General features: G+C 39.2%; 1 protein-coding gene and 1 pseudogene across 3 annotated transcripts; one reads left to right on the top strand and one right to left on the bottom strand.

Annotated features, from left to right (window-relative positions):
- Window positions 1-22,062: 22,062 nt before the first annotated feature.
- On the bottom strand, window positions 22,063-40,895 carry LOC134387207 (zinc finger protein 546). Of its 3 annotated transcripts, XM_063109607.1 has the most exons (6): window positions 39,953-40,091; window positions 38,802-38,859; window positions 32,666-32,753; window positions 31,057-31,183; window positions 29,867-29,962; window positions 22,063-25,128 (listed from the first exon to the last, which is right to left on the bottom strand). In XM_063109607.1, exons 3-6 carry the CDS (start codon window positions 32,672-32,674, stop codon window positions 23,012-23,014), a joined length of 2,349 nt encoding a protein of 782 aa, XP_062965677.1. In that variant the 5' UTR covers window positions 32,675-32,753; window positions 38,802-38,859; window positions 39,953-40,091; the 3' UTR covers window positions 22,063-23,011. The 3 variants fall into 3 exon arrangements, with proteins under 3 accessions (XP_062965677.1, XP_062965675.1, XP_062965676.1); XM_063109605.1 differs by lacking the exons at window positions 38,802-38,859; window positions 39,953-40,091 and adding an exon at window positions 40,835-40,895; XM_063109606.1 differs by lacking the exon at window positions 38,802-38,859.
- Window position 40,896: 1 nt separating this feature from the next.
- On the top strand, window positions 40,897-43,991 carry LOC134387411 (palmitoyltransferase ZDHHC7-like; annotated as a pseudogene).
- Window positions 43,992-72,089: the final 28,098 nt, after the last annotated feature.

The raw sequence follows: 72,089 nt of genomic DNA, 5'->3' as shown, positions 1-72,089 counted from the left end.
AATTTTTTAAATTTTTTTATAATAAAATTTTTTTTATTATCCCAATAATATAAAACATCACCTTAGCTTGAAATACAGACAGTCCAAACTTAGGACAGTTCAACTTACAATTTTTCAACTTTACAATGGTGGAAAAGCAATATACATTCAGTAGAAAATATACTTCAAGTACCCATACAACCAATCCTTTCTCACTTTCACTACAGTATTCAATAAGTTATATGAAATAGTCAACACTTTAGTATAAAATAGACTTTGTGTTAGATGATTTTACCCAACTGTAGGCTAATGTAAGTTTCTGAGCACATTTAAGGTAGGCTAGGCTAAACTCTGATGTGCAGTAGAAAAACCCTAAATTTAAATGGATTAAATTCCCCACTCCAAGTTAGACTGACTGATTGGATTAAAAAAACTAGACCCAACTATATGCTGTCTGCAAGAGACACCTCAACTAAACACAGACCAATAGTGAAGGGGTGGAAAAAGACATCCTCACACAAATGGAAACCAAAAATAGTAGTAGCTATTCTTATATGAGATAAAACAGACTTTAAACCAAAAACCATAAAAAGAGAGAAAGGAGGCCATTATATAATGAAATAGGGATCTATCCAGCAAGAAGACATAACAGTCATGAATATATATGGACCCAACACTGGAGTACCCAGATATATAAAGCAGTAATCTGTTATTTGTTATAATATATTTAACTGGTCTGTTGCATTTATTATATTTATGTATTGTTTGTTATTATCTTTATTAGAGTAACTAGTTTTGGGGTTTTTTTGTCGTTTTTTGTGACCGGCGCTCAGCCAGTGAGCGCACCGGCCATCCCTATATAGGATCCGAACCCTCGGCGGGAGCGCTGCTGCACTCCCAGTGCCGCACTCTCCTGAGTGAGCCATGGGGTCGGTCCAGAGTAACTAGTTTTAAAAACAATTTTATAGATTTCATCTCCTAAGAGAAGAGAATTGAGTATGCGTTCTTAGTCTTTTTAGGACATTTTGATGTTTTATTATTTTGAAATGCTGTTAAACACTTCAGGAGTGGGTTTCTGATAAAAGGATAAGTTTTTGTGTATGACCTCTACTCTGAAGCACCAATTTTTAGTTGGACTCTCTTTTACCTGCTTAATATGACTGGCCATCAGGATAGATACATTTTTCCCATTTCAGATATATTACCTTTCTAAGATTATCTGTGATGGAGTTTGAATGTGTTGTTCCCTCCAAAACTCATGTGGAAATTTGATCTCCAATCAAATACTGTTGAAAACTGACTGAGTCATGGGGGTGGATCCCTCATGAATGGATTAATGCTTTCGGTGCGGGAGGGGGGATTAAGGAGTGAGTTCTCGCTCTATTAGTTCCTGTGAGAGCTCGTTGCTTAAAAAGACCCTGGCACCTTCTCTCTCTCTTGCTTCCTCTCGCCATGTGATCTGCTTGTACCCGCCGGCTGCCTGTCACTTTCCACCATGAGTAGAAGCAGCCTGAGGCCCATGCCAGATGCAGCTGTTCCAGAATCGTAAGCCCAATAAACCTCTTTCCTTTATAAATTACCCAGTCTCAGGTGTTTCCGTTATAGCAACACAAAACGGACTAAAACAATCTGGCTTACTCAAGTTCCCTGTATTTATTTCATTCTGCTTCCATAGATTGATACAAGTAGATAGTTGTACTTTCTAAACAAACAAAGTTAATGGAATACACAAAGAGCTCTTTCTTACCTATTATTATCAACAGTAAATTAAATATTTATTCCTAATTGCTCTATAATCTCCTTTTGTAAAATGTATAGACATTTAACTTTTGAGGATGATACTATACTGGAAGTATAATATCTTTTGAGTATCAATATGAACAGAATTTTTAACTGACTCTACTTTTTCTAATTGACTATTATACTAATTATCATGATTAGTGGTTGCAAATCAAATGGACATAATGTGGCCTGTAGAGGTCTATTTATATTTGTTCCTTTTACTGTTCCTGTCTGATGGAGTTTGGATGTATTGTCCTCCCAGAACTCATGTGGAAATTTGATCCCCTGTGTGGCAGTTTGAGTTATGGGGGCGGATCCCTCATGAATGGATTAATGCTCTCCCTGGGGGAGGGGGAGTAATGAGTGAGTTCTCGTTCTATTAGTTCTGTGAGAGCTGATTGTCTAAAAGACCCTGGCACCTTCTCTCTCTCTCTTTTTTATCATGTTTAATCTACTTTTATTTGGGGGAAGTTTTCTTCTTTTATTCACAACAAAATTTAATCTTAAATTATACACTTAGATTGTCATATATTAAGAATAAGGACAGTCAATATACCCTTCTATGTTCTCTAACTCAAAAGCACAAATCTGTAGAGAACAGAAGATCTTTTCTATGTATATTTTCATGTATTTATTCCATACCACATTTAAATCACAGTACCTAAAAAGAAGACTGTTTTTTCTCAAAGAACATGTATTTCTGCCACATTTGTGATCCTTTAGAATTAGATGACAGAAAATGCTAAACTATCATTAAATGACTATATGAGGTTCCACTTCTGGGTGGTAGGATGTGGAGTGCTGCCGACTTATTTCCTAGTACAGGTAAAGCTGGAAAAAATTATTTAAAAACTAACCCAACCACTTAAAGCCAGAAAAGTGTCCTAACAACATACAGAAAGTGAAATACTTATCAGTAAAATCTACTAAAACTTGATAAGAACAGTAAAAGTCTGTGGCATGACCTGCTCTCTCCAGCTCTCTGTAGCTTAACTTGACAGAAGCTTCATCCAGACGGATGTGGAAAAGAAGATGGAGCTCTAGCTCCCAATCAAGATTTACCATATTGTGAGAAGAATAGAGTAGTTTAGTCAGGCCCCCTCACCTCAGGTCCAGTTGGGGGTGGTGCAGTACACTCTTTGTAAACAAGTTGTGTAGGGTGAAGTTAGTGCACATGCACGCCCATGTATTTTTAGCTTGTTGCTGTTCTTGTGTGTTCTTCAGTGTGTGAGGCATTGGCTCTGAACTGTTGGTTGGCAGAGCTCGTGTCTAAAAATAGAGCATGTTTACTTTGCCAGCAGCTGCTCAGTTTCTCCTTGGACTGCCTAGCTCTTGGATGAGTGTGTGCTGAATAAAGCTTATTATTCCTTCAACCAAGGCTCCAAGAACCTTTTTCCTGTTATCTAGCTCATAGATCTGTGTATAAAGGGGCTGTGACCCAGTCTAGACAATGGGCTCAAGGGGTCTGTGAGCTCCAGGCCCTAGCCCTAGCTCTACACATATCTTGATGGGAGGGATAGGCTTCCAGCATTTCTCATCCTCACCAACTTTCAGTTGAGGCCAAATTTCTGGTTAGTGCATCTGAGGTTAGGGGTTTCCTTGCTTTACTCAGCCCCGCCCATAGGTTGGAAGCTCTACCCAGGCACAATGAGCCCAGATTTGGGCCCTGATTTCCTTTGCCTCAGCTTGCTCTTAGAGCAAAGGTTCCACACTAGGAGAAGCAAGTCATGAAGAGCAGAGGCTACCACCCAATTAATGGTTCAGATATTTTGCACAGAGGGAGAGACAGTCCTCCAAAGGAACAGATATTATTTGAAACAGAAAACAAATAGCTCCTCTTAATTAAAAACAACAACCTAAACCATAGGCCAGCTAGCTCAAAGAGATCCATGGAAAGAGACAGCTAAGAGAACTCTCCTGAGGTCAAAACAAATCTCAAAGACTGACCTCAACACCTAGCCCTGCCTAAATTAAATTAGATCAGACTGCTGAGTAATTTATGCCCCAGAAATTGTTGAAAACAAAGCAATTAGCTAGAAGTCAGTGAAGCCTGACTCATAGCTGGAAATAATACCAAATGAGTCATATAGCTTAACAGAGAGATCAAGGAAAGACAGTCAAAGAAACTCCCACTTAAACCATTGTCATCCCAGGGTAAATGTGCACACATCCAAGCCTGCACCCTCTGAAGAGCAACACCAAATGCTTCTCATTGCAAAGGAAAAGGGAAATAGATTTTACTAAAATAACCTAGCCAAGATACAAAACAAGTAAACAAACAACAACAACAAAAACCCAAAACAACAATAACAAAAAACCCAACAGCAAAAGCTCTGGAGAGAGTTCAAGTAAACCAGTATCCAGAGTTGCTACAATACATACTCGTATGTCTAGTTATCATCAAGAAATTATAAGACATGAAGGGAAACAGAAAAGTTGGATCCATACACAGAAGAAAAGCAGGCAACAGAAATGGCCTGTGAGAGGGAAAAGATGTCAGATTTAAAAGATAAAAACTTCAAGGTAGCCATTATATATTCAAAGAAGTAAAAGAAGATAAAAACAATACCTCATCAAATAGACAATATCCACAAATATATAGAAATCATAAAGTGAACCAAATACAAATTCTGGAGTTTAAAATTATAATTTTAATGGAAAAATTCATTAGAAGGGATAAATAGTAGATTTGAACTTGCAGATGAATCAGAAAACTTGAAGACAGATCAATCTCAGTTCCATTGTCCCCCAAGAAAATTGAATGAGAAAGCAGAGTAAAAAAATAGAATAAGAAAATAAGGAGTGTCCGGTCAAAATGGTGGAATAGACGGTCCGCAGCGTCACTCTCTCCCACAAATCAACCAATTTACAACTACAAAAATGTAACGTCAACCAAGCTGGGACCACTGGAGCTCAGGGGAAGAGGAGGAGAGGCCTACAGAGTTCATGAAGGTGGGAGAAACCATGATGAGAGAAAGAAAAAACTGCTCTGAGCATTTCGGGCAGTGGCTGCCTTAAGGCTCGAGCTGCTGAGCACATGGAGCAGAAGCAGGCAGAAGCCGCAGCTGTGCCCTTCAGATGGAGTTACTTGGAGGCAGCAGGAGAGAAGAGGGCCTTGGTGGCCCCCAGGACAGCAAGACCACTAACAGGGTTCCCATGAAGCCACGCTGGAGTGAGGAGCCAGAACAACTGAAAAAAGGGAACCATTCAGAGGCCGCTGAGTCATTGCAAGGGACCAGCACAGGGCCCGTCCCACGGGAAGTGTTTGGAGCACTGGTGGTCGGGGAGACGGGCACACTGGGAGAACACTGGGACACAGCAAGGGCAGACAACCTGCCCCCCAGTCAGCACAGGACCACTCAGAGGAGAATGATCGGGAATGCAGAATTGCATGGAGTGCAGTTTGATGAAAAAACTCAGGCCCGGATCAGCGATTCTACAGAACACAGGTCCACCAGGTCTCTGGAGAGCTGGAAGTGCCTATAAGATCAACCATTAAACACTGAGCTGCACAAAAAGCCTTCCCTAGGGAAACAGCAGCAAAGTGCAATTTAAACAACCACACAGCTCAAGTACTGGTTCCCATAGGAAATCCCCCCGTGTTAGAAGTAAAGGACAAAAAATTAGTTCCAGCCTAGGCACACCACCAGCACCTTGGTACCTGCGTGGGAACCGGAGGCTTGGATCCGGGGACCAGACCCCACTCCCACTTCCATGCAAACTGTGCCAGCACCTTGGGGCCTGCCCGGGGACCCAAGGCATGAGGAAGGGGGCCAGACCCCACTCCCACAACCAGGCACACCATGCCAGCACCTCAGGGCCCACTCAGGGACCTGAGGCATGGAGAATGGGACCGGACCCCCCTCCCACAACCAGGTACACCATGCCAGCACCTTGGGTCCTGCCCAATGACCCGTGGCGTGGAGCTGGGGACTGGACCCTTCTCCCCAAACCAGGCACACCATGCTAGCACCTCGGGGCATGACTGGGGACCCAAGTCATAGAGAAGGGACCAGACCTCTCTTCCACAACCAGTCATGCCACACCAGCACCTCAGACCCTACCCAGGGACCCAGGACATGGAGAAGAGGACTGGACCACCCTCCCACAACCAGGCACACTGAACCAGCACCTGGGGTCCTGCCCAGTGACCTGAGGTATGGAGCTGGGGACTGGACCCTCCTCCCACAACCAGACACACCATGCCAGCACCTCAGGGCCCATCCAGGGACCCAAGGCATGGAGAAGGGAACTGGACGCCCCCTCCCATAACCAGGCACACTATGCCAGTACCTCAGGGCCCACCTGGGGACTCAGGGCATGGAGAAGGGGACTGGACCACCCTCCCACAACCAGGCACACCATGCCAGCACCTCGGGGCCCACCCAGGGACTCAGGGCATGGATAAGGGGACTGGACCACCATCCCACAACCAGGCACGCTGTGCCAGCACCTCGGGGCATGCTCTGGGACCCAAGACATGGAGAAGGGGACCAGACCCTCTTCCCACAACCAGGCACACCATGCCAGCTCCTTGGGGTCCACCTGGGGACCCAAGGCATGGATAAGGGGATTGGACCACCCTCCCACAACCAGGCACACCACGCCAGCACCTCAGGTCCAGCCCAGAGACCCAAGACATGGAGAAGGGGACTGGACTGTCCTCCCACAACCAGGCACGCTGTGCCAGCACCTCGGGGCATGCTCTGGGACCCAAGACATGGAGAAGGGGACCAGACCCTCTTCCCACAACCAGGCACACCATGCCAGCTCCTTGGGGTCCACCTGGGGACCCAAGGCATGGATAAGGGGATTGGACCACCCTCCCACAACCAGGCACACCACGCCAGCACCTCAGGTCCAGCCCAGAGACCCAAGACATGGAGAAGGGGACTGGACTGTCCTCCCACAACCAGGCACACTGTGCCAGCACCTTGGGGCCTGCTCAGTGACCTGAGGCATGGGGAAGGCGATCGGACCCCCTTCCCACAACCAGGCAAATGGAGCCATTGCATCAGGGCCTGCCTAGGGACCAGAAGCATGGAGAAGGGGACCAGACATACCACACAACCAGGCACACTGCCAGTACCAAGGAACATGGCAAAACATCACCTCCTTTTGGTGACCCACCACAGCCACCACAATAAGCATGGCTGCCGTGAAAGTGGTTAGATGCCACAACCACCATGCAGATGGTCTGCCAGCCAGTGGAGTGCATTAGCCCAAGGAGAGTCATCAACAGAGACAAAGAAAAGAAGAGGATGTCTCTCTCCACAAAGCCCATTTCAGAGTGACAGAAGAAGCATCTGCTCTATGATAATATTAGGGGACCTGAACACACCTCTCAGCATTGGACAGATCATCTAGGCAACAAATCAACAGAATAACCATTACTCTTTCAGAAGGAAGGAAGTAATCTAGGGTAATTAGAGGAGGGAGGGGGAGGGACTAGGGGAAGGGGAGAGATTGGACAAGGGGCATAAAGAATAATTACGATTTGTAACAATATATATGCTAGTAATATTGATTTGATCAACATATCTCAATGTTCAACCCCAAAAATATGTACAATTGATTTTGGTTCAAAAAATAAATTAAAAAAGAAAATAAGGGCCGGCCCGTGGTTCACTTGGGAGAGTGTGGTGCTGATAACACCAAGTCAAGGGTTAAGATTGCCTTACTGGTCATCTTTAAAAAAAAGAAAAGAAAATAGAATGAAGAAAAGTAAATAGAGATTCAGAGAAATTTGTGACACTTATAGGTGCACCAACATACATTTAATGGGTATACCAGAAGGAGAGGAGAAAGATGAGCACAAAGATGTTTTTTAAATGGCTAAAAACATCCCAAATTTGTTGAAAAACATCAATCTATACACATAAGAAGGCAGCAAACTCCAAGCAGTATGAATGCAAACATACCCACAAACAGACACATAGTAAAATGATGAAAGTCAAAGACAGAAAATCTTTAACGTAGTAAGAGAAAAACAATGTATTGCTTACAAGGGAACCCCAATAGATTAACAGCAGTCTTCTCATCTGATACAATGAAGGCAATGGGATGACATATACAAAGTGTTCAAAAGAAAAAACACCTGTCAACCAAGAATCTTATATACAGCAACACTATCTTTTAAAAATGAAGGTGAAATTAAACATTCACAGATATATAAAAACTGAGAGAATTTGTTCCTAGCAGAACCACCTTATAAGAAATTGTAAAGAAAGTTCTTCAAGCTGAAAGTAAATAAATCCAATGGAAATTCAAAACCATATAAAAAAGCAACATTAATTATAATAACTTTATAATTTAAAGCAATTTTAAAAAGCAGTATAAATGTATATTTCTTCTACTTTCTTAATGGATTTAAAAAGCAGTTGTATAATACAATATGTACATAATTGTATTTTTGGTCCTGTAACATATGGAAATGTATTATATTTGACAATGGCAGCATAAAGGAAGTGAGTGGCAGCAAAGTTGTAATGCAGTAAAAAAAAATTGACACTTGATGGAGTCGAATGTGCAGAAGCAAATGAAAAGAACTAGAAATAGTAAATAAGTTAAATATTTTAAAGTGGTATAAATATATATTTGCTTCCCTCTCAGCTTCCTTAACAGACATAAAATTATATAAAATAACAATGTATTTTTGATTTGTGGTATATATAGATATGTATAATAATAATAGCACACACAAAAAGGATAGACTAGAGCTATATGGGAGCAATGTTCATATATCTCCCTGGGATTAAGTTAGTGTAACTCTGAAGTCGATATTAGGTTAAGATACGCATGGTAAGCCCTAAAACAGCCATTAAGAAAATAACAACAACAACAACAAAAGTGAATGAAAACAGAATCAAAATGTGTAATTACAAAAAATCAACTAAACACAAGGGTAGAAAGTAATAGAGAAAATGAGGGTGGAAAGCTATAAGACATACAGAAAATTAAAAAATTGCAAAAGTACATCATTCCCTATCGGTAATTACATCAAATGCAAATGGGTTAAACTTATTAATCAATAGACATAAATTAACTGAAAGGATAAAACAACAGGATACAACTATACGCTGTCTACGAGAGACTCACTTTAGATCTAAAGACACATAGGTTGAAACAGAAAGGATGGAAAAAGATATTTCATTCAAATAGTAATAAGACAACAGTCGAGTTGTCTATACTAATAGCAGACAAAATAGATTCTAAATCAAAAACTGTTACAAGAGACAAAGAAGGACATTATGTATTTAAAGAGTCAATTTACTGAGAAGAAAAATCAATTATAAACATATGCACCAAACAGCAGAGCTCCAAAATATGTAAAGCATACATTAACAGAATTGAAGGAAGAAATAGACACCTGTACAATAATAATAGACTCCAGTAACCCACTTTAATTAATGTATAGAACAATAGACAGAAGATCAATAAAGATAGAAGAGGACTTGAACAATACTATATAGACCAACAGGACCTAACATATGTATATGTTACACTCAGCCCAACAGTAACAGATTACACATTTTTCTCAAGTGCACATGGAGTATTACCCAGGATAGACCAAATATTAGGCTATAGAACAAGTTGAAATTTTAAAAGATTGAAACTGGAATTAAATAGCAGAAGGAACGGTGTAAAACCCACAAGTATATGGAAATTAAAGACACTCTTAACCAGTAGGTCAAAGAAGAAACCACAAGGGAAATTAGAAAATAGCTTTAGACAAATGAAAATAAAAACACAACATACAAAACTTATAGAATGTTGCAAAGGTGGTGCTAAGGGAATGCTTTTATACTTGTTAATGTTTACATTAAAAAAGAAGAAAGATATGAATGGATAAAATTCCCCATTTAAAAGATTTAGACTGGCTGAATGGATAAAAAAAGCCAAGAACCCAGCTATATGCTGCTGACAAGAAACTCACTTCACCTGTAAAGATACACATAGACTAAAAGTGAACAGATGGAAAAAGATATTTCAAACAAATGGAAATCAAAAATGAGTAGGAATAGCTAAACTTATGTCACATAAAATAAATTTTTAAATTGAAAATATAGAAAGAAACAAAGAAGATCATTATATAATCATAAAGGGATCAAATCAGCAAGAGGATATAACATTTGCAAATATATAGGTACCCAACATTGGAGCATCCATATATATATATATATATATATATATATATATATTTTAATTTTATTTTGTCGATATACATTTTGGCTGATTATTGCTCCCCGTCACCAAAACCTCCCTCCCTTCTCCCTCCCCCTCTCCTCCAACAATGTCCTTTCTGTTTGCTTGTTGTATCAACTTCAAGTAATTTTGGTTGTTATATCTTCTTCCTCCCCCCCCGGTTTTGTGTGTGTGTGTGTGTGTGTGTGTGTGTGTGTGTGTGTGTGTGTGTGTGTGTGTGTGTGTGTGTGTGAATTTATATATTAATTTTTAGCTCCCACCAATAAGTGAGAACATGTGGTATTTCTCTTTCTGTGCCTGACTTGTTTCACTTAATATAATTCTCTCAAGGTCCATCCATGTTGTTGCAAATGGCAGTATTTCATTCGTTTTTATAGCTGAGTAGTATTCCATTGTGTAGATATACCATATTTTCCGTATTCACTCATCTGATGATGGACATTTGGGCTGGTTCCAACTCTTGGCTATTGTAAAGAGTGCTGCGATGAACATTGGGTAACAGGTATACCTTTGACTTGATGATTTCCATTCCTCTGGGTATATTCCCAACAGTGGGATAGCTGGGTCGTATAGTAGATCTATCTGCAATTGTTTGAGGAACCTCCATACCATTTTCCATAGAGGCTGCACCATTTTGCAGTCCCACCAACAATGTATGAGAGTTCCTTTTTCTCCGCAACCTCGCCAGCATCTATCGTTCAGAATCTTTTGGATTTTAGCCATCCTAACTGGGGTGAGATGGTATCTCAGTGTGGTTTTGATTTGCATTTCCCGGATGCTGAGTGATGTTGAGCATTTTTTCATATGTCTGTTGGCCATTTGTATATCTTCCTTAGAGAAATGCCTACTCAGCTCTTTTGCCCATTTTTTAATTGGGTTGCTTGTTTTCTTCTTGTAAAGTTGTTTGAGTTCCTTATATATTCTGGATATTAATCCTTTGTCAGATGTATATTTTGCAAATATTTTCTCCCACTCTGTTGGATGACTTTTAACTCTGTTAGTTGTTTCTTTTGCTGTGCAGAAGCTCTTTAGTTTGATATAATTCCATTTGTTTATTTTTCCTTTGGTTGCCCATGCTTTTGGGGTCGTATTCATGAAGTCTCTGTCCAGTCCTATTTCCTGAAGTGTTTCTCCTATGTTTTCTTTAAGAAGTTTTATTGTTTCAGGGTGTATATTTAAATCCTTAATCCATTTTGAGTTGATTTTAGTATACGGTGAGAGGTATGGATCTAGTTTCATTCTCCTGCATATGGATATCCAGTTATCCCAACACCATTTGCTGAAGAGACAGTCCCTTCCCCAGTGAATAGGCTTGGTGCCTTTGTCAAAGATCAGATGGAAGTAAGTGTGTGGGTTGATTTCTGGATTCTCTATTCTATTCCATTGGTCAGTGTGTCTGTTTTTATGCCAGTACCATACTGTTTTGGTTATTATAGCTTTGTAGTATAGCTTAAAGTCAGGTAGCGTTATGCCTCCAGCTTTATTTTTTTTGCTCAGCATTGCTTTGGCTATGCGTGGTCTTTTATTGTTCCATATAAATGTCTGGATAGTTTTTTCCATTTCTGAGAAAAATGTCTTTGGAATTTTGATGGGGATTGCATTGAATTTGTATATCACTTTGGGTAGTATGGACATTTTCACTATGTTGATTCTTCCAATCCAAGAGCATGGGATATCTTTCCATCTTCTTGTATCCTCTCTAATTTCTCTCAGCAGTGGTTTGTAGTTCTCAGTATAGAGATTTTTCACCTCCTTGGTTAACTCAATTCCTAAGTATTTTATTTTTTTGGTGGCTATTGTAAATGGGCAGGCTTTCTTGATTTCTCTTTCTGCATGTTCACTATCGGAGAAAAGAAATGCTACTGATTTTTGTGTGTTGATTTTGTATCCTGCTACTGTGCTGAAATCATTTATCAATTCCAACAGTTTTTTTGTAGAGGTTTTAGGCTGTTCGATATATAGGATCATGTCATCTGCAAACAGGGACAGTTTGACTTCATCTTTTCCAATCTGGATGCCCTTTATTTCCTTCTCTTCTCTGATTGCTCTGGCTAGTACTTCCAACACTATGTTGAATAGGAGTGGTGAGAGTGGGCATCCTTGTCTAGTTCCTGTTCTTAAAGGAAAAGCTTTCAGCTTTTCCCCATTCAGGACGATATTGGCTGTGGGTTTGGCATATATGGCTTTCATTATGTTGAGATACTTTCCCTCTATACCTAACTTATAGAGGGTCTTTGTCATGAATGAGTGCTGAACTTTATCAAATGCTTTTTCAGCATCTATAGATATGATCATATGGTCCTTGTGTTTGAGTTTATTAATATGGTGTATCACATTTATTGATTTGCGTATGTTGAACCAACCTTGCATCCCTGGGATGAATCCCACTTGATCGTGATGAATAATTTTACGTATGTGTTGCTGTATTCTGTTTGCTAGTATTTTAGTGAGGATTTTTGCATCTATATTCATCAAGGATATTGGCCTGTAGTTTTCTTTTTTGGTTATATCTTTACCTGGTTTTGGTATCAGGATGATGTTTGCTTCATAGAATGAGTTTGGGAGATTTGCGTCCGTTTCAATCTTTTGGAATAGTTTGTAAAGAATCGGTGTCAATTCCTGTTTGAATGTTTGGTAAAATTCTGCTGTGAATCCATCTGGTCCTGGGCTTTTCTTTGTTGGGAGCCTTCTGATAACAGCTTCAATCTCCTTTATTGTTATTGGTCTGTTCAAATTTTCTACGTCTTCACGGTTCAGTTTTGGGAGCTTGTGTGTGTCCAGAAATTTATCCATTTCCTCCAGATTTTCAAATTTGTTGGCGTATAGTTGTTTATAGTAGTCTCGAATGATTCCTTGTATTTCAGATGAATCAGTTGTAATATCGCCTTTTTCATTTCTAATTTTTGTTATTTGAGTCTTCTCTCTTCTTTTTTTTGTTAGCCATGCTAATGGTTTGTCAATTTTATTTATCTTTTCAAAAAACCAACTTTTTGATTCGTTGATCTTTTGAATTGTTTTTTGATTTTCAATTTCATTCAGTTCTGCTCTGATCTTAATGATTTCTTTCCGTCTGCTAACTTTAGGTTTGGATTGTTCTTGTTTTTCTAGTTCTTTAAGGTGAAGTGTTAGGTTGTTCACTTGCCATCTTTCTAGTCTTCTGAAGTGAGCGTTTAATGCAATAAATTTTCCCCTCAATACTGCTTTTGCAGTATCCCACAGGTTTTGGTATGATGTATCATTGTTTTCATTAGTTTCAATAAATTTTTTGATTTCCTGCTTGATTTCTTCTTGGACCCATATGTCATTAAGTAGAATGCTGTTTAATTTCCATGTGTTTGTATAGTTTCCAGAGTTTCGTTTGTTATTAATTTCTAGTTTTAATCCATTGTGGTCTGAGAAGATACATGGGATAATTCCAATTTTTTTGAATTTATTGAGACTTGATTTGTGACCTAATATATGATCTATCCTGGAGAATGATCCATGTACTGATGAGAAAAATGAATATTCTGAGGTTGTTGGGTGGAATGTTCTGTAGATATCTGCCAATTCCAATTGGTCTAGAGTCTTGTTTAGATCTTGTGTTTCTCTACTGATTCTTTGCCTAGATGATCTGTCTAATATTGACAGTGGGGTGTTCAGGTCCCCTGCTATTATGGTATTAGTGTCTATTTCCTTCTTTAGGTCTAATAGAGTTTGTTTTATAAATCTGGCTGCTCCAACATTGGGTGCATACATATTTATGATTGTTATGTCTTCTTGATGGGTCAGACCTTTTATCATTAAGTAGTGTCCCTCATTGTCTCTTTTTATGGTTTTTAGTTTAAAGTCTATTTTGTCAGATATAAGAATAGCTACTCCAGCTCATTTTTCTTTTCTGTTTGCATGGTAAATCTTTTTCCATCCTTTCACTCTTAGTCTGTGTGAATCTTTATGGGTGAGGTGGGTCTCTTGTAGGCAGCATATAGTTGGGTCCTGCTTTTTGATCCAGTCAGCCAGTCTGTGTCTTTTAATTGGGGAATTTAAGCCTTTTACATTAAGAGTTGTTATTGAAAGGTGTTGATTTATTCCTAGCATTTTATTGGTTGTTTGGTTGTCTTAGGTGTCTTTTGTTCCTTGCTTTCTGATTTACTGTTCGTTTTCTGTGTTTGCTGGTTCCTTAGGTTGTAGATAGTGTTTTTGTTAGCTTGTTTTCTCTTCATGAATGCCATTTTTATTATACTAGCGGGTTTAGATTTTTCTTGGGTTTTTATGGCAGTGGTAGTTATTTTTCAGGAACCAAACCCAGTACTCCCTTGAGGATTTCTTGTACGGGTGGTCGTGTGGTAGTGAACTCCCACAGTTTTTGTTTTTCTGAGAAATATACTATTTGCCCCTCATTTCGGAAGGATAGCCTTGCAGGGTAGAGTATTCTTGGCTGGCAATCTTTGTCTTTTAGTATTTTGAAAATATCATCCCATTCCTTTCTAGCTTTTAGGGTTTGTGATGAAAAGTCTGATGTTAACCTGATTGGGGCTCCCTTATAGGTGATTTGATGCTTCTCTCTTGCAGCTTTTAAGATTCTCTCTTTGTCTCTGAGTTTTGCCAATTTGACTATGACATGTCTTGGAGAAGGTCTTTTTGGGTTGAATACATTTGGAGATCGTTGAGCTTCCTGGATCTGAAGATCTGTGATTTTTCCTATACCTGGGAAGTTTTCTGCCACTATTTTGTTGAATATGTTTTCAATGGAATCTCCATTTTCCTCCCCTTCTGGAATACCCATGACTCGGATATTTGAGTGCTTGAGGTTGTCTGATATCTCTCTCAGATTTTCTTCAATGTCCTTAATTCTTTTTTCTTTCTTTTTGTCTGCTTGTGTTATTTCAAACAGCCCATCTTCAAGTTCAGAGGTTCTCTCTTCAACTTCGACAAGCCTGCTGGTTAAACTCTCTGTTGTGTTTTTTATTTCATTGAATAACTTCTTCAGTTCAGCAAGTTCTGCTACATTTTTTTTCAGGACATTGATTTCCTTGTACATTTCCTCGTTCAGGTCCTGTATACTTTTCCTCATTTCATCATGATGTCTAGCTGAGTTTTCTTGTATCTCATCCAGTTTCCTCAGAATTATCAGTCGAAATTCCTTATCAGTTATTTCAAGGGCTTCTTGTTCTATAGGATCTAGAGTTTGAGATTTATTAACTTTTGGTGGTGTACTTTCTTGATTTTTTGTATTTCTGGTATCTTTTTTTTTGGTGTTTATTCATTGTGGCAGGGGGTTTCACAGTCCACCGGTTTGAGACTAATGACTAACTAGGATGTTGCTGTGGTTGCCAATTTCGTATGGCTCCCTCCGTGACTGCTCAGTTGGCTTCTAGTGCCTTGTGTGTGTGGTTGCCTCGGGTCTTGGGCTTCTCCGGGGAGCCACCTTTCTGGTCAGCTTGGACTCTGCTGGGCTGGTGGATCACGTACCACAGGGTGTGTGATCTCTGTTGAGCTTTCACTTCCTGTGCAGGACTTCTCCCTGTTCCGTGTGCTCTGGCCCAGGCTGTTAGATCGTGCAGTGGCGACCCCACCGGGTGTGTGGTTTCTGTCGAGTCTCCACCTCCCTGGCCGCACGTCTCCCCACTCTGTGCGCACTGTGCTGGGCTGGGGTGTGTCTTCTGCACCCCTCGTCTATCAGCTGGGCCTTCAAGACCCTGCTCGGCACCACCTCGCCCAGGAAGTCTACCAGGTTTCTGCTAGGCACAGACGACCGGTCGCTCTGGGTGCCTTTGTAGCACTGTGTAGATCTTTCTCGGGTCTTGTTCACCTTTGTATCCCCCCAGTATAATCTGAGTCTAGCGCCCACCTGCAGCCTGGTCTCCGGCAGGTTCAAGCGGACCTGGGAACTCTTCTACCACACTATTCCCAACCAGAAATTCGTTAGGCTTTTTTCCAAACTGGTGGCCGCAGAGATGGTATCTGCCTCCCAGTAACAGGGAGTTTACCTGGGGCCGGAGTCCAGGGTGTGGTGGAGTGACAGTTGGCCCGCCCATACTTCCTTGCCCTCCCGACACTGGCCGGGGACGCCCCCTGCCACCAGCCCCGCCAGAGAACCGCGGAGGGAATGGGAGGGGAGGCCCGTCCGCAGGCTCCGGAAAGCCCCGCGCCAGGCCAAGCAAGTGGGAGGGCTCAGTGATGGCCGAGCTGGGCGGGGCTGCCCGCACCTGGGAAAATGGAGGCAGCACTGGGGCGGTGAGTGGCCTGGTGGTGCAGGCGGGAGCTGGGTGGGCATCCACCCCCCGAACAGAGCTGTGCCAGGGGTCACTCACAGTGCTGTGCCAGGTCAGGCGCTCACTCTGTCTCTGGTTTGTTGCCTTCCCAGTTCTCGGCCGCTGCCGCCTCGGGCTGTTCAGTCGCGCCGGCTCGGGCGCTCCCAGGATTCTTCTTTAATGCCGGCCTGAAACCTCGATTCCTGAATAAGGCAGCTGGCCGCCTTCAGCGTGGCCCCGGCCTCCGGGATCCTGGCTGCATCCACAGCAGCCCTGGCGCCGTGTTCCCTGTTTCGAGACTCGCTTTTGCAGCTAAGAAACAGTTCTTTTCCTGCTCCACACTTCAAAGCTGTTGCCTGTAAATGAGGCAGCCTCTCCTGCCGGGGGCAAAGTGGCGGTCACCCCCCACGACCGGCCAGCAGCAGTGGTCCTCCCTTAAGAGATGGCAAGAGGAAGGTCCACAAGTTTCCCAGCTGCCTGAGGCCCAGTGGCCACCTTTTCCACCTCAGCTACTCCGGCGCCAGCCGCCGCAGCCGCCGCCATCTTGAAAACCTCTGTTTCTAGTTTTTTAAAAAAAAGATCATTACTGTTCCAAAATCTTATCAATAAAAAAAAAGGAAACTATAATACTGCCTCACATATGACTATAGATAAAAAATTCTAATTAAAATATTACCAAGTAGACTCAAGCGATATGACAAAAATCATAGTATATTACAATAAATATTTAAAATTCAAGAAATTAGTACGTACAAATCAATACATTAATACATTTAAGAAGAAACATATAAGATTATAGCAACAGATAAATGGCCTTGGACAAAATTTAGTGCTCACTAAATATGCTACAATAGTAGCCATCACTACTCAAGTAGGTCTCCTTCCACTCCTCTACATATATTGAAGGAAATTTAGCATCAGCAAAGAGAATTTATCCCCAAATGAAGAGTGAACATTACAGTAAATGATAAAATGTTGGGAAATTTTTTATTAAATTTGGATAAAAACATACCTGCTATCACCATAATATTCAACCGTGTTCTGAAGATTCTAACTATTGTAATAAGAAAAGTAAATAAAGCAATAAATATAAATATTGAAAAATAAATAAAATTTTACTTGCAGATTACATAATTGATAACCTATGAGTCTTAAAGTTGTCTCACAAAAATAGAGTGTTCAGACTATATATTCAGTGTAGGAGAAAATAATTACATCAATATAGCAAACAAAGTATCCAGAATGACGTTCAAGTCAATTAGGAAGAAAAACAAAAAAACCAAAAATAATACAGAAAGATAACAACAGGAAAGTGAAAGTAAAGGAATGATGGTTGGCCAAGAAATAGTTTTGAAAAATGCTCAACTGAAAATTTAGGAAAATATATACATATTAAAACACATACCTAAAGTGAAGATATAGGGACATTCAATTTATCAATTAATAGGAATCTAAGAAAACAATCTGGCAATGTCTAATACAGTTGGAAGTAGAGATAACCTATGATCAATTTAGCAATATCTAACATAACTGAAAGAGTATATAATGTATGTGCCATTTGTACTTCTGTGTGTATATAATTACAGAAATCCCAGTTCACATAAACCAATGATCACAGACAAGGATATTCATTAAAGTATATTTAAATGGTAAAAATTTGTTAAAACCTAAATACTAGTCAATAAAAGCAGGTTTAAATACATTATGATATGTTCACATAAAAAAATTGGACCAGTAATTGATTGCAGAGGAAGATGTGAGCAGCATAGAAATACACTGTGCATTTCCTTTCCCAACATAGCTAAGCATCTGCCAGTACATCTGAATATTCCATCCTTAAGGTCACTCTTTTGTTATGGGGGCATTTCCACTGTGGGTTCATATCTGAAAGACATTAGGTGTTGTGAATGAGACATCCTTAATAAATTTACCACACACTGAAAACAACAAAATTATGAAAATTTTCTTTATTGTAGGACTTTTAGGTCTTTTGATAGCCTGATAATAAGCATTTATTTTTTTAAAAAAGGAGTTTAGTATTCAAAATGTCATAAGCCTATGTGACCACAGAATGTTTTTCAAATACCATTAGGTACTACTCTTCCCAGAAACATTCTTCCAGGTATGTTGGGTTAAGGCATTGGTACCCTGGAGGAATAATCAACTAATATATAAAGGTAATTTGTTTTATTATAAGTCTCAAAATACTCTGCTTTTTATTACATCTAAATTATTGTTATATATAAAAATAATTTGCAAATATTGGGCAATAGATATCATCTATTATATAGTAAATGACTTGTACAAGAATATATTATGGCTGTCTTATTTTCATAAAAGGACCTGGAGCTGCAGATCATAATGCATCCATGAGATCATAGACATTTTGATTGACAATACATGATGTGTTATGGACCTTAGTCATTCTAAGTTGGAGGAAGGTGGTGATTTAAAATTTTTTTTTCTTTTTTCTTTTTAAATTTTAACTTCTCAATATACATTGTAGTTGATTTTCGTGTCCCTTTACCCATTCCTCTTGTCCCCCTCCCTCCCCCCACTACATCATATCTGTTCACTTGTCTTAACAAGTTTGAGGAATTGTGATTGTTGTATCTTCTTCCCCCCTTTATTTGTTTGTATATTTATTTATTTTTAGCTCCCACAAATAAGAACACGTGGTATTTCTCTTTCTGTGCCTGACTTATTTCACTTAATATAATTTTCTCTAAGTCCATCATGTTGTTGTGAATGGTAATATTTCGTTCTTTTTTACAGCAGAGTAGTATTCCATTGTGTAGAAATACCACAGTTTCCTATCCTCTCATCTGATGATGGACATTTGGGCTGGTTCCAACTCTTAGCTATTGTAAAGAGTGCTGCAATGAACATTGAGGAACAGGTATACCTTCGACTTGATGATTTCCATTCCTCTGGGTATTTTCCCAGCAGTGGGATAGCTGGGTCATATGGTAGATCTATCTGCAATTGTTTGAGGAAACTCCATACCATTTTCCATAGAGGCTGCACCATTTTGCAGTCCCACCAACAGTGTATGAGAGTTCCCTTTTCTCTGCAACCTCACCAACATTTATCATTCTTAGTCTTTTGGATATTAGCTATCCTAACTGGAGTGAGATGGTATCTCAGTGTGGTTTTGATTTGCATTTCCCGAATGCTGAGTGATGTTGAGCATTTTTTCATGTGTCTGTTGGCCATTTTTAATTACAATTCTCTTAAAGAAAGAATTGAAATTCAACTGTATCTACTCACACACAAACCCCTACATGCCATTAAAACTATATATTTTGTTGCTGGGGTTTCTTTTACCAGAAAGGGTTTTCACAAAAGTGCTTCATGATTACCACCTGGCTGAACAAACTGTAAGATGCTATCAGTTGTACACCATGATTTCAAAGATGTTAAAATGTGAAAAATCATGCTGTTAAGCATTGAGGAAATTGTCATATCCAATTTAGGCCATACTTTAGCCATTTAAAGCTAAGAAAAAAACTAACAAAATGGATCTTGAAGATACCTGGACTAGATCAGTTCTCCTTTTCCATCATTAGTCTGGATTATTTAAACAGATCTGTCCCTGAATAGTCTAGGTAACGAATTTCCTTTGCCTAACTCTTTTAGTAGACTTTTGAATAAATATACTAATAATTTAGGATTTATCTTCATAATGAAGCTCACCTACATATCTGCCTTTTAACAGCTATCTTCATCTGTTGTGTTATCAGTATTATCAATGTAGAAAGAGCTAGTGAAATTTTGATATTACCTCCTCCTTGCAATTTTTGATGAAACTTGAATTTTTTGATGAAACACTGTGAAACACTAAGTATTATTATTAAAAGGGAGATTTTAGACTAAATTTTTATTTTTATATTATTTTTATTTTTATTTTATCCCTTTATACATTGTTCAATAAATTATTTTCGTAGGAAATAATTTATTCTGTATAGATTTTTAAATATATTGGAATATGCTTATAGAATGTTACAATTTCAAAAATCTCCTCCATCTGTAGTTATATCACATTCTCATTCACAATGCTGTAATTTTTATCATTTTTCCCTTGATTAGATTTACTAAAATCAAATATTAGTATTTTTTCACAGTTGGAATAAAATATTTTATTTTAAAATTCCTTAACTCCTACTTTTAACTGTCCTCATTCCTTTCTTTTATTGGCTTAGAGCATTTTTCCCCTACAGTCGTCCTCACTTATCTGTAGGGGATGAGTTCCAAGATCCCCACTGGATGCCTGAAACCATGGACAGTACTGAACCCTACAAACAGTTTTTTCCTATACATACATACTAATGATAAAGATTAATTTATAAATTAGGCATAATAAATGATTAACAATAACTAATAATAAAATAGAAGAATTATAACAATATACTGTAATGAAAGTTATGTGACTGTGGTGTCTGTCTCTCTCAAAATATCTTACTGCACTGTACCATGGGTAAGTGAAACCACAGACAAGGGGGCACTATGGTAGTTTTTTGAGTTGAATGCTTATGAGGCTATTTCAAAGAGTTGGTGGAAAAGTAGAATTAAAAGATAATACCTTTCCATGAACTTTAAAAAGTACGCTCATACTCATTCTCTTCACAGTTTTATCAAGTGCTTACTATGTTAAAGAGACAGTATTAAGTGCTAGGGATAGAGTGGTGACCAGGAGAGACAAAGTGATGGCCTCCAATATTTGTTTCAAAATACAGATTCAAAAGGAAGCACTGTGGGCTCTACCTCTTGATGGGTGAGTGTCAGTATCATGTTGTAAGGTAAACCCGTAGAATGGGATACTTTAGTGTGGCCGGCTTTGGAAAGTACATTCTGGGGCCGGCCCGTGGCTCACTCGGGAGAGTGTGGTGCTGATAACACCGAGGCAACGGGTTCGGATCCTATATAGGGATGGCCGGTTTGCTCACTGGCTGAATGTGGTCCTGACAACACCAAGCCAAGGATTGAGATCTCCTTACCGGTCATCTATAAAAAAAAAAAAAAAAAAAAGAAAGTACAATCTGCTACACCAGGTGAATGAATGTAGAATAACATAGTGGCATAATATGACATTGTATGCCACCTAATGGGTTACAAACTGAAATACAAAATATCATCTACTAGTCAAAATATTTAATCTGTACCTAATTGGGTCTCTAATCCTAACTTCCAGTTCATGGGAAAAACTCGGGATAAAAGGGCACATTTTAAAATACTTTGAGAAAACAATGAGAAAAAACCAGACTATGAAATTCTATAAGTATTGTGAACTCTTAAAAAGTCAGTGTTGCAATGAAGTTGTGGGGGGGAAGGCTGTTCTTATAAAAGAGACAAAAAGTGCATAACCAAATGCAATCCATGAATTTATTTTAATTCCTAAATTTAAAAAAATAACCTACTAAAAGCATTCTTCACACGATTGAGAAAATATGAATATGGACTGAATATTACAGATTATGCAATTTTTGTTAATCTCCTTAGGTATGAAGGTATACAGTGATCAAACAGGAGGCAGCCTTTATTCTTAGGAGATGGGATATGTCATGTCAACAATTTGTACTCAAATACTATAGCAAAAATAAGTAAATATTACAGAGAAGCTAACCACATTACAGTATATTAACAATTTGCTGAACCTAGAGAGGACGTACTAGTGTTCATGTACTATTCTCTTAATATTTCCAAATGGACAGTGGTCTTTTGGTTGTTAGGTTCTAATTTATCCTGAATTGTGGACAGAAAAAGCAGACTATAACATATCTGCTTTTTAGCTTTCGAGAGGGAAAGCATTATAGCTCTCCCTGACTCTTCAAAAGCTATATTCTTATAATATTCACACTCATCATATGTAGAGTTTTTTTCCTCATGCTGATTTTCAGAGATGTGTTTTGATTTTAGAAAGTTTACTCTATTTTACTGGATTTTATTCACAATTATCCAAATTTAAGTAAGGAGTAAAAGATAATGGACAGGTTTTACAAATTCCTTACACCCACAGGGTCTTCCTCTTACATGAATTTACTAATAGTACCACTAATGATAAAATTAAGAACAATAATATTTATTGAGCACATGTCAAACACTCTTCTAAAGGCTTTATTTTCTATTAATATTTCATCCTCGCAAAAATACTATTAGGTAGGTACTATTATTACCATTTTAAAAGTGAAGTACAGAGGGGAGAAGTGTTTTGCCAAATACCACACACAGGCCAAGGTGGAATTATGAAAATTATAGCAAAGACATACCATTGCTAAAGTCTTTCCCACGTTTTTTATATTAACGGAATCATGTTCTGTTACAGTGCTATATAAAGTGTGGTCAATGTGCTGACACTGGTCCACAAATTGTTTGCTTCTGGTCTACAATGAGTTGAAGTAAGCGAGAGCAAGTATTTAGAAACTTTAGCAATTTGGCAGAGCTAATTTATGTCCATTAAATTCAATAATAACAAATTGGGCTTTTATTTTGTATGTCTGTTTTCTTCCCATTCCATTTTTTTGGGAATCCAATATTATTGCATTTTATAGAAGTATTGTTCAACCACAGTTTGCAGGGGAGAAAGTGCTTAATGGTTTGAGATACACTGTACCAGTATCAAGCTGTTAAAGTTTAACCAGGACTAAGAAATGCTAGTTTTTTAACTCTTTAAACGAACATCTAACACCACTCCTGTTAAGTTCTGAGCATGAAGCAAAAGGGATTCCTACATGTTTCTAACAGGTAAGAAATTTCTTAAATTACAAATTCTCTGCTGCTGTGAAAGGCATTTGCTAAAGGCCATCATATCCTCTTTATATCACGCATAGAGTTTCCTCACTAATGTGATTTCTCTGATGTAAAGTAAGTTGATCACTACGAATAAAGGCTTTCCCACATTCTTTACATTTATAGGGTTTTTCACCAGTATGAATTCTGTGATGTCGAGTAAGTTCTGAATTAACACTGAAGGCCTTCCCACATTCTTTACATTTATAGGGTTTCTCACCCGTATGAATTGTGTGATGTCGAGTAAGTTCTGCTTGAAGGCGAAAGGTTTTTCCACATTCTTTACAGCCATAAGGTTTCTCACCAGTGTGAAGTCTAAAATGTTGAGTAAGATGATACCGACGACTAAAGGTCTTTCCACATTCCTTACATTCATATGGAATCTCACCAGTGTGAATTCTTTGATGTAAGGTAAGTTGATAACTGCAAATAAAAGCATCCCCACACTCATTACATGTGTAGGGTTTCTCACCAGTATGAATTCTGTGATGTTGAGTAAGATGATAGTGACGACTAAAGGTCTTCCCACAGTCCTTACATTCATAGGGTTTCTCACCGGTGTGAATTCTGTGATGTTGAGTAAGATGATTGCTACGAATAAAGGCTTTCCCACATTCCTTACATTTATAGGGTTTTTCACCAGTATGAATTCTGTGATGCTGAGTGAGTTCTGTTTGAAAGCGAAAGGCCTTTCCACATTCTTTACATTGATAGGGTTTTTCACCGGTATGGATTTTATAATGTTGAGTAAGATTATAGCGACGACTAAAAGTCTTCCCACATTCTTCACATCCATAGGTATTCTCATTGGTGTGAATTCGCTGGTGTGAAGTAAGTTGATTGCTACGAATAAAAGCCTTCCCACATTCCTTACATTCATAGGGTTTCTCACAAGTATGAATTCTGTGATGTCGGGTAAGTTCTGCCTGAAGACGAAAGGCTTTCCCACACTCATTACATATGTAGGGTTTCTCACCAGTATGAATTCTGTAGTGTTGAGTAAGATGATAACGACTACTGAAGGTCTTCCCACATTCCTTACATTCATAGGGAATCTCACCAGTATGAGTTCTCAGGTGTAAAGTAAGTTGATAGCCACAGATAAAGGCCTTCCCACATTCCTTACATGCATAGGGTTTCTCACCAGTATGAGTTCTGTGATGCCGAGTAAGTTCTGTTTGAAGACGGAAGGCTTTTCCACATTCTTTACATTCATAGGGTTTCTCACCAGTATGAATTCTGTGATGTCGAGTAAGTTCTGCATGAAAACTAAAGGACTTACCACATTCATTACATTCATAGGGCTTCTCACCAGTATGAATTTTCTGATGTTGAACAAGGTATGAGCCATGACTAAAGGCCTTCCCACATTCATTACATTTATAGGGTTTTACACCAGTGTGAATTTTCTTGTGTTGGCTAATATGTCGTTGCACCCTAAAAGTCTTTCCACAAACCTTACATTCATAAGGCCTTTCACCAGTATGAATTCTTTGATGTTCAGTAAGTTGATAATGAAGTCTAAAGGTCTTCCTACATTCTTTACATTCATAAGGTCTCTCCCCAGCATGAATTGTCTGATGTACTCTAAGGTCTCTAACACGACTAAAGGCCTTCCCACAGTCTTTACACTCATAGGGTTTCACACCAGAATGTGTTCTCTGATGTTCAGTAAGGTGATAATGAAGTCTAAAGGCCTTCCCACATTCTTTACATTCATAAGGTCTCTCCCCAGCATGGATTGTTTGATGTACTCTAAGGTCTCCCACTCGACAAAAGGCCTTTCCACATTCTGCACATTTATAAGGTCTCTCACCAGTATGAATTCTCAGATGCTGAATAAGGTATGACTGTTGTCTAAAGGACTTCCTGCATTCCCTACATTCATATGATTTCTCTCTAGCATGAACTTTCTGATGTAGAGGATAAGATATTTGTTTTTGGATTATTATTTGACTAACACAGTCCATCTGATGTCTCTCTTGTCTCTCAAATTCATGTTTGCACTGCAAACCATTTCTGAAAATGGTGTCCTCAGAGATGTAGGTTTTACTTTTTTCCATTGTCTGCAATTGAGATAAATATATTTCACAAACATCCTTTTCTGGAAATAACTTCTCGGTGACATTTTTGCACTCCAAATCTGCAAGAAAACAAAAAGCGAAAGAAAGCAAACTAATGCCATAATGCTGTTTTTCTGTGTTGGTGGTAGGATGGGGGATTGCACCTTATAGTAGAAATAAAAGATAAACTGAAATAATACACCTTAGAAGTAAAAGGTTTTTAGAGCTGAAGTCAGCAAGTTTTTTCTATAAAGGGCCAGACAGTAAGATTTTAGACTTTGTGAGGCATAAGGTCTCTGTCACAGTTACTTAGCTCTGCTATTATAACACGAAGGCAGCCATGGACAATATGTAATTAAATAAATGTAGCTGTGTTATAAGAACACTTTATTTATGAACACTGAAATTTGAACTTCAAAAAACTTTTATGTCAAAAAAATTCTTCTTTTAATTTTCTTCAACCATCTAAAAATGCAAAAAAAAGTTGTAACTTGTGAGCCATGCAAAAGCAGGCAGTAAGCTATTTGGCCCATGGGCTATAGTTTGCTTGCTCCTGGCTTAGAGAACTCTAAATTACTGTAATGCAATTTGAAAGAAGGTAAAAAGACCTCAGAAAATAATGTGACTTTTACAAAGGGTAAAATAGGTGAGTAGGGAATAGATTAAGTAAGTGAATCTCCTATCTAGGATGGATTTAGGGGAGTTCCTTACAGAAACTGCTTTTCAAGCACCAAATCAGATAAACTGAATGAAAATCTAGAGTAGCAAGTCCTAGATATCTGCATTTTTCATCTTTTTCATCAGATGATTTTGATGAAGGACATTTTGAAAATCCGTACCTAATGCTTTTTCTAAAAGCATCTATTTACCCTTAGAATAAATTTCAAACATATTACCATGGATAAAACGCCATTGCTTATGTGTAAGACCCACACAAGCCACTGTCCTCTTTGTTCTCAATCTCCCACCACAATGTACTCTTTCAGATCCTAAAATATGCTACAACCTTTCCTATATCTTAAGGCTTTTTCTAGCCTGCTCCCTCTCCCAGGAATCCTCTGACTTTGGTTCTTGGCATGGTGGGCTCCTTTTCATTGTTCAGATCTCAGATTAAATGTCACTTCCTCAGAAAGGGTGTCCCTGCTGACCACATCTAAGTCAGTCCACGCTCTTGATTCCATATTCCAGTATCAGTTCTGTGGATTTTCTCAATTATGTATTCATTAATTTTCTCATTTATTCTGTGGATGTCCTTATGCCTACAATTTTCTAAGTATAGACACAATCTCTGTTTTAATTCCTGCCATTGAATAACCAGCTCTAACACACATAGGATGTGTTAAATAATAGTAGGACAAATAAACCCCTGGATTCAAAAAGGTAGTAAGGCAAGAATAAGTCACTGAGGAAGGCAGCTAAGTATAATAATAACTTAATTTCCCCTAATTATGCTACAGTTATGAATATATCTCCCTGATTCTAATCTCTCTCATCTTAGTACAGTGATTAAATATACTCTTTCCTACATCACTTCTCTTACAAGTGGGCACAGAGGTACATCCAAGATTACTCAGTCAAAGGTACAAATGGAAAAGTGTCAGTTTTATATCTCACCGTTCTCCAATGACTTCTTGTTACCCTGAGCATAAGATATCTCTACCACTGTTTACACTGCGCCCTGCACACTGCCGTGGTTGCTTTTCTTCATCCCTATCCCAACTAAAGTACTAAGATATTTTATTTAGTAAGCAACATATGAATTTTATTACTATTCATTCATCCCACAGATACTCCAACTCACATCTATTCAATAATTATATTGCAGGTCCTGGCTAGTAGAGTAAGGCAAAGAAAATAATATAAGCATTAGGAAAGAAGAAAATAAACGCTGTTACTCCCAGATGTAACGGGTTACATGGTGAGTTAAATGTAGTGGGTTAAATGGTGGCTCCCAAAAAGATATGTGCAAGGCCTAACTCTCAGTACCTGTGAACGTGACCTAATTTGGAAAAAAGAGTCTTTTCAGTTGTAACTAAGTTAAGGATCTCAAGATGAGATCATCTTAGATTTAGGGTAGGCCCTAAATCCAACACACTTATCCAGATGTACTTATAAGAGTGAGGCAGAAGGAGATTAGACTCTAGAAAGACAAGAGAAGGTGATGTGAAGATGGAGGCAGAGACTAGAATGACATATCTATAGGCCAAGGAACGTCAAGGACTGCCAGCCACCACTATTCTTTTCATAAATTGTTGGATTCAAATGGCTAAAATTTTGTTTAGACTTTTTACATCTGTGTTTATGAAGGATATTGACTTATATTTTCTCACGTCTTTGTCTGGTTTTGATATCAGGATAATGCTGGCCTCGTAGAATGAGTTTAGAACTATTCCCCAAGTTTCTGGAAGAGTTTGTGGACAGGTGGTACACAAAAGTAAAAATATAAAACTATAAAATTTCTAGAAGAAAACAGAAAAGCCTTGTAATTTGGGGGTTTGGCAAATACTTCATAGACATGATACTGAAAGCACAGTCCAAAAAAGAAAAAAGCGATAAATTTGATCCAATCAAATTAAGAGATATGCTATTCAAAAAACACTGTTAAGAGAGTGAAAAGCCAAGGAGTGGGAGAAAATATTTGTAAGCCACACCTTTGATAAAGAACTTGTATCTAGAATACATAAGGAACTCTTAAAAACCCATTAATCAGAAAATAAACAACTCACTTAGAAAATGGGCAAAAGATTCTAACAGACATTTCAAAGAAATATCGATGAGAAATTAAGCAATGAAAAGTTGCTCAAGATCATTAAGCATTAGGGAAATGAAAATTAAAACCACCATGTGATGCCACCATACATCTATTAGTATAGCCAAAATTAAAAAGGCCGACCATACCAAGTGCTGGCAAGAATGTGAAAGAACTGGAACTCTTACAATCTTCTGCTGGGAAGGTAAAATAGTACAACCACTTTCAAAAACAGTGCGGCAGTTTCTTAAAAGTTTAAACATGTATTTACTATATGATCCACCCATTCCACCCCAGATATTTACCCAAGATAAATGAGAGCATATGTCTGTACAAAGACTTTTATATGAGTGTTTCCAGCAGCTTTATTTAAAATACTCAAACATTTCCAATAACTCAATGTCTATCAAAAGGTAAATAGATAAATTGTGATACATCCATATAACAGAATAGTGCTCAATAATAAAAGGAATGCAGTATTGATATATGTAACAACATGGATGAATCTCAAAATAATTATGCTGGATGAATGAAGCTAAATAAAAAATCGGGGGCTGACCAGTTAGCTTAGTAGTTTAGAGCGCTGTGTTGTGACACCAAGGTCATGGGTTCAGATCCCTGTACCAGCCAGCCACCAAAAAGGAAAAAAAAAAAAAATCACCGCTGTATAATTCCATCTATACAAAATTCTAGAAAATTCAAATTAATCCATAGTGACAGAGAGATGATGGGTGGTTGCCCGGGCAGGCGGTGGAGAGTGGCATGATGGAGGGATTACTTTTGGAGGTAATGGATATGTTTATTATTTGATTGTATAATAGTTTCACAACATACATGTGAACTTATCAAATTTTATACTTTAAATACATGGAGTTTATTGTGTACCAATTATATGTAAATAACACTGTTATAAAAAGTTATAGAAGTTGACACTTAACATTGATGCCTTTTATATTATGTAAATTATACCTTAATACATATGATTAAGAAAATACACTGTTCTGTGACTCAGCAATTCCACTTCTACATATTCCCAAGAGAAATGAAAACCCAGGAGAAGTAAAAACATATGAACACAAAAATAATTCTACAAGAGTGTCCAAATCAGCTGGCATAATCTGGTTTGGGAATAAACACAGATGACACTTGATCTCAGAACATTCACATTTGCAATTTATTCTGCTTGGAATGCTCTTCCTCAATCTTCACATGGCCTGAGACCTTACTTCTATCTCTGTTCAAAGGTCATATGTTGAACTTTTAAGAGAGAACAGAACTATGGTTACTAGAGGTGGGAAGGGGGAGGGGGAGGGGGAGACGGAGGGTGGCTGAGAAATTAATGATCACATATTGTAATGATGAATAACTATCCTGATTTGGCCATCACACATTGTACACAACTATTAAGGGTCAATTTTATACCCCACAAGTATGTATAATCAATTATGCTTCAATAAAAAATAAATTGGAGGAAAAAAAAAGTCATTATCTCAGAATGGCCTTTCCTGATCCTATCTAAATTAGCCCTTCCAACTCCCCAACATTCTGTCTCCTTACCCTGCTTAATTTTCTTCACCACACATATCAAAACCTGATATTATGTTTACTTGTTTACCACATGTTTCCCTTACTATAATACCAACATCTCTGTGGTGGTAGGAAAGTATATCAATAGTGCCTAAACTCTAGCACAGTGCTTTGCTTAGGTTAGGTGAATAGAGAATGTCTGTTGAATAAAACAATTTTAGGCAATGGAGAAATGAATATAAAGAGGATCTGGAAATATAGGTAAAATGGTGGTCATAGGGGAAGTAGGAAAGCAGCCCCTCCTTGAAGTGGGAGGGAACATAAGAGGAGAAAAACAAGGAGTGTGGCAAATGGGGGCAAACTTCCTTTGGTAGCTCATGCTGAAAAAATCTTAATGTTTCCCAGGTTTTGAGCCTTTTCTCCACAGGCCTTGGGCCTTCGAAAGGAGCTTTCCAAACAGCATCTCAAGGATGTGCCCCCTTCCTGACCCAGTGGGCCATAACTTGTGATGGCTTCCCCCTGCCTGATTTGCCATCACTCACCTGTGTGCCAACTCCTTGTCCCTTCCTTCATTACCATCCAGGGCTCTTTCTCTTGCTCCAATAAAGTAATCACATCTGGCTTAGGAATGGTATATCCTGCTCACGGGAGAAGAAATGGCACATGTTGTAGAAAGAAAAACCAAAACAAACCCCAAATACCCATAACCTCAAAATGACTTAATTTAGACTTGGTTACATTTATAATAAACTATAGGTCAAAATGGTACTTGATAAAGCCTTCACAGCAAAGAAGAAAAATGACACTGAAGAATATTCACATTAAAATGGACTGAATTATAGGACTAAAGAGACCAGGTAAGAGAAGGAAAAGGTCTGCTCTGCTTTTAAAGGTGGTATAGAGAGGGGTCATGTGAACACTCTGGAGCTCTATGGCCTGGTTTCAAATCTTCTGCCACCTACCAGCTGTGTGACCTTGAAAAGTTACTTACCTTCCGTGTGTTGCACTTTTATCAAATGCAAAATGGGACTAATATTACCTACTTCACAGAGCTGTTGTACGAATTAAGCTAATTAATATATGTGAAGGCTTAAAAGGATGTCTAGTATATAGTGTTATTTTGTTGTTACTATTTTGCTAAGAGAAATAAAATAAGTTTTCTAAAACACTTCCAGGTTCTTCCTCAGATATTCTTTAAATGGAAAATGCAAAATTCACAGACCGTAACTTTCAACCATAAAGCAGATTAAAGAGAATATGTCTCTTCTGGGATGGGGTGTGTCTGCTTGAATTTTAAATGAATATTGTTAACCCAATCTACCATTATATAATCCAGAGAGGCAATTCTCATACTCAAAGAAAACCAGAACCCTATTTTTCTTTTGCAGGTGGGCCAGACATTAACGCAGAGTAGCTACAGGAATTCTGAGTAACCACGTTATATGAAATCTGGTTTCTTTGAAAATGTCACACAATTCAAATCTGGGAGTCATTTAGAAAAACAGACAATAACAGGAACCCCAGAGGGAGGAGTGAATGGCACTGAAGGATGGGGAAGGTAAAGGCGCTTAACACAGGTGCCCATTTGCACCCCAACAATATTCCAATTATTTCTTTCAAAATAAGGGGAAGAAATTCAGCTGGCTTCTTCAAACAGAACCCTGAAATTTGACAGTGGAGGAATCTCATATTCCAGAAAACAGATTGTAAGTTATTTGGGTGGATAGCTTACCCAGTGAGATCAGGTTGCTGTAGTTCTCCAACATTACATCCCTGTACAAGTCCCTCTGAGCAGGGTCCAGGCACTCCCACTCCTCTTGGGAGAGGTCTATGGCCACATCCCTGAATGCCAAGGACACCTGAAATGATAGACGTTGTATTATAAAAAAAAGTTTTAAATGTATTTTCAAGACAGAAAACTGCTTTGCAATATTACAAGAAAGTAAACTGGAGTTCAAGATGCAACATGTGTAGAAGAATAAAAAATTAGTATTTCTGAAGTAGAGTGCCCATATACTTTTAAAGAATACTATCTGTTGATGCAAACAAAATGTCCTGTATACCATGAGATAACATAATTATCCAAGGGTCTGGGAATGAATAAAATAATCAAAGTTTCCCAATTAAATAAAATATCATAAATACACACTTTGCCTTTTATGTGCCTGCATTTTAAGTTCTGAATAAATTTGAGTTCCATCATCCTCTCTTCCCTTCAAGAAACTGAAAAAAAAAAAAAAAAGATTTTTTCCCCCAAAAGTACTCTAAAATCTTTATCTTATAAAATAGGACTTAATTGATATTATGCAATTTCATAGAAACTCAGGTTCATCATTATGCAAAATAACACCATAAGCATAGTTTTTAGTTAATATATTTATTGGCTGGCTCATTGTATCATCCATCTTGTGGAGATTATCAGACTAATCCTTCTTTTATACTTAGGCATTTAGGTTGGACAAAACATTTAGGTCTTACCCAATCCTGTGAACCTATTTCCATCCACAATTAGGGATCTGGAGCATCTTCTTATCTGCTACCCCCACCGTCCCTCAGGAACACTTGCCTTGTTCCTGAGCTAAAGGATGCTGATGTAGAATGATCCACAATGACACTGATGTCACTGGAAACCAGCACAGCCTCCTCAACCACAAAATTGACGTTTGTCCCTCAGGGATCTCCTGGCTAGACCCCTGAAACCCCCATATACAGGCCCCAATCACACTCCAACTTGTTCTCTCAGTCTCTGAAGGCGTGAGATCTCACCTCTTCCTCTGAGGCTGACTTGGAAGACATCTGGGATGGCAAACACTCAACACTAAATTCCATCCTATCGATCTGCAAAACTCATGTCTGTGGAGTCTAATGGGACCACCATTTCTGTGTCACAGAATCACAACTCTCATGATGGAAGCTCAAATATTTCCCCTGAGGGACTTCATCTTTTACTTCTCCATCAATGCTTCTGATAGAAGATTGGGCACATAGGTGAATGATGAATAGGTGAGCACAAATAAAATAAAAAAGGGGAAAATGAGGAAGACACTAGTTGTTTGGCACAATCCTTCGCTGTGATCAGTTACTGTGGAGCGAGTTCAGCAGCAGGGTGTCTTAGGAAGGATGTCTCAGGATAATAAAAATAATCACATGAATTTTTTTTTTTTTTTTTTTTTGGCAGCTGGCTGGTACAGGGATCTGAGCCCTTGACCTTGTTACAAGATAGTACTCTAACCAACTGAGCTAACTGGCCAGTCCATGAATTTAAAACAGAATTTTAAGGAAGAGAAATATATTTCACTTCAAGGGACTGTGGAAAAAAAGGAAGAGGAATGCAAACTTACATGGGCCATGGTTTTAGAACTGCAAGAACTTGTCAGTTCTTCTTGAGCTTCCTCCACCAGAGAAGCAAAGAATCCAGGGAAGCCAGGGCTGAGGGAGGAACAAGTGACTTTGAGATTAGGTGTGTCTCAGAATTCCCAAAATTACTTAAGTTAATATAACCCTGTTTTTCCTTCATTTCTACTTCCAACCCCCCACACTACACATATAAATTGGGGGAGAGAAGAGGGAGTCTGGATATGGCCATGCTCTTCCTGTATCATGGGAAACCACCTGCACAAGTGTAGATACAGAGCAGAGGCCTCCTGTATGAAGCCAGACCAACCACTCCAGCAGTAGAGTCTCTGGCCCACCGCAATTTCTGATGATGCTGATCTATATTTGACACTGAATTGTTAAGTGTTGCACTGAGCAGATCTTCTTTCATCCAAGTCCACCGTAGGGCTGAGGAGGGACTGTGTCATCCAAACCCGCATGTCATTCATGGCTTGGATATATGCCTGGACTCCACAGACATGAAGGCGGAAAAAAGCAGGTAGCCTTTCCCATTGCAAAACCGCACTTCCCCAAATGAAGTCCTTCCCCAGCCAGAACTACAGCCCCAGAATCGTCTGGGCTCTGTTTCCAACCAATCCCTGTTTCCTAATCAAGATCATCTATAGAGCTTTCCTGCAAGAATTCACTGACCACCCCAATATCTGAATATCAAGACTGGGGAGGTGTGAATTCAGGCCCACGGTTGCCAAGTGGCAACAACAAAAATAGATATTTTTAGGATCTTCTACATGGTGGGTCCTTTATCACATTAACATTTAATCATGCAACGCAGTTATCTCCATTCAAGAGATGAGGCAGTGGAGGCTCAAAGTAAACTTTTTTCCTGAATTCACAGTAAGAGGCAGAGCTGTGTTTTGAAACCACGTTTCTCTAAATACAAAGCCAACTCTCTTCCAAATCTGACTTTTGCCTCTGAAGCTCAGAATTTCTTCCTATGAGTGAAACCTATGAGAATTACCCTATGAGCATGGGTAATTCACTAAAAATAACATCATCCATCAAAATTATTAAATTTCAATACAATTAAGGACAAATTGTTAAAGAAATAACAATTCACAGTTATTAGACTGGCAGATTTAAAAGACTAATGATATGCCATATGAGCAACATCACGGGGAAATGGATACTTTGTAGATGCTACTGATTTGTAAAACCTTAAAACAGTGCATATATAGAAGTATGCGAAAGAATTTAACAATACAAACCTACTTCTGGGACTCTGTCCAAAGCAAATGATTTGTAAATATGTATTAAAGTGTACGAAGGGATGGCGAGGTTCAGCATTGAGTCCAGCAACAGCTGACTTGTTAAGTATATTACAGACCATCTACATAATGGAATATTAAGTAGATATCAAATACTGTGCTAAATTGGAGACAATATTTAAAGGATGTGGAAAATATCTAGGATATATTATAAACAGAAAAATTAGGTTAAAAACCAGAGTGTACAATAGAGTTACATTTGTAAAAAACACACACATACATATATAAAGAAAGAAAATAAATGACAGGCAGAAATTAAGACAGAGAAAGAAGTTCAAAAATGTATATATGTCAACACTGCTGCTGATCTGCATAACATTACTTGATATTCTTTTAAAGTATAATCCATAAATTTTTAAAGCAATTTAAAATATACACATACATACATACATAGTTCATTTTGATAAGAGAACATTCTTCCTTTCTTAAACAATCTTCTCTTGACTTTGGAGAAAAAGCTTAAGATAATGTAAAAATAGCTGTCATACTTTTATTGAATGTCTTTTTTTCCTTTAGCCCCTTAAACCTGAACCAACTCACTGATTTTTTTTTTTATGTATGTCCGTGTATACTAATGGACTGCAATGTCTTGTACATAGATGCTGGTCACAATGAGGCTTCTTTCCATATACTCCTGATGGATGTATTCCTGACAGTTTATTTTGCTCTGAAACTGTACTTTCAGCCACAATGCCCTCCAAACTGCTGCTGAATAATCTTGTCCAATTAGTCTCACTTTGAATCTAACATCATTACAATAAAAACTTAAGGTATAAAATTGTGCTGTCCCACTCAACAGCCGATAGCCACACATTGCTATTTAAATCAAATTTTAAATTAAACAAAATTAGAAATTCAGTTCCTCAGTCATACTGGCCACATTTCTGGTCTTCAATAGCCACATGTGGCTAGTAGCTACCATACTGGAGAACACAGAACATATCCATCATCATACAAAGTTCTATTGGATAGCACTGGACATTTCTTTCCTATGAACTCCCAAGGCATGTGACCTTATTTTCTCTAGTGACTTTTATTACCTTCTACCTTGTATTTATTCAGTCCATTCTGATTTTATGTTCTTTGCTGTAAGGTAGCAACTAAGTGTTTTCAGTTCTTATATTCCTCTAACTACTGTCACAAGATCCAACATACTGTGAGCCCTTATGTCTGACATTTGACTAAAATTCCATTTTCAGGCATTTTTCCCTCAGGAAATGGCTATAAAAGTAAATTAATATATATGTATAAGATGTTTACCATATAACAACTTATAATAACCAAATATTATAAATATAAATAGCTATAGTGGGCAACAGGTTAATAAATTGTGGTCAGTTATGACAGCACACTCAGGCCTTATTAGTACTGATTATATTGGTCCATATTTATTGTTGGAGGAGGACATCTATGTTGAATCACTGATTGATACAGAAAAATTAAAGAAGTATGTACAATTGTGGGGGGGGGGTTATAATGTTGTCATTGATAACACAGACTCTGTTGTCAGACTTTCAGAATGTGAATCTTAGTCTGACAGCTACTAACTTTTCAGTTAGTTTATTGGTAAACCAGAGATAAGAACAGCACCTGTCCCGTAGGGCTATCATGAAGATTGAGTTAACACATTTACTCCACTTAGTAACATATAATTTGTTAATAAAAGTTAGAGAGTATTATCAAAATAAAGAACATTATAAGTCCTTTATTCCATTGTTATTAAATAAAATCATTTTCCATTGTTTCCTTTTTTATACCAAAATTTGAATCTCATGCCCACTCTTTTTTACATGTATACTTTAAATATTTTAGAGTCAAGCCTTGAAAATGCAGTTTATTTCAATTAACAATATTAGCAAAGCAGAATCTCAGAAATCTGTTTCTGAAATCAAGAAATCTTTCCTTGTCCCTGTAGTTACTAAAGGGGAGACATCATTCTTCAACATAAAACCAGCTAAAAGAATCTAATAAGGCATTAAATGAAGCACTTTAACGTCTTGTTCTCCTGTCCTATGTAAAGATTTACAAGAATATTTATAGCTATTACCATCTTATTCTGTTTTCTACTATTATAAATCTGTCCTACAAAATGGCATTTGCGTAATGGAACCTTAAATGATGACTGGACAAGAGAAAGTATTGCTATGTCCTGTAAAAGCAACCTTAAAAATCCCAAAAGAAGTGTAATCCTGAAGGGTTATCTTATTTCATAAATTGTGCCATAATAATTACCCTTCACTGATTTGTATAATCCTAAAAGGTGTATATACCTGGAAGGTTAATCAAACTTAGAGGGGTTCCTTGGCACTTCCCTCTTCCCCCTGTATGTATGGAGATATAAAAATGTCATGGTTATGAGGAATTACTTTTCCTAACTAGGAGTTGGAGAGTCTCTGTGTCATTTGAATGATCAATTAGTGTAATTTCTATTCTGCAGGAAGAAAAGTGCACACATACACACACATAAGGATACTTAAAAAAAGCTCGTGGGAAAGGGCTGGCTGGTTAGTTTAGTTGGTTAGAGAGCAGCCTTATAACACCAAGGTCATGGGGTTTGGATCTCCTTACCAGCCAGCAACAACAACAACAACAAAATTTTCATGGGAAAATAGAATTAAAAGATAATATGAATCTTTTCACGAACTTCTGAAGTATCTTCGTAAAAGTGCACAGAAAATTTTGCTAAAATATATCTCCCCAAAATATTAATAGTGATAGTGATGCTAGGGCTATTTTAACTTTCTTCTTTGTAATTCCTTTATGTAATGTAACTAAATTGTTTACCAAAAGTGAGGACTAATTTCGTAATCAGAAGCATACAATAAATCTATATCCAATTTTAAAATAAAAAATTTTAACATGGTTGAAGCAAATTCGTTTGACAAATGTGGAAACAGTAAGAAAATCAGTGTGATTGTTATAAATAATGCCTACTAGTTCCTGAACATTCTTCTTCAATACAAGACTTTTTTTTTTTTACCATTACAATTCTTCTTAGAATGAACAAGTCAAGGCAGGAAGCATCTGCAGACTTAATAAGAAAATCTGTGCAAAGCAGACAGAGCAGTGTTGGTTCTCCTCTATGTCTCCGTGAATAATCAATTGAAGTATCATTTTGGATATAATCCTTGTAAATGTCTTTAAATCCCAATATTAGTAAATGAGATTCATATAAAATTTAAAATTTGACTATTATTGTTCATCACTATGAATATTACTTTACCTCACATATACATTTTTTTCCTATGATTAACTCTTTAGAAACATAAATCTCAACTCATTGATTCTATGGAAAATCCCTGCCCAAGTTGACACAGATTTCTATGCTTAGACTTCCAATCACATTCCCACTCCTAAAAGCCCTACAAAGCAGATAACCATGCCACTTACTTACTGACACCAGTCAAACCATCTCTGATCCTACTATACTTTTAAGCTGAGGTCCTTGGAGCAGATCAATGATGTGATTTTACCTAAACATTAATTTCAATAAAACAAAGTTTTAACCATAGACTCCAGGATATGCATTTCTCTACCATTATAAAAAGCGAGTTCAAAACCCCGATAATACCTGGTGCCTTGGACTGAATGTCCCTCCAAAACTTAAACCCCACTTGTAACTGTTGAGAGTGGAAAATCCTATTATGGTAATTGAAAGGTGGGGCCTTGAAGAGGTCATTACATTGTGATGACTGTAAATAGATTGATCCATTCTTGGAACAATGGGAGTGGTACTGGTGGCTTTAAAAGGAGAGTGAATGAGGAGTTTACTCTCTCTCTGCTCTGCCATTCTACCCCTGTGTCACTGTCACCACCAAGGCCTTCACCAGATGCATTTCCTGGCCTTTGTACTTCTCTTTTAAACTAAGCAATAAATTTTGTCTTCTTTATAAATTACCCAGTTCCAGGTATTTTGTTATAAGCAACAGAAATGGACTAATACACCTGACCAGAGCCTGTGACATGCTCCACCCAGTGCGACATCTGTGCAGCAGGCTGTGCAAACACACAATGTGACATGAGAATAGCGACCCTGGCAGGTGGGAACAGAGCCCCTCAGAAACACATGAAAGATGTAGAAACAAACTCACAGACATAGGTTGTCCCTATCATGCAGACAGACACAGCCAGAGACAGATGGAAACAGACCTCCTCACTGATTTACTATTAGAGCACACACATTTACGGGGACACTCAAAGGAAAACACATCCGTCTTCATGAATTCAGACACCAGGAAGACAGGACATACCTACTGGGAAACACTGTCACAAACAACAAAGCCAGAGAGACAACTGGCCCTCCCTCACCCTGTCTGATACCCACACCTAGAGGGAGACACTGTTTCACATACACACTGGAAGCAAAAAGAATCTTGGACAGCAGCAATTCCACACGCAGAAATGTAATTACTCACACAAACTCAAAGACAGAAAGAATCTCAAAGACATTCTTGGAGGAGCACATCCTCCAAAACTTTCCAGAAACTCCATTATGGAGACTCTTTTTTGTTTGTTTTTGGCAGCTGGCTGGTATGGGGATCCAAACCCTTGTCCTTGGTCTTATAATATCTTATTCTAACCAACTGAGCTAACGGGCCAGCTCCCTGTTATAGAGACTCATTAAACAAATCATCATCTAACAAATACTTTTTGAGGTTTCCTCTTTGCCAGGCATTCTCCTTGATGTTGGGAATACAATGGTGAATGAGACACAGTCCCTGTCCTCAGAAGAACACCCAGAGGAGGAAGCTCCACCCCCTCCCTTCAAGACACCAAACTGGGAATACACCCCTAAACCTCTACCCCAGATACACACCTGAGAAACTGATCTCCCTGCCCACGTTCATTCAGTAGGTGCCGCCAAGGCGTGGGGCCTGCAGAACACAGACACAGTCACACTTAAAGAATATACCACTACCATAAATACACAGGCACACTGTCAAGAGAAACCCCAAGGATGTCCATTGCCAAAAGCACACCTCCAGGCTCAGAAAGCTTCAGAATTCAGCCCTCTGGCAATATACGTACACCCAGCAAAGCACACATACTCAGGAGCCTGGAGAGGGCGCATACAGACTCACCCCTTCTAGAGAAAGACTCAGCACTGTGCAAGACACCCCTCTTCCCCCACTCCCCGCAAAGGTAGCCACAGACCCACTCACAGTCAACAACATCATCCCAAAGACATGTGCCTAAAGATGGATGCCCATAGAAACAGGGGCACACTCTGAGCATCCTGGAAATCCAGTCACACGTGGTGAGTGTACCAGCCAACACCCCTGCCCAGAGGAAAGACTCTCAAAGCTCTTGGTCAAGTCGCCCTCAGAGGATTTCCGAGACCCAAATGCACATTCCCAAGCACAAAGTCTCAGACATGCTGTCACAAAGACATGGCTTGTGGGTTCACACCGGCGCAAACATAGGTGCACACGCCAAACACAGGACAGACATCTTTTCAGGGAGACTCAGGGGACCTTTGACCCAGAGACACATTAAGACTCAGCCACGAGCTCCAAAACACCTCCCCAGAAGCACAGGAGAGGTTCTAACACAAGCTAAAACTGGTTTCCAGACGTTATTGACCAGCACTCCCAGTAAGAACTCTGTTTCTCACCCCAACCCAGTGTGTAGTTATAGACAAATATACGCCCCTCCCCCCAAAGAAGTTTCTATTCTACGTTTAAAGAAACAGCACTAAACTGATTTGACAGCCTACTGGGTCAAACCCTGTTTGAAAATACCACTCTAAAAGAAACAACCAAAAAAGAAAAAAAAAAAGTTCAGAGGGATGATTTTAAAAATGAGGAGAGAGACATTTGGAGGCCAGTGAGGAGGAGGATCCATCTGCATGATCCATGACTCACCTGGAAGGAAGGTCTAGGAGAGGTCACTGGGCATTTCAGGAAAAGAAAAGAAAATGTTTACATGTCCTAAATACAAAAGTGCACTTAGGAAACACAAACTAACCTGGTACTGGACTTTTAGACGTGCTACAACATTTTTTCCCTCTTCCTCAGGATCTTTCTTTTGACGAACGGCAGGATTGGGGAAGAAGGAAAATCATGAGACACCAAACTTTCTTAGAGCACAGGCCGACCTAGCAAATCCCCTCAGGGCCGCATCTGCTCTGACATCACACCAAAAACGAGATGCAAGAGGAAGGATGGAACCTGTCTCTGAATTCACAGCAGTTCTCCAGGATCAGAGGTATGGAAATGCTGTGGTTCTGAAAAACGCAGCTGCCTACACAGCACCACCAAGTGGGAATCCTTCCATCATGTCGTCCCAGGAGTCTGTTTCAGGGACACTTCTAACTTAAAAGTCCAATCCCAGACCCAGGTCTAAGCCTTCTCGCTGGGAACCTTCATCCTAGGGCTCAATATTTGACTTTCCTCTTGGGGACACTGCTCTGTGCAGACACTCGGGGATGTGAGGGGAGATGGCGGGGAAAGCAGCAGGAACCTGGAACTGCCAGTGACACACACTAAAGAGCCAAGTACCAGTCTCAGACTCACAATTGCACTTACCTTCATGAAGGCCCAACCCGGTGGCAAGAGCACAGTCGCGCGCGTACACGCGTACACACACACACACACACACACACACACACACACACACACACACACACACACACACACACACACACACAATCTGTCACACTTTATCACACAATCCCCCTTCAGGGCTCCTCACGCACGCACAGCCTGAGGATCCCTCCGGACACCACACGCCATGTCCGCGCCCCAGGGCTCCTCACTTTGGACGACAGCCTCATACCCACTCCTACCACCAAGAGTCCCGCCCCGCCTCACCTAGCGCCGACTTCTTTTCTAGATGCGACCAACTCACCCGGTTGGCTGAACCATTAAGAACATGGACAGGGACTCCCGGGGTCCAAACTATCGCCGTCCATGGGGCTTCTGGGAAATGTAGTCCGTAGCCGGAAGCTGATGCAGTTGGCCTCCGATTGCGCAGGCGCAGGCGCGCACCGATCCGTTAGCTACTGCAGAGATCCCAGGGACCGGCGCGAGAAACTGAGGAGAATTCACTCTCTGGGGTCTGTCCGGGCTATCCAAACCTCGCGAAACTGCCTGACTGCCGGACTGCGGAGGACATCCATGGGTGCGACCCCGAGGACGAGAGCTTGCGGGACCGGACGCGGAATTTTGTCTGTTTCTTCCTCTGAGGTAGTCCCAGCCCCTCGTACACAGCAAGCGCTCGATATGTGTATCTTAAAGAATGGGTGCGTGGCCCTTTGTACCTGGCTTTGTGAGTGAGTGTGCGAGAGAGTGTGTGTGTGTGTGTGTGTGTGTGTGTGACTGAGGGTTGTACCTGGCTTTGTGAGTGTGTGTGTGTGTGTGTGTGTGTGTGTGTGTGTGTGTGTGTGTGTGTGACTGAGGGTTGTGGGATCGACCTCGCCTGTCTGGCTGTGGGTGGGTTGTGTTTCTGTGTGTGTGTAATTCTTTGGGTATAGTGAACCAAGCGACTTCTGACTGTCGGGAGAAAGCCACAGAAAGTAGCCTGGGAGTGTGATTTTGTGACTGTGAGCAATGAAGTGACAGGCTCTGAGGGATTGTGGCTGTACTGACTGTAACAGAGTGTGATGATGTGTGAGTGATGTGTCGCTGTGTGCGGGGAATTGTTGAGTGACAGGGTGCGGCAAGGCTGTACGAAGATGGAAATGTATGGTTTTGAATATCTGGATATAGAACATCACGGGTGTCACTGGAAATGTGACTCTGTGTGTGTATGATTGTGTGCAACATAGGCCTATACTTCTGTGGAATAAAGAGAATATGTTGAGTCCTTTTGGAGCATCAGCTTTATTTAAAGATTTGGACTAAAGAGTTTCAATTTATCTGCCAAATAATTTTATCTTTTTGTGTTGAATCAAATTAATTTTTTATAGAGAAAAATGCAAATTATAGTGGCTTTTTTTTAATATGAAGAATTCTTTCCATTCTTCTGTACTGTTAAGTGTTCTTTGAGATATAAATTTGAAAAGCTTGACTGAGGAAATAGCTTTATACTTGGAAAGGCAGAGTGGCATAGAACAATAAAACCAGAATTAGGAAGTCAGGTGTCCTAAAATCTAGGTCAAACTTTGTCAGTCCTCACTTCTGAAGAGGAAACCTGGCTCATAAAGGTAAGGAACATGGCTAAGACCATGCAAAGTTAGTTTATCAGAGAACTACTTGTCTTATTTCAAATTATAACACATTTTTTCTTCCTGTTCCCTTTCTGAGAAGCTCAGTCCTAAATCCATAAGGTGGGCTCAGGGCAGGGACTCAGAGCCTTAACAAGGTAAGAAGGGTGTTCGTGCAGGGATTGGCTTGGTACAGGGTGCCAGATCCTAATAGGGGGCATTCCAAGTGGTGGAACGGACCAGCATGAACTGTAAACCTGAGCAGAGTAAGGAGGGCGTTCATAAGGATGACTTCTCCGCATGGGATTTCAGAGTCCAAACAGGTGAAGAGAGCATCTGGGATGTGTGCTGCCCAGCGCTGTGTGTTGAAGCCCAAATGGGGGTGTTGGGGACGTTCATGTGGGTGGGGATGACGGTTGGTGAATATCAGAACCCAAGTAGGGTGAGGTGAGCATCTGCATGGGATAGGGGTTAGCTGCAGTGATGCAAGTTCATAGTCACAGGGGGACTGATCAAATAAAAAAATATATTAAGGGCAATGGGAGCCAGGCTGTTCCTTGCCAGAGCAGGAAATTACAGATATGGAAAGGAAGAATTCTAGAATGAATCTTTTGATTTTAGATCAAAACCAGATTTAATGGTGTGAACTCACAAGTATCTATATGTATAGATATAAAAATAAATATAAGCAAGTGCTGGACAACTGAGGTCCCCAGGCTCACTTCTGGGGGTTGTGCTATCCTGCTGTCCCTTACAGAGCTCTGGGTTCCAGCATCTGCCCAGCCTGATGTATCCCTGCCTCAGGAGAAGGAGCCACAGTGCTGAGCAGCTCCACTTGGGCCTCATAATCCTGTTGCATAAGAAAGTATGTGCACCCTAAGATCCTGAAGAAAAGGCACAATGTCCATGTAGTGTTTAGAGATAGTTCGTAAAGGCAAGTCAAAGCAATGATGCAGTCACTGGGACCTTGACCACCATCTTCTTCTGGTTGAAAGTTATGCTTCATCATCATCTTCCTCTTTCTCCGAGGCTGACATGGAAGACAGTGTTTGAGTCATCTGGATGGCTGTGGTGTGATCTGTGCCATTGTGACATGCATTCTGGTCTGTGCAGAGTTTGTGGTGATGTCTGTCATGTTGCTGCCTTGGTACTCTGATCAACAGAGTCATTTTTAACTGCTTAGAAGTATGCACACTGTCATCTCATCTGAGCTATGCTTACTGGCCCCGGGTAGTACCCAAAGGAAATGTTACTAAAGAGTACATGAAGCTTGGGGAAATGATAGATAAGTGTCCAAAGTGTTGCTTTGTCAAGCTAAGGTGTGCTCACCATTGTAGTAATTGCAAAAGATGTATTAGGAAAATGGATCATCACTACTCATGGGTGAACAATTGTGTTTTTTTCTTTTTCTTTTTTTCCCCTGTGTGGGCAAACAGTTGCATAGGAGAAAAGAATCAGAGGTTTATGTGCTCTTTACTGTGTATATAGCTCTCTCTACAGTTCATGCTCTAACTGTCTCTGGATTTCAGTTTATCTCCTGTGTTTGAGGGAGTGGACCGACTACAGTGATTTTTCACCATCAATACTGTAATCCTGTTATTTTTGTCCCTTGAGGGTCTTTTGCTTTTCACTTTCACTGAAATTATGTTTGGCACCTAAATCCATCAATATGCAACAATGCAAACGGATTGGGAGACTGAAAAGTGAAAAGCCAACCTGGAAGCAGAGGCTTCCAAGAAAAAGGATGAGGTCTGTCTTTAGGGGCCTTCTTCACTCCCATGAGTGAAACCCTTTGGAGGATTCTGATTTAGGCAACTTCAAATGAGAACCAAAAAAGGAGGACAAGAGTTCTCTGTCTGAGGCCTGTCTCGTCATGCTGGAATTTAACATACTTTAAATTATTTATTTGGAGTCTGAAAAGACATCAATAGCTAATCTATAACCAGTGGGGGAAACAACCTACACAAACCAGTTGCTTGCAGTAAGCAGAGTTTTATATGCTTATAGTTGAGGATTATAGATTTTTCAAACTAATAATTGGATGGTGCTCTAATTTTTCATCTGGTATGTGACCACACAAGGAAGCCAAATGTCTAATCTTACCGCAGTTATGATTTCCCTTAAAAATACTTTGTGTGGCTTCCAGTCAAGATGGCAGAATAGATGGTGCTCAGCATCACTCTCTCCCACAAATCAACCAATTTACAACTACTAAAAAGCAATGACAGCTAAGCTGGGGCCACTAGAGCTCAGGGGAAGAGGAGGAGAGACTTACGGAGTGCTTGAAGGCGGGAGAATCCATGATGAGAGAAAGAAAGGACCACCATGACCGTTTCGAGCCCAGGATGCTTCAAGGCTGTCCCTGGTGAGCACACGGAGCAAGAGCTGGCAAAGCTGTTGCTGTGCCCTTCCTATGAAGTTGCTTTGAGGTGGCAGGGGAGAAGAGGGCCAACAAGACCACTAACAGGGCTCCATGAACGCACATAGGAGTGAGGAGCCACAACAACTGAAAAAAGGAGCTACTCAGAGGCCAGTGACTCATCACAAGGGACTAGGCATGACCCTTCCCACAAGAAGTGTTTGGAGTATAAGTGGTGGGGAAAACAGGCCACTGGAGGATCACTGGAGCACAGCAAGGACAGCTGATCTGCCCTGCAATCAGCGCAGGCCCACTCTTTGTGGACTGGTCAGGAATATAGAACTGCAGGGGACTAGACCTATACCTCTCACCATATACTAAAATCAACTCAAAATGGATTAAGGATTTAAATATACACCCTGAAACAATAAAACTTCTTAAAGAAAACATAGGAAAAACACTTCAGGAAATAGGACTGGACACAGACTTCATGAATACGACCCCAAAAGCACGGGCAACCAAAGGAAAAATAAACAAATGGGATTATATCAAACTAAAAAGCTTCTGCACAGCAAAAGAAACAATTAACAGAGTTAAAAGACAGCCAACAGAGTGGGAGAAAATATTTGCAAAACATACATCTGACAAAGGATTAATATCCAGAATATATAAGGAACTCAAACAACTTTACAAGAAAAAAACAAGCAACCCAATTAAAAAATGGGCAAAAGAGCTAAGTAGGCATTTCTCTAAGGAAGATATACAAATGGCCAACAGACATATGAAAAAATGCTCAACATCACTCAGCATCTGGGAAATGCAAATCAAAACCACACTGAGATACCATCTAACCCCAGTTAGGATGGCTAAAATCCAAAAGACTCTGAACAATAAATGCTGACGAGGTTGCGGAGAAAAAGGAACTCTCATACATTGTTGGTGGGACTGCAAAATGGTGCAGCCTCTATGGAAAATGGTATGGAGGTTCCTCAAACAATTGCAGATAGATCTACCATACGACCCAGCTATCCCATTGCTGGGAATATACCCAGAGGAATGGAAATCATCAAGTCGAAGGTATACCTGTTCCCCAATGTTCATCGCAGCACTCTTTACAATAGCTAAGAGTTGGAACCAGCCCAAATGTCCATCATCGGATGAGTGGATACGGAAAATGTGGTGTATCTACACAATGGAATACTATTCAGCTATAAAAAGGAATGAAATACTGTCATTTGCAACAACATGGATGGACCTTGAGAGAATTATATTAAGTGAAACAAGTCAGGCACAGAAAGAAAAATACCACATGTTCTCACTTATTGGTGGGAGCTAAAAATTAATATATAAATTCACACACACACACACACACAAAAAAAAAAAAAACCGGGGGGGGGGGAGAAGATATAACAACCACAATTACTTGAAGCTGATATGACAAGCAAACAGAAAGGACATTGTTGGGGGGGAGGGAGGAGAGGGAGGAGGGAGAGAGGTTTTGGTAAGGGGCAACAATAATCAACCACAATGTATATCAACAAAATAAAATTTAAAAAAATAAAATAAAATAAAATAAAATATGCACTATGTATGTATGTATCATGTGTGAGGCACTGGAAAAGATGCTGAGGATGCTCGAAAAATAAATAAATAAAAAATAAAAGCTTTTATTTAGACATCTTAAAAAAAAAAAAAAAAAAAGAACTGCAGGGGGAGCGGTTTGCTGAAAAGACTCAGGTCCAGACTAGAGTTTCTACACAACCCAGGTGTACCGGATCTCACAAGACCTGGAAATACCTACAAAGTCAACCATTAAAACCAGAGCTGCACAAAAAACCTTCCCCAGGGAATCAGCAATAAAGCAGCAATTTGGCTCAACTACAGGGCTCAAGTGCTGGTCCCCACAGGAAGTTTCCCCATTTTAGAAGTAAGCAAAGGAAACAAATTAGTTCCATTGCAGAGTTTAAGTAGTGGAAACAGCGAATAATCTAACACAGAACTGAAAGAAAAAACAAAATACCCACAGACCACAGACAAAGTTTGATATTAACTAGTAAAGGTCTCACTTCACCAAAGAACACCTGTAAAACCTACAAGGACTGGAAACCCTCTGGGCCCCCAAGCCAGAGAGCGGAGAGGGCCGGGTGCCTTAGCCATGCCCCCTGACACATAACCAGCCCAGCAATGATGACCACTGAGCTACTGCAGGAAGCACCTGGGATCCCAACCCAGGGCAGTGGAGAGCCGAGGGCTTCGGCCACACCCCCCTGACATCTGCATTCAGCCCAGCAATGACCAAGCCACCACTGGAAGCCCCCTGGTCTCCCCTGCAGGAATAAGAGGGGTGCCATGGGCCTCAACCATGCCCCCACTCCTATATCCTTCCCCCTTCCTCTTTCCCTGTCCCACCCAACTGCTCCACAACAACATCTTAGAATGTAAGAAACAGATGGAGCTGTGGATGACCCCTCCTCCTGCATCCAGGCAAGGAGCATAACAAAAACACCACTTTCATGTGGGTGGCCCACCACAGTAGCCACGGCTGCCACAAAAGTGGCTAGATGCCACAACCACCATGCAGATGGCCCGCCAGCCACTTGAGTGCATTGACACAAGGAGAGTCACCAGCGGAAACCAAAGAAAAGAAGAGGATGTCTCTCTCCACAAAGCCCATTCAAAAGTGATAGAAGAAGCATCTACTCTATGATAATATTGGGAGACCTGAATACACTTCTCTCAGCACTGGACAGATCATCTACGCAACAAATCAACAGAGTAACCATTACTCTTTCAGAAGGAGAGAAGAAATCTAGGGTTATCAGAGGTGGGGGGGGAGGAGAAGGGGATGGGGAGAGATTGGACAAGGGGCATAAAGAATAAGTACGACTTGTAATAATATATATGCTAATAATATTGATTTGATCAACAAATGCCAATGTTGAACCCCAAAAATATTTGTAATCAATTATGATTCAATAAAATAAATAAATAAAAATAAAAATACTTTGCATTTGATAAGATGTTGTTTGGGATGTTTCCTGGGTTATTAAAACCCAATGTGCTGAGCTGCATTTTTCATCATGGAGAAAAAAAAATGTGGTGAACAAGAATTCTCTGATTAGTTGTTTCAGGGTGTTCCTATTTATCATCTGATTCATTATTGCTCTCCCTTTATGATAAAAGGGCTGTTTTCTTAGAAATACATTTGGTTTTTATTAGCTCTTACACTCACTTTGCACTTAAATTACAAAAGATCCTGTGCTGAACAGCATAGGCAGATTTCAGGTACACTCCCCCCACACCGCCCCAGATGAGTGTGTTTTCTTATCCCTAGCAGCAAGTCTTCTGTTCTTGTGTATGCGAGTGTTCATGTGCTTTCATGTGTGTTTTAAAATTGGCAATGTGTTTAACATTCAATGGCTGTGTACAGCAAACAAGATATTTTAAAATAACCTGTGTTTCAGGGAAGAGGGGAGATGATATATCCTGTGGGGTTTAGTATAAGTATATTGCAGATTGAGAAGATCTTGATCCGAAGAACAGTCATTCCTGTGGGTTCCTTTGTTGCCCTTCTGTCATAATTTTATTTTAAAATCTTAAGTGCATGAGTGGTTGGAGCTGATTTTTTTTTTTTCTCAGACCATTTAGCAGTGTATGAGGAAGAGAAGAGCAAAATCTCATAGTGGCTTAATACTTTGTGCAGCTCGATGCCATAGATGTGTGTGAGGAGGGAGAAAGGCATACACAACAGAAAACATAGAAAGAACCAAGTATTTGCTTTTTGACATCATTGTTTAAAGGGATCTCAAGGAAACAAGTTGTAGATGACAGCAGAAGACGTTTATCAAAACGCTAAAGAAGAGAAGAAAATTCAGAATAACAACAGCTTATTTGGTCTTTTGGTATCATTTGTTTGTTTCTCCACCCATGTCACAAGTGATGAAATAGGAACCTTGATGCATAGCTCAAAATTATGCTAGAAAGAAAAAAAAGTGTCCTCTGTTTGGGGACTTACCTTACATTTTTCTGGCTTGTACCTTCCCCCCGCCCCCCCCCCCCACCCAGGTGCTTCAAGAAGTAATCTGTAACAAATTCTAAAGGTCTTCCTTTAAGTTTACCTGCCATACTAAGAATAGTTAGTGTTTACCTCTTAATTGTTATACCTTTCTACTAACCTGTACATTGTTGTTTCAAAAAATCTGTACCTTATCTTAATTAGGGTTATACAATTGCTGATGCAGAAATCACAGAGGGACCTACTTGATACACGATCATAAGTAAACAAACAAAACCGCAATATTTTTGAAACGGCTTAAGTCGCTACAAAAATGTGTGTGCAGTTAGGAAATGAACTATTTCATTGTCTGAGGAACAAAAAAAAAAAAAAAATTGTGAGTTTCTAGGAGAATGATGAGTTTACAGAGATTCTTTTGCATGTTCATTTGACATTTGTATTGGACAAATGAGGTTGGACATGTGTATTGGGCTTCAGTGTGAGGAATTTAATATGCGTGTTCTTTTTATGAATAAAATTATTGAAGCAGTTAAATCCTGCAGGACTTGGCAAGTATGTGCAAATCAAGTATGTTTAACTTTTCAACTCTTTCTTTCAATGTAAATTTTAAGTAACAAATTGACACTACACACACACACTCACACATATATACTACTTAGCTCTATTCCCTGAAAGGGTGTAAGAACAGCAACAACCCCAAAGCAATGAGTACATCAAGCAATCAGCTCTTGATTTCTAAATACCATTCTTTACTAAAAGGAGCAAAGCTCCATGGAGAAATGGCTGATTCCAGGGGATTCCAGGAAGGGGAAGTTCAAAATGCACTTGAAACATCTTGTGCTAAAATCTAAGGAACTGCTCAAAGAATGATGGGGAAATGTTAAAAGGACATGGAAACCAGATTGAACGGGCTTCCACTGAACAACCCTGGCATGATTTTTGTGTCAAAATAAATAATGCTAGTTATAGATTATAACCCATTATTTAAATAGGGAATTATAAGTCCAAATTGATATAAACTGATAAGCAAAAAATTTTGAAAGTTTGATGAGAATCCAGATGTTTACATTGTGGCAAAGTACTTCCCAAAGTACCCTCAAAAAAGGTTTTGTCTATATGAAAAAATGCTCAACATCACTAATCATCAGGGAAATGCAAATTTAAACAGTGAGATATCACCTTGCACTTGTTAGAATGGCTATTATCAAAAAGACAAAATATAACAAGTGTTGGAGAGGATGTGGAGAAAAGGGAACACTTGTACACTGTTGGTGGGAACGTAAATTAGTACAGCCATCATGTACAATAGTATGGAGAGTCCTCAAATTAAAAATAGAACTACTAGGGCTGGCCAGTTAGCTCAGTTTGTTAGAGCACAATGTTATAACACCAAGGTCAAAGGTTTGGATCCCCGTACTGACCAGCTTAAAAAAAAACAAAACCCAAAAAACAAAAAACTATGATCCAGCAATTCCACTACAGGGTATTTATCCAAAGGAAATGAAATCAGTATCTTGACAAGATATCTGCATGCCCATGTTTATTGCAGCATTATTTACGATAGCCAAGATATGGAGTCCCTAAGTGTCCATCAACAGATGAATGGATGAAGAAAACATATGTGTGTATGGGTGTGTGGGTGTATATATATATGAAGTACTTTAAAAAGTTCATGAAAATATTCATATTATCTTTCAATTCTTTTTTCTATGAGCTTTTTGAAATAACCTTGTGTATATGTGTATACATACACATGTATATATGTTTGTGTGTGTGTATATATGTATGTATGATGGAATACTATTCAGCCTTTAAAAAGAAGGAAATCTTGTCATTTGCAACAACATGGATGAATCTGGAATGCGTTATGTTAAGTAAAATAAGCCAGGCATAGAAAGACAAATACCACATGATCTCACTATAATGTGGAATCTAAAAAAGTTGTACTCATAGACATAGAGAGTAGAATGGTGGTTACTGAGGGCTAGGGGGTAGGGCAATGGTTGGGGAGATGTTGGTCAATGGATACAAAATTTCACTTAGATAAGAGGAATAAAAACATTTGTGTCTAAATTTGAGTCATTCTAGTTGAGATTAGAACATCTACAAGAAATTGGATGTGATGGGTCTCAATAATTTAGCAAACGTATGACAAAGAGGGAGGGGCAATAAGGTGAATAATATGCCAACAAACCTCTTTCTTGCACCAAGTACAGGTTCTATATCAGATGGAACCTGAGGGTCAGACCCTGCATGGGATGTGATTAGAGTTTTTTGAGTATCGTGTACAAGTATATATGCATCTAGGCATGTTATGTTCAGAAGTTAAATAAATCACATGTGATCTAGGGATTGTGCTATTATTCAGACAACATGAACTGCTCAGGAAGAAACTGGTCCAGCAAAGATCTCTATCTCTTCCTTTATGAGGGATACAGGAGAATGCATAACAAGGCACAGAGAAGGCCATGTAATGCAAGGAGGCATTATAAGACAGGTTACAGGAAGGTCTCAACACCTCAGAAGTGAGGCAAAAGTGCACTCTGGAACAGACAATCAGATCTGTCATCCTGCCACCTTTGGGCCTCCTTCAGCCCATGTGAGGGAAACACAAGGCGAGGAAGGAGATTGTCAGTTGGATTAGGCATTGTGTTGCTAGTGATATCCTTATAACTCTTGTTGGGCTTGTATCACTGAAGGGTGCACGGGGGTGGGAGCATTCTGGATGATGGTATGAGGGAAACCCCAGTGTACAGTATTCTGCATAGGGCTGATAAAAGCCTTTCCTCCAGATGCCACCTTCTCATGAGCCGCTACCAGGTGGTTTCTCCTCTCAGAACCTCCGCTTACCATGCCTCTCCCCTTGTTGAGAGAATATGGCTCCAGGAGTCCCAGGAGGAAAAAGGCCAAGGGGAGAATCTTCCAACCTCTTACTAAAAGAGAGGCATCTGGGCTAACTAAGGGTGATGCTAGAGTGAGGGGAGTGGACTAGAGGTGGAAAGGGGTCTAGAGCCTGAGTTTGGGGCCAAGCAGAGAGAACCATGGAAAAGAAGAAGGGAAAATGGAAAATGGAGAAGGAATGTGAGAATGAGGGGAAGATTATAGGAAATGATGCAGAAAGGCTATGCAAGACAAGCTTCAGGAAACAGTCATGGTGCAGATTATATTAGTTGTCATAATCTAAAACACTTTCTTATCCTTTTTTGTTTCTTTTTTCCTTTTTCCTATTTTATTTTTATTATTTTAAACAGCCTTATTGAGATATTTTTGATATATGAAAACTGTGTACATTTAAGGTGTACAACTTGATGCTTTATGTATACATGGTAAAAAAAAATCACCACAATCAAACTAAGTAATATATCATCACATCTACATAGTTACCAGTGTGTGTGTTGTGTGTGTATGTGTGGCAACAACCACATCTGCATCCCCAGGACAAATAAACACAGCAGTGGCAGGAGCAGAGCAGTCAACAAGGGTTCAGGAGGAAACAGTACTAGCACAGCTATGGCAGATGCTGCCAACAGGTCCTCAGAGGGTATTAATGTGGACATGACAGGTACTGCATGCACATCCTAAGAGGGTACGTCTAGTGTGTCACCAGAGGGCACCATGAGTGTGGTGATCGCATGAGCAGAGACTTCCAGCAAGCCTATTTCAGAAAGAGCGACAGATCAGGACACTCTTGTCTCAGCCATGCAGAGTGTCGCTTACATGAGTGAATGGGATGGAAGCCAGAGATCCAGCCCAATGCTGAAGCCCAGGAGGAAAAGAGAAAAGGACAGAAATCCCAACAGAAAGAGTTCTCATCATCACAGGATGAGTGAAAATTGCCATGCACAAGATGGAGGGAACACAAATCATCTTGAAAATCATCCTCTCACTGGTCCCTAGGGAGCCATGGAGCCACTAGAAAAGAAACAAAGGAAAAAGGCCAGAACAGCTCAGGTGACAGCAGACAGAGCTTCTCCACACACAAAAGCACTGTCCCCTGCAAAGGAGTCATAAGTAGCCAGAGTTCCCTTCCTACTTTCTGGTTGATTTAGCATTTCCTGAGCACTTCCGGTATGAGAGGACCTGTATACAAACAAGCCTGTGTGGAGCATCAAAAAAAGTTAACTGCTAACCCTGTCCTCAAGGAACAGTCTAGTTGAGCTGATCACAAACATTTCTCTTTCCTAGGTGCTAAGTCATGGAGAATGCAGAGCATTCTGATTAGTGCCATAGGAAAGAAATAGTACAAGATTGAAAAGACCTCGTGGTCTTCCATGCTAGACCATTACCTAGTACATAGTGGGTGCACTCAATTGTGCAATGAAATGAATACTACTATGGGAAGAAAAAAAATTGCAGTCAGGCCTGAGTTTCATTGAACAGGATGGAAAGAAACTTTGTTTGGTATCTACTTTGTGCCAGATTACACATATACATTATATACATATGTACATGACTGGATACATTATATACATGTCCAATTCTCACAACAATTCTATGATGAAGGCATCCATATCCTAATGAAGAAGATGAAGGTACGGTGGATTTAGATCAATTTCTCAAGGTCACACACTGAAAGGCTAACTGTTACCAAACAGAAAAAGATCACTAGGATTTATTTAGGCTAAATGCTTCATTTCTGCATCTCAAAAAAGCAACCTAGGATCTGGCACTCAATCGATTATGTGTGTGTGTGTATGCATGAATAAGGAGTGATTAGTTTGGAGTATGATTAGTTCCAAGATCATTCTAGCCTCTCAGCCTTGCTATGTGTGTTCTTGGCACCTTGTGATTAAAGATGGCTGCTGGCACTCCAACCATCATAATCTACATTCAAGGAAAGAAAGAGGATGAACTTAAATGCAAAAGGGATTATGCAGGCAACACCACCCAACAACTTTTGCTTGTATCTCATTGGCTGGAACTTACTTACATGACCCAAGCTGGCAGCTAGGAAGGTAGGAAATGTTTTGCAGCTAGGCATACTGCCATCTCCAATAAAACTAAGGTTCTGTTTATAATGAAGGAAGGAATAGATATGGGTAGGCAACTAGCAGTCTCCTCCACAATGCCCCATGTCCCAATTGCAGTCCAACGATAGAGTTAATTGTGGCTTTTGTTGATCCTGGGAACCCATTCTGGCAAGTGTGGAGTATTAAGGTGAGAATAGACTACAGTAGACACATAATTATTGTAAAGAGTAATGCAACATTCCTTTAAATTTAAAACATTGTCAATTGTAAGACAGTTCATTATTTTAAGTACCACAGGGGGAAAAAAATTGCTGCCAACTCAACTGACAGTGCTTTCTTGTCACTCAGAATTTGTATCTTGTACTTATTGGAGGAGGTCTTTCAGATATAAAAAGATTTTTGTTACATATTTCTCTGTGCATACATGAAAAGGGAAACAGTGAGTAAAACTGATTAAAATATTTCTAAGGTAATAAAAATGCCATCACAACCACCACTTCTGACTGCGACTGTAAGCCCATCTCCATTTCATAAATGCTACTATGTGAAAAAAATACATAATAAACACCCATGTAAAAACCGCTTTGCTGTGAAATGGGTGGGTGGTTTGTGATGGGTCTTCAGATTTCTTCCAGTCTTGGTATTCCAGATTTCTATGAATGGTCTTTTGGATAAAGTGAAGTACCTCAGGTAAGGGGTTTTTACGTTTCCTTTGGTATAGGAGGGCTGCAAAACATGAAGCAAAAGAGAGGGAGACCCATTCCTGGATTCTGGCTCCTTACCTAAACTACTCATCAATCAGCTGCTCCCTGAATTGTGAGATGTTAAGAAAAATAAGAACCACAGGTCTAATCAAAACCTATACCACTTCTTGCTTATTAAATTAGCAATTCAAAATATTCCCAATTGTTGGCAAAAAGCACTCATAAAATAACAATGACAATTTGTTGTTGCCCCTGAATTGATAGGGGAGCATGGGACTGTGGATGTTCAGAAAGGGCCGTCTAATCAGCCTGAAGAATGAAGGAAAGCTTCATGGAGGAGGAGCTGCCTGAGTTTTATCTGCTGCCTACATAGCTAGGGTAGATCTCATCATATCACTTTTTGTTATTGTTACTAGGGCTCTTGCATCTTTGAATCTTTAGGCAGTTAGAGGAGAATCCTAACTCACTGGTTTATGTACCTTATTATTGAATGGATTTTTTTTTTAATTTAAAAACTTTTCATTATGGGAAATTTAAAACATACATTAAAGTAGAACTTCAGCAGTCATTACTTCATAAGTGTATTAGTCAGTTTCTCTAGCTTATTAACAAAGTACCTGGAACTGGGAAATTTGTAAGAAAATGAAATTTATTGCTTACAGTTTTGGAAGCTGGGAAATTCAAAGTCCAGGGAACACATCTGGTGAGGGTATTGTCCTGGTGGTGACCCTGCAACAATGCAGGGTGTCACATGGCAAGAATGGCAGAGCAGAGAGAGAGAGAGAGAGAGAGAGACTCACATGCTCTCCTTTTAAAGCCCTCAGAACCACACCCATGACCATCATTAATCCATTCACTACCGCATGGTCCTCACAATCTAATCACCTCTCCAAGGCCCACTTTTCAATTACCATAATAGGATTTCCCACCTTCTTAACAGTCACAGTGGGAATTGATCTTCTAATATATAAAACTTAGGGGACACAACTTAATCTATATCAATAAGCAATGTTTTTTATCTCTCCCTCCATCCACCCAGTCACGCACTAAATAATTTGAAGGAAATATGAGACATATCATGTAATTATATGTTTGTGTGTGTGTGAGCGAGAGAAAGATAATGTTTGTAACAACAATAACAAAGCAATAACCACCAAAACAAAACAAAAAAACCCTTAATATGAGAGAGTGACAGAGTAACAGCAAGATGGCAGAATAGGCATGCCCCCACAGAAACATCAATTTCCACAACTATCCATGCATGAAAATATCTTCATAAGAGCTAAGGAAACCAGGTGAGAGATCACAGTACCTTGCTGTAGCACATCAAGAAGAAAAGATGCATTGAAGAGGACAGGAATGAGTTTTACATTACCCACATCACCCCTCCCTCAACTCCAGGCAGCACAGCACAGAGAGAGACACCATTCACATGGGGGAAAGAAAGGGAAGTGAGCACAGGGTTTTGCCTTGGACGCCAACACCAGGCCTGCCACAGCAAAACTCAGCACCAGGCAGCTTCCCACAGCCCCAGATTCCAGGCCAGTACCCATGGACTTAGCCTTCCAACCCATCCTGGCACCAGGTAAGATCAGGAAGACCCAGGCTTCAGGCTTGTGTGGCAGATTTGGTCTCTGGTCTGCTCCAGTACTGAACTGGCTGAAGTGACCCCAGGCTTCAGGCTCACCCTAGCATGGCACCCACCATAATGGCCCTGGGCTTTGGGACCATTTCAGACAGCCTGCCCAGAATCTCTGCATGGGCTGACTGTTGTAGGGCTTTTCCAGAAAAAGTCAATCTGTGAAGACTGGAATAAATACCTATGTTTTCAAATGCACAGACATTATTGACACATAGCCACAAGGATAGGGAAACATGACATCACCAAAGGGAGTATATAAAGTGCCAGTGACCAACCCTGAAGAAATGGAATTGTATGAACTATCTGGCAAAGACTTCAAAATATTAGTAGTCCCTTATCCACAGGGGATACGTTCTGAGACCCCTAGTGGATGCCTGAAATCATGAATAGTACTAAACTGTATATATACTATGTTTTTTCCTATACATACATACCTATGATAAAGTTTAGTTTATGTACTCCAGCCTGTAGTTGAATGGTTAAGATTCTGAACTTAAACCCAGGTGGTCCAGGTTTGATTCCCAGCCAAGAAGCCAGTCCCTTGGAGATCTAAATCCCTTTGGAACATTAACATCCAGGAGATTATCAATAAAAAACAAAACAAAACAAAACAAAAAATCCTTACAAATGTTTAATTTATAAATTAGGCACAGTAAGATAAACAGTAATAGCAATAAAATAGAACAATTATAAAAATATGCTAACGTTGCTGCTCTTGTGCTTTGGGGCCATTATGAAGTAAAGTAAGGGTTACTTGAACAGAATCACCTCGGTACTACAACAGTTGATCTGATAACAGAGATGGCTACTAAGTGACTAATATGCAGGTAGTGTGTACAGGGTGAACACACTAGACAAAGGAATAATTCATGTCCCAGGCAGAATGGAGCAGGACAGCACAAAATTTCATTACACTACTCAGAACCACACACAATTTAAAACATATGAATTGTTTATTTCTGGAATTTTCCATGTAATATTTTTGGATAGTAGTTGACCTTGAGTAACAGCAACCATGGAAAGCAAAACTGTGGATAAGGGGGACTACTGTAACTTTTTTAAAAGTTCAGCAAATGTCAAGAAAATACAGAGAGATAATTTAACAAAATAAGGAAATCAGTAAGTAACCAGAACAAGGAATTTAACAGATATTGAAATAATAATTTTAAAAAACCCAAATCCTGGAGCTGAAAAATACAGTGAACAAAATGAAAAATGCAATATATAACATTAATAGCAGAATGGATCAAGCAGAAGAAAGAATCTGTGAACTGGAAAACAGGTTATTTGAAAATATATAGTCAGAAGAGAAAAAATCCTTAATATTAAATGTCTAGTCACTATTCCGTCAAGTGCCTCTTTTTAGTCAACTGTGCTAATCAGAATCTAAACACATTCCTAAGGTTAAATTTGGCTGACTTGTCTCTTAATTTTAATATATTGTTTCACCCCTCCTTGTAATTTATTTATATTTTTAAGGAACCAGATTATTTGTCCTGTAGAGTTCCTTAGATCTGGATTTTACTTATTACATTCCATGTGGTGTCAGTTAATACATGGCTTTAACTCCTGTATTTCCCATAAACTCTAAAGGGATTGTAGTGAGGCTTTATCCAATTCAGGTTCAATATTTTTTGACAAGAATAGTCTATGAGTGGTGATGTGTACATGTATCAAGAATACATGATATCTGCTGTCTTTTCTTTTTGATGTTAAGATTGATCATGCATTCTATTGGTGTTTGCCTGATTCATCCATTATCAAGTTCCCTATCCTGGATGATTTTAATCACCCATTCTTTCACCACATTGTTTTGATTATTCCAGTTCCTTTTTCTTTCCAAATAAATTTTAGAATCAGCTTATCAACATCTACAAAAAATCTCGATGGGCTTTTTTGCTTTTGTTTGTTTGTTTTATTTGATGGGCTTTTGATTGAAATTGTATTAAATATACAGATCAGATTGAAGACAATTAATACCTCAACTATGTTGATTCTTCCCATCCATGACATGCTGTATCTTTCCATTTCGGTCTTTGATTTTTTCATCAGTGTTTTGTAGTTTTTATTTTATTTTAATTTTTGGTGGCTGGCCAGCATGGGGAACCAAATCCTTGTGTTTTGTAGTTTGTAGATTAGAGAGTCTACACCAGTTTTGTTAGATTGATATTTAAGTATTTCATATATATGTATGTGTATGTATACACACATATGTGTGTGTGTATTTCAGCTTCCACTTGTGTATTGTATGCAACTGATTTTTGTATACAATCAGTTTTTGTAGATCTATGTCATGTGATCTTGCTAAACTCCTAGGAGTTTTTTTTTTCTAGATGATTTGGGATTTTCTCTAAGACAATCATTTAATCTGTAAATAGGGACAGTTGTACTTTTTTTCTTTCCAACCTCTATGAATTCTATTTATTTTTGTAGTCTTATTGCACTTGCTTGTAGGATGTGGAAAATAATTGGTGATTGTGAACTTCCTTGTCTTGTTTCTGGTCTTAGGGGGAAAGTATGCAGTTTTTCACTGTGAAGTGTGATGTTAGTTATAGGTTTTTCATAGATTGTCTTTATCAGATTGAGAATGTTCCCTTATATTCCTACTTTGTTCAGTATTTCTTATAATAAAAGTATGTTGAACTTTCTCAAATGCTTTTTCTGAATATACTGATAATCGTGGTTTTTGTTTTTTATTCTGTTGATATGGATAATATTTACATTATTAAGTATTATGGATACTTATTTAGGTATTATGGATAATTACATTAATAGATTTTTGGGTGTTAACTAATGTTTTGGTTAAATAAATCCCATTTGGTCATGGTGTTTAAATTTTCAAAATATTACTGAATTCAGTTTCCTAGTGTTTTGTTGAGGATTTTTATGTCTACATTTATAAGAGATATTGGTCTGTAGGCTTCTTTTCTTGTGATATCTTTGTCTGCTTTTGTTATCTAAGCAACGCTGGTCTCAAATAAAGTGTTGGAAGGTATTCTCTCTCCTTTTCTATTTTTTGGAAGTGTTTGTGAGAATTAGTATTAATTTTTTTTGTATGTTTTGTAGAATTTAGCAGTGAAACCATGTTGTCCTGGGCTTTTCTTTGTGGATAGTTTTTTGATTACTAATTCAATCTTTTTACTTGTCACTGATATATTCAGATTGTCTAATTCTTTTTGAGTCAGTATAGTCTATACTGGAGAATGTTCCATGTGCCCTGGAGAAGGGCATGCTTTCTGTGGTTGTTGGGTGGAGTTGATCTTCTGCCTAGTTGTTCTATCCATTATTGAAAGTGAGAATTTGAAATATTTAACTATTATTGTTTGCTTGTCTAATTTCCCCTTCCTTTCTCCCAGTTTTTGCTTCATGGGCAGCTTTGCAGTAAGTTCTGAGGTGTAGAAACTTCCTGTGGATGGCTTTTTGTTGTACTCCCCACCTCTGCACTCCAGAGTATCTCGGTCTTTCTTTGATTTTCATGATCATGAAATTCTTGATGATTCCAAGGTGATTATTTTGTAGAATGCCTGTTAGTTTAGATTGGCTGATGTTTCCTCAGGTTTACATTTAGGTTATCTGTCTTTGGAGGGAATATCACAGTTGTGATACTGGGTTCTTCTCACTTTATTCTATCAGGTAGCACAAGATTTTGATTTGTCTCATTACTGATAATGTTCACTTTGATCACTTGTTAAGGGTGGTATCTGCTAGGCTTGTCCACCATAAAGTTGCTCTTTTTCTTTTTGTAATTAGTAAGTATTTCAGGGGGAGGTACATGAAGACTGTAAATATCTTCATTTTCATCAAACTTTACATTTATTTATTTACTTATTTATTTATATCAGTATAACTTGTGGATTCCTATTTTGCCCAATAGTTGAACTTCATTATTATTGATATTTATTTGAATGTTCAAATTGCCCCAGATTTGGTCAGTTGGGAGTGCCTTCAAACTGGGCTGTGTGTCATCTTGACACATCCCCATCATTTCCTTACCTTCTGGCACAAAAAGATATTTCAGGTTTATCTTGCATATTCTCAGCCCCAACCCTAAAATCAGCCATTTCTCCAAGGAGTCCTGGTTCCTTTTAGAGAAGAACAGTATCTAGAAACCAAGATCTGGGCACTACCTGTGCTCTTTGCTATTGGAACATCTCTATTCCCAGGACCTCTCATTGGCCAGAATATGGTAATATATGTATGTATACATGCATGTATGTATATATGAATTATGTGTGTATATATGGCTACCTATACATATAACATTTACATATACATTTGTTTCTATTTGTTTTGAAAACCATGTGTTCACACCAACACTGCAATTTGAGTCCAACACTATAAGATTTATTTTAGTTTCTCTTTCCACTTTCATAATTCTCTTTTCCAATAGTAAGAAATATGGCTCCAATTACCCTTAATATATTTACTTATTTGGTCAATTCCTCTTCACATGATTGACCTCACAGCAGTACTGCTGCACATTCCTTCATGTGAATGTCCTTTTTACCCCATTTGAGTTTCAGCACTCTGAGCCAGCCCCAGTGTGGGCACCCATTCATGCTGCAGGGACTCAGACACCCCATGAGCACCCTCATTTGCAAAATGGTTGTACCATTTTACATTTCCACCAAAAACGTACGGTATTTCTAGTTGCTCCACATGCTCATCGACATTCGGTATTGTCAATCTTTTTAATTTTGCCCATGTTGGTGGTTGTGTAGTGGTATATCATGGTTTTAATTTTTTTTTCCCTGATGACTAATAATATCGAGCACTTTTTCATATGCTTATATTTACCTTTCATAACTCTCTCTTTGTGAATTGTTTGTTCAAATATTTGGCCTTACCAATTTTTAAGGTATTTGTTATTTATTGTCAAACTGCCCCCAGAAAGGCTATATCAATTTTATATCCATGCTAATTTTATCCAAATTTAAGATAGAAGGATATTGTGGAAGAGACTGCTAGTAGCCTACCCAATATCCATCCTCCATTCATTATTAATAGTCTTTAATTTTGTTGGGGGTGACCATGTGCCCAGCTAAAAACCATTTCCTTTCTTCCTCACAGCTAGCTGTGGCTATGTGAGTAAGTTCTAGTCAGTGAGATATAAGCATAAGTTGTGGAGTGGTGCTTTTTGGAAAACAATTTTTGTCTTTTGGTTTAAACTCTCTATCTTGCCTTGAATGTGAATTGTGAGGGGCAGAGCACCAGCAACCATCCTGTGACCATTTGTGTGTGGGGGGGGGCAAGTACACACAAAACATGGCTAAGAGAAGAATAGAATGGGCCTGGGTTTAACTGCAATCCAAACTAACCTCTTGTTAAAAGAAAAACTTTAAGGGCTGGCCCGTGGCTAACTTGGGAGAGTGCAGTGCTGATTAACACCAAGGCAGTGGGTTTGGATCCCTATATAGAGATGGCCAGTTAGCTCACTTGGGAGAGCGTGGTGCTGACAACACCAAGTCAAGGGTTAAGATCCCCTTACCGGTCATCTTCTAAAAAAAAAAAAAGAAAGAAAGAAAGAAAGAAAAACTTCAGACAAATTAAATTTAATAGAGTTTTATTGAGCAAAGAATGATTCGTGAATCAGGCAGCTGCCAGAACCACAAAAGGTTCAGAGTATCTCCAGGACTGCCGTGTGGTTGGCTAAGATTTATAGACAGAGAAGGGAAAGTAACATTCAGAAAATGGAAGTAAGGTACAGAAACAGCTGGATTGGCTACAACTGGGCGTTTGTCTTATTCAAACGTGGTCTGAATAGTTGGCTGCCTGTAATTGTCTGAGACTCGGCTACTTGTTACAGGAGTAGGTTAGTCTGTTAGCACATCAAGTTAGGTTACATTTTATTACATCAAAAGAAACCTTTAGGCCAAACTTAATTTAACAAATCCCCCCTTTTGTTCAACCTCTCAATTTTGAAACATTGACCAAAACTTTAGGCATTGACATCAATGTCATCATTGTAAATGGACTTATTTGGTCTCAAATTCCACTGGGAAATAGCTTAACAGTGGGTTTTATAAGGTGAGACCAAGGAAACGGAAAAATAGGAAAGAAAATCTGATTAACATCAAGTTACTTTTTCATAAGGGTTAGAGCAGAGGGGACTTCCTTATTATTCTGTAGTCTCTTGTTTTCAAGGGGGAAAAATAGATCTGTTTTGAGATCTATCTGTTTTCTTAAAGTTTTAGTTTGATTATGAGACATTTAACATGACTGACTCCATTTTGGTTTGATCTGATCTGCTCCTAGTGCAGGAGCTCAGTCCAAAACAATAGCCTCCCATAATTTTGTTTAACAATTCCCACCTTTTGGTCAGGTTCTCACCTAGGTGTGACCAAAACTTAGGGAATTAGCACCACTCTCAGTTACCATTATTTAGGTTTTCAGTCTCAACACAACATTTAGGTAAATGGTGTCCTCATGTTCATGCATTTCTGTGACTTTTTGTCATTCCATTTTAAGAAAGCCCATTTGATGTCCCACAGATGGCTGCATGCAAACATTTAAAACTTTTGAGAGAATATAGTGCACCAAGGATTCTACTATTTTGACTACCAAGAAGATAATATCAAGAGTTTGGAGTATATTTCTTAGCCAGGGTCCCCATGAAGCAAACAAACCAAAATCAAATAGATTAAAGAACAAGCCAGATAAAGAGTACCTGTTTTAACCAAGCAGGCTGTTTGTTAATTCCCTGTAGCTGAGTCTTTGTAATATCTGATGTATTCATTCATGTGCAACAAGAATGTCAGCAATTGCACAGATTCTTCCCTGTTCATCCAGTAGGCAATCTAGAGCAAGTCTATTATTTAGCACAATGTTAGCAAGAGAACTTAAAGAAATCTGCTGTGTCACCTTGGACTTTGCTGTAGAATCTACTATAGAGCCTATTGGGAGGGATCATTTTTAAATCACTGCCTCATTTATATTTACTCCAAGCTGTAGAAAACAAAACAAAAACCTAACAAAACAAAAACATTAACAAATGATGTCTATCCAGAAGGGTTAATGCCTTCTTGCAATGTTCTCTTTAACTTATGATGTAGGTTAAGAGAAGTGAACTAATGTTGTTTCTGACTGATTATGGAACAACAAAGATACCATTAAAATTTCTAGCCCACATTGGCCCTTCATTTTTCACCTGTCAAGGTATAAATTTGTCCATTATAAGGTAGACTGCAAAATCCTCCACAAATAAATGTAAATCCCATGGGTGCATGCAAGGCCATTTTTTTTTTTTTTTAGTTCTATCATTCATAAGTATGTTACTTGGAATGGTAAAATTAGTAGTTTCTAGCCAATGGTCTGAGGCGAAGTTATTACAGGTTTAAAGGGCACTATAGTATCCTGGCACATAGAACAGTGCTTCTTTTGGGCTTTTGGTGCAAACCTGTCTTATGATATATTTATTGGTACTGGTTTTTGTATTCCAATTACTGGGTTAAGTCATAACAGGGTCTAGAAATTTTACCACTAGTACAATTTGAACAGTTATAGCAGAGATATTGCCAAAGTTACCAATTGGATAGACCAATGAATCCCCTGGGTCACGCAAAGATCTAAGTTTGGCATGACAGATCAAACACTCCATCAAGTTACCCACAGAAGCTACTGACTGTGCCATTCTAATTACAGCATTATTCTGTCAAGTGAAAGAGGTAGGCATAAGTCAGGAAAAATTAAGAGAAATAAGAGTTTCGTTCACTATGGCAGAGAAGTCTTGATCCATGACCTTGGGAAAGTTATCCACATCAAGGATGCTGTCTGAGAGAAACTTCTCTGGTTAGGTTTACCTTAAAGCCTCCAATGGGTGTACAGTTCCAAGAGTCTGGAGGGGCCCTTGAGTTATGAGATGTGAACCCAAAGTTCAAGGTCCCAAAATTTTGCTGCAGTATGGGTGGCAAGGGCAGTCTTTCTCTGATGTCCTTTCCAGAAGATTCAATCTCTGGGTTTTAGATTGTGAAGGGTTTAATGGCACTCAGTTGTTGGATCATAAAAAGCTTCCTCTACCTGGTAAAAATGCACTTTGGCATAATTCATTAAAGCCTTGCAGCATTTAGTCATATCAGAGTTTAGGAGAGCAAGAGGTACATGAGGTTTTATTATTAGGGGCATCAGACTTCCAGTGAATATTTCATAAGGGATAAACATGTTTTTCATTGGAAACAGATCTGATTGTCATCAATCTACAATACCTTTGACCAAGGCAATCGATTCAGTTAGCTTTGCCTAATGGTATTGTACCTGCAATACCTTATTTAACTGTTTTATAAATTGTCCAGTGAAACAAGTACCTTTGTCACTGGAGATTTTCTCCAAGAATATCCCATGAAAGAAACACATTTTTAAATAACATTTAGCTGCTGTTATAGCATTGGCTTTCCTGCATGAAAAACTTTCTGTACAGACAGAAAACATGCATTGAAAAAGGCAATCGAATAAAAATGTCCCTCTATAAATGTTTAAATGCCAATCAGGTAGCAGAAATGTGCTGGAAGTTTTGATTATCTTCCCATAATTATGGGTTTGACAAACCAAACATTGGTCATTTTAGCAATTTTAGCAAGTTTAGAACAGTCACCACACCAAATTTTTTACCCATAATTTGTATCATTTTATCTCTTCCATGATGAGTCATGGACTACAGAGCTTTTAATAATAAAGCTTTAGGGACTCAGGAAGGATCAGGTGGCCATCCAGGCTCTCCATGAGTCCACAATTAACAGTGGATTTGTACCTTCTCAAATACCAATTTTGTTTTCCCAATTCAGGTGCATAGTACTGTTTGTTAAATGGCTTATGATAAGTAATTTGACTTGGATTATAGAATTTATTCAAATTGCCTATTTTAACAATTTCAGTATAGGTTAATTTAGCATGAATATCTGCCAAAGTATTCCCTTGGTATTTAATTAATTCTTGTCCTGCTTGATGTTGGTTAACAGTTTTATTTATTTATTTTATTTTTATTTTTATTTTTTAAAAAAGATGACCGGTAAGGGGATCTCAACCCTTGGCTTGGTGTTGTGAGCTCCACGCTCACCCAGTGAGCTAACCGGCTATCCCTATGTAGGATCCGAACCCGTGGCCTTGGTGTTATCAGCACTGCACTCTTCCGAGCGAGCCACAGGCTGGCCCTGGTTAACAGTTTTATAAACCAGTTAGTTTTCTCATTAGAGTTCAGGAAATTCTTACCTAGTGCAATGATATGATATAAGGTTATCAGAAACCTGTCCTTGTCAGAGTCCTTTCTATCCTTTTCATGAACTTCCTTAAAGATATAACACTTTAGGATTATAATTGTTTGTAAAGAGCTCTCAGAAAAAGCATCAGAATTAAGCAATTAACTATGGACAACAAAACTTGAAATGGTCATGACTAAAGATGGAATCGATAAGAAAATTTGGTTATTTCTTTGACGAATGATAATTTAACATAATCATGACTGATAACATACCAAGACAAATTAGAACTTTAGGAATCCCATACAATTTGGGAACATATATTAATAACATATCCACACAAATATAACACACACACACAAAAGGTTAAACAGCATTTCTTATTTGACAGTGCTTTCCATATAACTTATCAAAGTTAGTTATCTCTCTTGAATGCTTTAGGAGCCAAAGTTAGTTTGAGATCAAAAGACTTAATCTTGACTTTGAAATTTGATTTTGGGAATGCTGTCAAATATGTCAAAAGTTTAAAACACTTGATCAAAGTAGGATCATAGGTCCCTGTAAAATAATAGGCATTAGTTTAGCCAAAATAAGATTTCTTTCTTTTTTTTTTTTTTTTTTTTTTTTAAATGAACTAGAGTCTTTTTTTTTTTTTTGTCCTTTTTGTGACCGGTAAGGGGATTGCAACCCTTGGTGTAGTGTCGCCTGCACCACGCTCAGCGCACCGGCCATCCCCATGTAGGATCCGAACCTGCGTGGCAGGAGCGCCGCTGTGCTCCCAGCGCTGCACTCTCCCGAGTGCGCCACGCGGTCGGCTCCAAAATAAGATTTCAAAAAGCAAAAGCCTTCACTCTTTGATAGAGAGGAAACTCTGTATTCCAAATAATCAAAAGACCTAATAAATGCTATATAAGGATGGAAAACCAAATTCTAGTTTTGTGTTAGCATTCTTTTGGTATTAATGCCTAATTCTTAGAAAAAATAATAATTTTCTTATAATTTTAGCCAGCCTGATGGCACATAAAATTTTTTACAAGATTCATCTTTTACCAACTTTTTACAACCTTTCTCTTTCTTATTTTGGAACAACCAATCATTTGACTTTTTTTTTTTAAAACTAAAACACCTCTTTATGTAAGCTTCACTTACCAAAAAAACATCTTACTTGCCTCACATAAGTGGTTTTAATCACCATATATTAATTAGAATAATTTTAACTCTAGTAAGCTTAATTTCCACTGAAAACCCAAGAAGTAAGCAATTTTTTACTAATAGTTTATTTTTAACCCCACAGCAGAAGTAAGCAATTTTGAACTATTTTATATCAGCATTTTGTAGCTGAGAACAATTTCATAATTTTTAGAAACATGTTTCCTCATAACACAATTTTCCATATTTGTTAACATACTCAAATAGATTTAGCTCCTCTGTACCATATAAAAACAAGATGTTGAAGTATTTATACCCTAAACCTATGTTTAGCAATTAATGCTTCAGTATTTTGACCTACTTAGGAATGACTCAGACATTTATAATTTTGAAACTATGGCAAGTTCGTCTATAAACTTTTATCCATTCCAACAAGAGGCTGAGTCAAGGGACCCTTGGCCTGCTCCCTGCCCTCTCCCCCGCTTCTTTTTTTGGGTTGCCCTGATTATTGTCCTAAGCCATTGTTAGCTAGTTTGCGTATTGTAATTCCTACCTTCTTGCTACCAAAACCCCAAAGGTCCATTTGCTTGCTGCTCAATAGCCAATAATTGAGAGACAAGTGTTGGTGTAAGGAAAGGTAGCCTTTAATCAGGAAACTGGCAGCCTGTGGAAATGGTGGACTTATCTCTCAAAGACCATCTCCACTTTTCCCAAGCTTGTCAAAAGGATTTTTATAGGGGCAGGTGGTAGGGGACTGATTCATGGTGATCTAAGCAGGGACATGCAGACATAATCATAAAATTGCAGATAAACATCAAAGAACCTCTCAGGTGGGAGCTGATTTGTGGTGACCATCCTCCATGAAGAAAAGTCACGAATTCAGTTCCTGTTAACCTCAGAAAGATCTAGTTAGTAAGCTAGTAAAGAATGGCCACCTGGGTTAATAATTTCTTCTATAATTATTCTGTGTACAATGTGAGCAAAAACCATTATGTTCTAGCAATCATGTGTAACAAGAATCATTGTATTCTAATGTCCAACTGCAAGCTATGCAGTTTAGGTTACAAGAGTAAGAAAAAACTTTTTAAATTTAGAAGTTTAACAAAATGGAATCACTTCTGTTCAGCCTGTTACATTCTGACTTTTTTAATTTCTCCAAACTGGGGTAAATACAGCAGATTGGTTTGGGGCCTGTAATGTTCGGGGACCAGCAGGAGTCCCTCTGGTCCATCCAACCTTTGGTAGATTTTGTTCTAACCCCATCACTGTCTGCTTTCCCTATCCTATTTTTAATAACCTAAATATTTTTACACTAAATTTTCAAAGGGATGGCTTAGGTAAAATAAGATACAAAATTTACATCTCAAAAGCACAGAGCAAACACTTCAGGCCTAAATACCATCATGAACAACATTTGCCCAAACCAAAGAAGGAGGGTATAAGAAAATGCCCAGTTAAGATAGGATAGGCAAGGGCTGGCCAGTTAGCTCATTTGGTTAGAGTGAGGTGCAGACAACCTGACAACACCAAGGTGCAGGGTTTGATCCCTGTACCTGCTATCCGTCAAAAAAAAAAAAAAAATCCAGAAAACTGTTCTGGCCACGATGGCAGAATAGACACACTCTCTCACAAATCAACCAATTTACAACTATAAAAAAGCAGTGACAGCCAAGCTGGGGCCACTAGAGCTCAGAGGAAGAGGAGGAGAGACCTACAGAGTACATGAAGGTGGAAGAAGCCACCATGAGAGAAAGAAAAAACCGCTCCGACCATTTCAAGCCCTGGCCACTTCCAGGCTGTAGCTGCTAAGCACACAGAACAGGAGCTGGCAAAAGCCGCAGCTGTGCCCTTCAGATGAAGTTCCTTGGAGACAGCAGGAGAGAAGAGGGCCTTCATGGCCCCCAGGCCATCAAGACCACTAATAGGTTTCCCGTGGATCCAAATAGGACTGAGGAGCCACAACAACTGAAAAAAAGGAGTCACTCGGAGGCCAGTGAGTCATCGCAAGGGACTGGACCTGTCCCATGGGAAGTGTTTGGAGCATAAGCAGTAGGGGAACACTGGGGCACAGCAAGGACAACTGACCTGCCCTGCAATCAGCATAGGACCACTCAGAGGAGACTGGTCAGGAATATAGAATTGCAGTTTGATAAAAACACTCAGGCCCAGACCAAAGTTTCTACACAACCCAGGTGCACCAGATCTCCCGAGAGCCTGAAGTACCTATAAAGTCAACTTTAAATATCTGAGCTACATAAAAAGCCTTGCCTAGGGAATCGGCAGCAAAGCAGTGATTTAGCTCAACCACAGAGCACAAGTACGGTCCCCACAGGAATTTCCCCCATTTTAGAAGTAAGCAAAGGACAACAAATTAATTCCAGTGCAGAGTTTAAGTGATGGGAACAGCAAACAATCCAACACAGAACTGAAAGAAAAAACAAAATACTACAACCAGAGACAAAGTTTAATATTAACTAGTGAAGGTCTTATTTCACTAAAGAACACCTAGAAGGACCGGTAGTCCTCTGGGCTACCAAGCCAGAAAGCGGGGAGGGCTGGGGGCCTCAGCCATGCCCCCCGACATCCACAACCAGTCCTGAGAGTGGGGAGCCAAAGGCCTTGGCCATGACCCCCAACACATGCAACCAGCCCAGTGACGACCACCGAGCTGCTGAAAGAAAGGCCCTGGGTTCCCGAGCTGGTGGGGTGGGGAGCAAGGGCTTTTGCCACACCCCCCTAACATCTGCACCCAGCCCAGCAATGACCAAGCCTTCACTGGAAGTCTCCTGGTCTCCTGTGGGAATGAGGGGGGTGCCACAGGCCTCAATCGTGCCCCTCCTCCATCCTCCTTTTTTCACCCCATTTTCATCCCTTTCCCCCCCTTTCCCTTCCTCCCAACTGCCCACAACAACATCATAGAATGTAAAAAAAAATTAATAATAAAGATAGCCAGAAAACCACTTTAAACAAAAGGCTTCTTATGTTATTTAAACAAATGTCTTTCCTATTGTAAGAGTTTCTAATGACTCAGTTTACCCCCTCTTCCTCTTGCAGGGAGGCAGACACCCTTTAAAATGGAGATTTCCCAAAATACTCAGCTAAATGCTAGGAAGGTATAGTTTGGAGACCTATTTAGTCAACAGGTGGTCTTTTAAACTTAGCTTCTGTTTCTTAGCTTAAGCTTTTTATTTGCCTTTTGTAAAAACTCTTTTAAAAGAGGCAATAAAAATTTTGAAATCTTCGAAACTTCTACACAACAATAGATATCCCTGGAAAAGCCTTATTGGGGAACCCTCATTTTTAAGTACACTGTTGTTCATTTGGAATGTTCCACTATAGGAAATTGTAATAGAAAAGTGTAACTTTAACCTACACTATTTGCCTGTATAACTTTAACCTGTACAAATTGTAATAGAAAAATATAGCTCTAACCTGCACAATTCTGCAAACGCTTGCTAAAACGGGGAAACATATCTAAAGGCATTTAAAGCAGCTTCTAAGAGTTCAAGAAGAGGTCAGGAAGACTTAAACACACATTCCAGGAACCAGTTGGTCCCAAGGACTAAACCAGGCCCCCCCTTATCTTCAAGACACCTGGCTGGACCAGGGAAGATAAACGATTGAAAAATGTATCATCTCTTATCAGGGTGCAAGCCTGTTAAGGCGCCTCAGATAATTGGCAGTTATTTCTGTTATGAAAAACTGTCTAAAAAAACTGTATAAAAACCTTGGTGTTAAAGAACTCGGGGCCGCTTATGACAAAACAACCCAGCATGCTGAAATAAACACCTCTTGCTTGATTGCAGCGATCTCTTGTCTCGTGGTCTTGGTGAAGTGAGCTACCCTTGACGTGTGGGATTTGTGCTTAGTGCATGGGTCTTACACCACCAAAATTCCAAATGATCTTTAGTAAGATTTTGCCATGTTTTAATGCCTTGCTGCTTCCAGGGCTTAAAACGTAAACATTGTAAAGTAGGCTTAGCCAGAAGGTGGAGTACTCAGTTCTTTAGAAATTAATGGATTCCATTTTTACATTAAACCTTGGCTTTGGCTCTAAGATCTCTTTGATCAATTTGGCCAAAGATTTTTCCCTACCTAATCATGCAAAGGAAAGAAATGAAGAGGACAGAGCACAAAATCCCTGCAAATTTCCCAAAGCCAGAGTTTGTACTCCTGACAGTAATTGCCATTTGCTGCCAGTTTCTGCCTGAGCCAGTCAGACATCTGAGGCTGCTGACTAGATCCAATCCACTTAATTATCAGATCCAATCCCACTTGGACCCAGCCCAGTTTCTGTCATGACTTCCAAACCCAGTCTGAATCAAAAATTTGCTCAAACAAACTTGGATAACTCAAAACACAAATAAATGGAGCTTCAGAACCTGAGAGAACTTACCCACAATTCCCAGTTGCTGCAAGAGAGCAATGGATGCAGTGGGTCCTGCGAGGCACCTCTCTTGGTCACTCAGTGCTCCTGGGAGTCTCTGGAAGTTCTACTTAGGACCTGTGAGAAATGCCCTCACCAGTCCGATGCCAAAGGATGGACATGGAGACACAAGGTACAGTGAAGCGAGACTTTAATGATGGTCTTGCAAGATCAGGTGTCTGTTGGGCAGGCATGCCAGAAACAGTTACATTGAGCAATTTATTCCCTAGTGCACAAGTCCCTCCCCCAATTCCTCATTGGCTGAGTACTATGGGGTGCACAGTCTTCCTGAAGGTCACCTAAGTTTTATTACTTCCTTATAAGGCATTTATTGTCCCCTTCCCTCTTGTGGAAAGGTGTGGGCTCAGGACAAGCCCGCAAAAAAGGCCCACCAGAAGTCCTGAGGAGGAAGAAGAACCAGGAAGTAAAAAGAACAAGGTGACCAGCCACCATCTTGAGAAGTCACCCTCTGGAAACTGTACTTTCCAGGGGTTATCACACCACAAGTTAGTCATGCAACCCTTGTTAAGCTATTCTTGAAAATGAATCATTTAGGCTATTCTCCCACAGGACTCCACTTCTCTGGCACCATCTGTTAAAACAAAAACTTCAGGCAAATTAAATTTAACACAGTTTAACTGAACAAAGAACAATTTGTGAATGGAGAAGCCACCAGAACCAGAAAATGTTCAGAGTGACTCCAGGGCTGCTGCATGGTTGGCTATGATTTATAGACAGAAAAGGGAAAGTGACATACAGATAATGGAAGTGAGGTACAGAAACAGCTGGATTGGCTATAGCTGGGCATCTGTCTTATTTGAACATGGTCTGAAAAGTTGGCTGCCTGTAGTTGGCTGAGACTCAACAGCATCTCACAAGAGTAGGTTACAGTCTTGTTTGCACATCAAGTTTGGTTATAGTTTACTATGCCTGAAGAAGCCTTTTGGACAAACTTAATACGCTCCTTAATCTTCTTGTTGTTGTTAACAGCTCTATTGAAATACAATTCACATACCATACAACTCACTAATTTAAAGAGTACAATTCAATGGTCTTTAGTATGTTTAGAGTTGTGCAGCTCTCACCACAATCAACTTTAGAACATTTTCATTACCCCAGAAAGAAACCACATGCCCTTTGGCAGTCATTCCCCATTTTTTTACAGTCTCTCTCAGTCCAGCACAAGCACTAATCTACTTTTTGTTCCCATAGATTTGCCTATTCTGGACATTTTATGTAAATGGGATCATACAATATGTGGTTTTTTGTGACTGGCTAGCTTTCACTTAGCCTGTTTTCAACGTTCATCATGCCAAGCATATATCAGTACTGCATTCCTTCTTATTGTCGAATAGTACTCCATTGTATGGGCATTTTATTTATCCATTTATTGGTTCATGAACATTTGGATTCCTTCCACTTTTTGGCCATTATGAATAATGCTGTTTTGAACATTTGTATTCAAGTTTTTGTGTGGATATATGTTTTCATTTCTTCTGGGTATA

Source organism: Cynocephalus volans, chromosome 10 (assembly GCF_027409185.1).
Source record: "Cynocephalus volans isolate mCynVol1 chromosome 10, mCynVol1.pri, whole genome shotgun sequence".
Lineage (NCBI taxonomy): Eukaryota > Metazoa > Chordata > Mammalia > Dermoptera > Cynocephalidae > Cynocephalus > Cynocephalus volans.
Note: the sequence above shows the minus strand (reverse complement) of the source record. Positions and strands in the feature narration are given on the sequence as shown.

Coding starts and splice junctions, on each gene's coding strand:
- LOC134387207 (XM_063109605.1), bottom strand. CDS start 40,860: ATGTTCTTAATGGTTCAGCCAACCGG. Junction 31,184..32,665: donor GTTCTAAAACCATGGCCCAT/GTAAGTTTGCAT, acceptor CTATCATTTCAG/GTGTCCTTGGCATTCAGGGA. Junction 25,129..29,866: donor GACAAGGAGTTGGCACACAG/GTGAGTGATGGC, acceptor GTTTTCTTGCAG/ATTTGGAGTGCAAAAATGTC.